The following is a 68,105-nucleotide window of genomic DNA, read 5'->3' as shown; positions in this document are numbered from 1 at the left end:
TTCCCAGGAGGGATGGGGGAGAGAACCGGAAAGGTAGAAGTGAGAGAATTCCTGGGTCAAGATAAAAACAATGGAACACTTAAAATGGTTCTTACTGGTCTCAAAACTACATGTAGGTACAGGATGATGTGGCCAGTCTGACAGATCACAAGATAGCAAATTAATAACTCCACGATCACTGTGATTCTTGTTTTTCTATTCCATTCCTTTCCTACCTCTACATAATAAAGAGAATTAGCATATGCCACGGCTGCAGAAGTCCAGACTGGCTCTGTCAGCTCAGCAGTTCGTGGACATAGCTGTGTAGACCAAAATATGCATCTTGGCCCACTGTGGTTTTCATGCCTGATGTAGCTTGTGAGGACAGGGGCTCTGACATGTAATTTTCTGTCTGCTTCTTCACACAGGTTAAAGAGGAGGAGCTGCAAGACCCTTTCATATTTGCTTCTGTTCGAATCCTTGGAGCCTGGATGGCAGAAGAGACGTCTGCCCTCAAGCAGGAAATCTGTGAGCTGCTGCCTTTCCTCGTTTGTTACGCCAAGAAGCTTTTCAAAGAGAGCGGCACAGCTGAGGGTCTTCCCCAGACGGTTGGGGTGCAGGCTGGGCTGGCCAGCACTGAAGGCTCTGTCTTACCCCAGGATGCTCTGAGGTACGTATTTTAAGCGTAGAGCTGATACGTTTCACCACAAAGGAGCTCAACTCTTTTTCCTGAGCCCAGAGAAAGGCATCCTGCATTTAGGTCAAGTTCTTGTTGCTCCTTTCCTGTGAAAGAGGCAACTGGAACTGCCGCAGTGCGATGCAGCTGTCCAAGCCCTCTGTGTATGACTAATGTGAGATGGCAGCTGCTTACAGAGACTAAGAGGCAGGGAAGGACTTGTGGAAGCTGTGCATCAGGGCTTTAGCTGTAGCAAGCAGAAGAAAGAATAGGGCCTTTATGGAAGCAGATCAGCCTACATGGTCTCTTCTTTGAGGTTTCAATACATTCCCTCAGGCGTGAGGAACTCAGCACTGTGTTGCTGGTTGAGCTGATTTGAGAGTCATTTCTCTTTTCTGTTCTCCCTGCAGTACCAATTCCATGGCCCCTTTTTTCTCCTGGCCGGATGCAAATGCAGGGCTTAGATCCAGCTCGCTGCATTCTACTTTGTGTTTTCAATTTCTTTCCCCTTCTAGATTTCTGCTGCCTGGCTTTTGCCATTTAACAGCCGAGGACAGGCCCAGAGATATCCTCATCTCAGAAGGGGCACCGGCGCTGCTGTGTGACTACTTCCTGCATCAGTGGAAGGTGCTGACCTCCGAGCCTGAGTCCCTAACTTCCCTGACAAGCACTGAAATGAGTCTACAGACTGCGTGTGGGATTTTCCTTAACCTGGTCGTGACTGCTCCAGACCTCATCAGGTAACAGCTGCAGAGGCTTGTTTTAAGGTTCTCAGTCAGAAGAAAGTGGGTGCGATGTGAAATGAGCTTGCAGGATCCTTTAAGACACTGTACTGAAAAAGGGATGTCCCTTTTTTCAATGCCCATCACATTACCTTTTTGATGCTGCACTTAACTGTGAAGTTTTCAGGTGTGTCTGGCTCTGATCAGGAAGTGACTCAGGGTTTGCTTTCTCTCTAGGCAAGAGAAAACCTTTTGCTCCTTGATGGACACGTTGCTGAAGTCTCTTCCGTTTCTGCTGCCTCAGAAGGATCACCTGGTTCTAGCAGCCAACGTTGCCACTCTGGGCTTGATGATGGCCAGGGTCCTCGCAAGTTCAGCAGGTGAGAAGTGTTCCCCCTGCTCATCGCTCTGCCCAGGCAGAAGCTGGGGGCTGGGTGGGTAGGCTGGAGCAAACAAACACAAGGGAAGCAGGCCCAGTTTCAGGTGAGATTTCTGTCACTGAAAACTGACAAAGGCAAAAACCCGGAGGGGCAAGGAATGTAGAAAATTCAGCAGGCTGAGGGGCTGGGAAGCAGCATGGGATGAGATTTCTACAGCAGGAGCGTGACATTGTGCTCCCTGACAGCTCTGCTGCAGGCAGACACACTGAAGCATCCCTTCTGTAGCCGAGTAAGCTTTGTACCAGCTCATTCATTTCCTTTTCCTTCCAGTTCTTCAGGGAACCCAGTCTGCCAAGGAGTTTTTCGGAGCCACCATTCGCTTCCTGTCAGAGGCCCACATAGCCCAAGCAGACCCCAGCAGCCACCACTTGGCCTTGGCCGTGTCCCCTGCCTACACAAGTGCCTGGGGTGACATCCGTGAGCTCTGGTTCCTGGGGATGCAGGCCTTGGCCGGCTGCGTGCCGCTCTTCCCCTGGCTGCCACAAGCTGTCCTCCAGGCGCGGTGGCTGGAAGGTCTCTCGGAGGTACTGACGCGCGTTGCTCCGGCCTCGGTGGATTTTGAACTCGTTGCTGCTTTCCAGGGTGTGCTCGTTGAGCTGGTCAGAGCCAGCAAGCCGTGCAGGGAAGTGATCCTGTCCCACCACGGGGAGGAGTGGGCCAACCTGTACGGTATGGCAGCTTTGGAACAGTGTCTGTCTGAGCAATGAAGAGCCTCTGCTCAGCAGCACCCTGCTGTGGGAAGCGAAGCAGGCACCTGCACAAGATCTCTTCGGCATTTCTCACGCACCCTTTGGTGCCAGTGACAAGAAGCATTTAAATGACCGCCTTCATAAAACTGGAGCAATGCAGCAGAGCTCAACAGGATTTGTTCTATCCAGAACCCGACGTGAAGAACTGTTGCTGCCTCAGAACATTTCAAGATGTCCCTGCTTGACCTTCTGTCAGTACTTTGTTTTAAAAACAGCCCATTGTATTATTAAAGAGGTTTTCTATTGCATCATTTTTCAAACTCACGCGGTGCTGGGATTTATTTCTGCTCGGGGCCCTGGGAGAGATCCCTTCAGAATGTCACCTTTCCTTCTGTCAAAGGCCTGTGTGTTGGTAAAGTAGCTTGGCACTCCAAGTCTGCAGAAGGCAGGAACATGAAGAGCTTTAAAATTTACTGATGAGCATAATTCCATAATTTGGCACAGCTGTCCCCTTCTGTTCTGGGGGTGTCCAAAGGCCCTTTATGTGTTCATATCCATGACTAGTGCCATCACCTCACACTCACGCCTAGGAAGAAAGCCCTTGGAGCACCACTTGCTGCCCTGTAAAACACCTGCACAAAGCCCAACCCTGATTTGTGGTGGTTGCTCACGCTCCCTCTTGCAGCAGGGATGGGATGTGCAGGGAGAGTTTTCTGGTCTTGTAGGGAAACCTGCAAAGACCTTGGCTCGCTGTAGAGCCTCAGACAAGGATTAAGAAACAGAAACTGATGAATTGTACCCCACTGTCTCCTTGCAGACTCTGCAGAAGAGGAAGGCCAGATGTAAAAACATATGTATGGTGTACATCACTTGCACCACTGGCTTTGCAACCTGGGCTGTCAGCCCTAGGGTGCCCTGTGAGCCTGAAAGCATAAATAAATAAACAAACAAACAAACAAACAAACAAACAAAAAAATAGCAGCCTGGATGGAGAGGTGGTTCGAGCTGGGCTGATTCAGCCAAGCCCAGAGCTCCCTGCTCGGGCTGCAGCCGGGCACGGCGAGGCATTTCCACCAGGTGTCACCCTAAGAGCTCTTTGGGAGAGGCATCGTCAGCGGGGACCGGGTCTGGCAGGCAGGACAGACACACGGCCCTGACCCCGACTGCCTGCAAAGCCGTGGGGAGGGGGGACCCGTGGAATTGCCTGACTGAGAGAAAAAAACAAGCGAGGAGCTGTCTCAAAAAGAGGGCTGCCACTGGGAGTATTCCTGCTAAATACCATATTTTTAACTCACCATTTCATGCAAGCAAATGCCTTACATAACCAGAGAGGAGGCGTCTGCTGTTGCTCGGAAAAAGTATGTTTCTGATCTTTCCAGCTCAGCCCTGAAAAGTTAATGCAAGTTGAAACAAGGGTAGGTGCTACCAGCAGAAAGCAATGCAAGCCAAACAAGCAAATGAGGCTCCTGGACTTGGAAAAGAGCATAACTGAGCACGCGTGGGCTGGAAGCCTCGTGCTGCCAAGAACAGCTCATCCCTGCAACGCAGCGAACTTCAATGCGTTGGAACAGTCAGAAATACACTTCAGATCGTAAGAAGAAGAAATAAAAACATTCAAACACATTAGCTTCAACTGTTCCCCATCCCTCATGCTGTTCTGCCTCTGGTCAAAAGGTGTGGGCTTCCAGTTAATAAAAGGCTATCATTAGTGATAACGAGAGGCAGGCGCCTGTATCAGCAGGAGGGTGCTCCCCATGCCCCCCAGCTCCCAGGGGTTAGCAGTGCTGGCCTGGCCAGCGTTAATCCCTGCGGGCTGTCCTAGGAGCTCCTCCGACACCCGGCAGAGATCCAGTCCCAGCCTGCAGGACACTGTCCCAGACCAGAGCAGCCCTAGACCCAGAGGCCTTTCATTGTTCCCTTTAATTCCCAATTAGGCCACCTGCTAACAGCACAGCCCTGCTCCCTGGGAGCACACTCAGGGCCGTGGGATGTCCTCCAGGTCATCCTTCAGCACGTGCTGGGCAGTGGGCTTTGGCCACGGGCAGGATCCTGAAGAGGAGCCTGTGCTAGTCCCACACCTCACTCTGCTCAAGGGAAAGCCCCACCAGGTGTGATAAGGACCATGCCAGAGCCCTTCTGAGGCCCCTGATGTCCCTCACGATGCTTGTTTCTCTTTGTGCCATGAAACACCATCCCCATGGCTGCCACGAACTGGCAGAGGACAGGAGAAGAGATTGGTGCTGCTCCGGGAGCTCTCCTGGGCTGGACACTGGAGCAGAAGCACTGTGCCGATGCCTTGAGAGGGACAAGTGCCCTCCTGTCCCAGGACACCACTTTCTTTACCCTGTGCTGGGACAGAGCACTCCTGCAGCAGGTCCGGGCGCAGCAGGCGGAGGCCTCCTGCCACGCGGCCTCTCTGCCGCCTGGGTTCGTGCCCGGCTGCAGGTCCCGGCGTGCCCCAGCTCCGTGCCCCGGATGCCAGCAGCTTGGCCAAGGCTTCAAAGGCTGCGGGGGGGGGAAAACTCCTGGGCCACCCCAAGCTCTGCAAGCCCAGCTGCGGGTCCTGCCACTGGGACCTGGCACCTTCAGGGGTCCACCCTCCAGTGCCAGAGGTGGGCGATGGCACCCGCTGCCCGCGGACCCCTCTCCACCGCGGCGCTTTGAGATCCCAGCAGGGAGCAGGATCACAGCCGGCAACACCCAGAGCAAGCTCTGCTTTATCTCCCGGTGCATTTGCGACACTGGGACACAGCTCGCCAGGAAGCAGCCAATTTTTTCACCCCGGCTTGGCCAAGCAGGATAAGGCCCCCGAGGAGCAGATGCACGCTCCGTTTTGGTGCGACAGCTTAAATGTCATAATGCCTTTGCGAGCCCTCCTGTGGCATGCATTATCTGGCTGTGTGTATCCGTAGCATCCCAAAAGCACTGGCAATAAAATGAAGTCTTTCGGAGGTCTCTGCACAGAGGGATATGGGAGCGGACCCCTCCCAAGAGCCGCAGGATGTAACGGGGGCAGCGAGGGTGCAGGGGTGGCTGCCCCATCCTGGAGCAAGGAGCTTTGTTCCCTCCTGGATTCCCAGGGAGGGGATGGAGGAGAGGGCAGGAGCAGCCCACATTTCTCTGAGCTGCCCCATGGGAGCCAGATTTTTGGGAAGAACCAGTTCAGCTTTGTCTGGGGCAGTGAGAAGTGAGCACATATTTCTGTTCCTGCGCCCCTAGCACCCTGTTTCGGCGTGTTTTCTTTTCTTTTCTTTTTTTTTTTTTTTTACTGCTGACCCCAAAAGCAAAGGTGGCTCCACCAAGCCCATAGCACACTCCTGGAAGCACACATTGACCTGCAGGGGAAGGAGAACCGGGACCTTTGTCACAAAACCAGTTTTTCAGAGTTTTCTGGCTTGGGTGCAAACGCAACAAGTGGGCCCTTGGGGCTGGGGACGGGGCCCAGGCGGGTGGCAAAAGCTCCCCGTAGCCGGGGGCAGAGGAGACAGGTCTCCACCCGGGTCATGTCCCTCTTAGCAATTATGGAGGACACCGAGCAGAGCAAAACGTGAGCCCAGCCAGACGTGCACGTGGTCTTTAAGCTGGGAGGCCGAGGAGCAGAGAGCAGCGGGAGCTGCGCGTGGTCGCGGGGCGCTTGGAGGACCCCCAGCAGTCGCTGCAGCCGCTCTGAGCCAGCAGCGCCACCAGGCAGCTGCTGGGACAGGGCGTGCGTGGCACCAGCAGCCCTGCCAGGGACCTTGGGACAGCAGGTGACAGCAAACAACAATTTGTCATTGCCACCATGGTTCCCAGGCTGCCTTCTACCTGTGAAGAGCCACCGTAAGGGCGCAGGGCTGGGGTGGCCAGGACTGGAGCCACCAGTGCCACCGCCGTGCTGAGCTGCACGGAGAGGCATCGGGGCAGCTTTTCCTGCTGGTTTCCCCTCCCTTTGTCCGTCAGTTTTGCAGCTTTCTTTTGCCCTGCCTCATTTTGGGGTGGAAGCACGGCTTCCCCCCGAGCTGCTGCGGGCGCACCGCGAGGGCTTTGCACAGTTTCACCTCTTTGAGACGAAGAAAGGATCGGCATTGTGCGGGCTAGACGAGAGAGGGACTTCAAGAATGAACTGGAACATAGCTGCAAAACACGGCATGTCCAATCCGATTTTTCCTAGCAAATGGAACGGATCTGGCAGAGAATAAACACGAACTTTCAGGAGCGGTGTCCCTGAAAAGCATTCGAGGGGGGATGTGGAGATTGGAATAGATCAGCCCCTTACACCCCTGCACGGCCCTCCTCCTTCCCCTAAATGCCATCTTTAATAGAAATAAATTAGAATAAATGATCAGCCTCAGCCTCCTAAAGACAGGTGGCAGGGTAATATTAAAAGAAATGAATAAAAATTCATTTAATGAGCATTGTTAATTAAACCTGGAAATCAAAGAGGTCTGAGTTGTGGGAATTCAGAGGAAAAATGAAAATGAAGGGAGCTGTAGCTCGGGGCAGGAAGAGTGGAATTAAATTAAATGTAATGTGGGATTGTGTTTGCTAATGTCTATCACACATCACAGTCTCTTACAGAATAGGATAAAGTGTTTGTTCTCTGCCTGCACACAAATTACACGCTGCCACGAATGGAAACTCCAGCACGGCGAAGGGCGACCTGGGCCCACGGCGGGTGGCACGGTGAGGACAGGGGCAGCGGGAGCAGGGCCCTGCCACGGAGCCGTGTGTCACCAGGGGTGTGCGAGCGTGTGCCACGCGTGGGGTGTGTGCCAGGGTGAGTGTGCACCAGCGTGGGTTGGCGTGCAACACCGTGTGCCCTGGTGCATCAGGGTCTGTGCGTGCGTGCCCCGTGCATGTCACCGGTGTGTGTGCATCGATGCGGGCCGGTCGCTGCTGCGGACAGGGCATCCACCGTGGTGCTCAGTGCCTGGTGCCTGGTGCCTGGTGCCATGCGCAGGGACCCGATGCTGGCGTCCTGCCTCGCCCTGCACCGCAGCGAGGGCCCAAATGGAGGAGGAGGGAGGGATGGGGAGGGATGGGGAGGGATGGAGAGGAGGAGGGAGGGATGAAGAGGAAGAGGGAAGGAGGACAGAGGGGAGGGACGGAGGAGGGGGCGCACACTGCTGTCGTTGCTCCCCGGTTTTCCCTCGCTCTGTCGCACCCCGGCTCCCTCCCTCCCATCCCCTCGGGCAGAAGTCAGGCCCGGGGCGCCCCCAGACTTTCCTCCGTTGCCCCAGGCCCTCGCTGGGGCTCCCCGGTCCCCGCCGGGCAGGCGAGGAAAGCGCCCCGCAGGGAGCCCCGGGCTCCCTCCCGGCGGCCCCGGCCCTGGGCCCTGCCGTCGGGCGGAGGTCCCGGCCTCCACCGGATGCCGGGCCGCTGTATCACCGAGGCCCTAACACCACGTTCGGGCTAATAAAACGCAGCCGCCTGCCCTCACCCCCAGACCCGTCCCGGGCCCTAGGGGCTCTGTCCCGCTCCAGCCCGGGGCCGCTCCCCGAGGGGGCTCGCAGGGGACGTCGGGGGGAGCCTGGGGGGGCGGTATGGGGGACCTGAAGAGGGGGTGACACGGAGGAGGGGGGGACACGGGAGCCGCGTCCCCGGGGCCGCCCGACGGCGCTGGAGCAACCCCGGCCGCCCCTCGCCCCCTCCGCCCGTCGGGAGCCGTCGGGGCCCCTCGGGAGCGGGAGGCGCGTCCCCGGCCCCGCTCGCTGACGCGCGCCCCCGGCGCGGCGGGCGCGCCCCCGCCGCTATAACTGGCGTGCATGGAGTCGGGGCCGGCGCAGAGGAGCGGGCGGGCGATGGGAGCCGCCGCTCCGGCGGGGTAAAAGAGGGCGGAGACGGGGGCGCCCCCGGGGCCCGGCCCGCCCGGGGCTCGCCGCGGGCCCGCACAGATGCTGGTGCACAGCTACCCGGGCATGGTGAGTGCGGGACGGGGCCGCCACCGGGGCTGGGGTTGGGATCCGGGGCCGGGGTTGGGGGTCCGCACCCGACGGGGTGGGGGGGGGGGGTCCGCACCCGACGGGGGGGTCGGTACCGTCCTCACCGCCGCTGTCTTCGCCGCCGCAGGACCGCGCCGAGGGGCTCCCCGGGGCACCGGCCGGGGCCCGCCTGCCGCAGCTCCCCGCTCTCAACCAAGCTCCTTACGGCTCGGCTCCGCCGCTCTGCCACACGCCCGCCGCCGACTTCCAGCCGCCCTATTTCCCCCCGCCGTACCCGCAGCCGCCTCTGCCCTACCCGCAGGGCCAGGAGCCCGGCTACCCGCACCTCGCCGACCCCTACGCGGCTCTCAGCCCCCTGCACCAGCACCAGCAGCCCGCCTGGCCCCCCCAGCGCTCCCGGCAGGACGACGCCGGGCTGCTGGCTCAGACACACCGGGCCCTGGGGCTCGACCCCCGCCGCGAGTACCCCGCCGTGCCCCGCCTGCTCCACGGCCTCCCCGACGGCAGCCACGGCCTCCCCGACGGCCCGCTGGGCCTCCACGGCCTCGGCCACCACGGCCTCGAGGACATCCAGGTACCGGGGCGACCGGGGGGAGGCCGGGCAGAGAGGGGGAGCCCGGGGTGGTTTGGGGAACGGGGTGGTAAGGGGTGCTTTGGGGTGCCGCGGGGCGTTCGTCCCCCCGGGGCGTCCTGTTACCGGGAAGGAGCGGCCACCGGGACGCCGCGATGGAGAGGGTGAGGCCGCGGCTCCGCTCCGCTCCCGGGGCCGCCCGTCCGTGTCCCAGCGGTTCCTGCTCGCCGCCGGCACCGGGAGCACCGGGAGTACCGGGAGCACCGGGCCCCCTGTGGCTGACGGCTCTGGCTTTGGTGCTTTCAGGCCGTGGACGACGGCGGGATGAACCTGCTCGATCAGTCCGTGATCAAGAAAGGTAAGAACGCGGCGGCACCGCGGGACGCGGCCCCCGGGCCCGGCTCCTGACCTCGGGGCTCCCCCACGTCGGGTTTTTTTCCCCCGGGACGGTGCCGAGCGGGGCTCAGCCGGGACCGGGCAGCTCCGGGACGGCGAGGAACCGGCGCGGGGTCCCTGCCGTGCCCGGCTCCGGTGCCGCTCGGAGCCTCGGCGGGGGCGAAACGAAAGCGGCGGGGCCCGGCGGGTGGCTCTCTCCGTTTCTCCGAGGCCAGCCGCGCTCCATCGGGCCGAACCGGGGCCGCTGCTCCTTCCCGGTACCGGGGGATCGAGGGGCTCGGCCGGGCGGCCCCGGCTATGAGACAGCCCCGGGGGCCGCGGATGATTGACGGGGGAAGCCCCGGGGGGGCTCAAAGGGGTTCGACGGCAGTTCCCGGGCTCGGCGCCCCGGGGCCGCGCAGCGCGGGCACGGCGGAGCGGGGCTCGGCCCGGGAAGGACAAAACGGGGCCGAGGATGATTTTGTGCTGCCGAGGCTCCGTGACCGGAGCGGGGAAGCGGCTCCGCGGGCAGCTCCCCCCCCACCCCCGGTGTCAGTCTCCCCGAATTTATCGCCGCTTCTCCCCGACGTGTTCCGCAGTCCCTCCGGTTCCACGCGAAGCCCCGCGGTGGGAATCAGCTCCCCTCCGCCCAATACATTTTATAAGCTCCTCTCCGCCCAATACATTTTATTTTCTAACAAAAATTCCATCGGGGCGTTGTTGGGAGCAGGAGGGGGACAGGAGCGATTTGTGCGGCAAATGAAACGGGCAGGGCAAATAATTGGTGCAAAGCAATCGGGAGCCGCTCTCGGGGATTTTTTTTACAAAATTAGGGGGGTGGAAGGGACGTGTCCAGCGGCTATCCCCCCACTCAGGACCCGAGCACGGGCGGGCAAACGGAGCCGCAGCCGCTCGCCCCGGCGCGGTGCGGGGTCGCCGGGTGCCGGGGGCAAGTGGCCCGGGGTAGGGTGACCTGGCTTGGCTCGGCTCGGCTCGGGGATGTTTCCCCTTGCCCGGTGGCTGTTGATACCCCGGGACCGGCCTGGGACCGAGGAGAAGCGCTCCCGGTGCGCTCCGGCCCCGTTTCGGTGCGAATTGCCGGTCCGTGCGCCCAGTTCCTTCACGCGGCGTTTCGGCGGAGCGTTCAGGGCGGTAATTATTTGCGCTTTAATTAGAGCACACGAGAGGCATTTCATCAAATCTCCTCGCAGGAGGGATGGTCGCAACAAGCTGCAGCGTGCTCTGCCGTGCCGCCGGAGCGCTCGCCGGGCGGCTGCTTTTTGGGGTGCGGGCAGCATTAAATTCCCATTTAGAAACGCGCTTCGGTGGGAGCCTCTGGCTGCGGGTCCGGCTGAAATTATAGTCTTGGTTTATTATTATTATTTTCCCCTCCGTTTTGCAAAACGTGCGATTCATTAGAAATTTTCCGTCTTTCGTCGGGAGGAATTGTTGTTGCGGGGAATTTGTTGTGGCACATTTGTACCTAAAGGTCCTGTAGGCTCCCTCTTTCGAAACAAAAAACAAAAAAAGAAAATAGAGAATAACCCTGGCTGAAAAGCAGGGCGTTGTGGTACAAACCGTCTGCAGCCTCTGTGCCGACGGACACTTTGCCTTTCACGGTATTTTTGAAAGTTATTATTATTATTATTTTATTTTATTTTGCCTGCTGTGTTTGAATCAAAATACAAAGTGCTTTTTGGAGAACAATCAGAATTCGGCTGCAGCCTTAGGGCCGTGTCCCACCAGGGTTTCCCCGTCTCTTCCCGGGAGCTCAGAGTATCAAAAAGAGAATTATTTTGGGGGGTCCCGGCTCCTTTTCCCCGCAGCCTCCAGCTGCGACCCCGGCAGAGCCGCGGCGCCGTCGGGGAGGCGGCGGCGAGCCGGGGGGGTCCCGCAGCGGGGCGGCAACGCGGGGACCCCGGCCCGGTGCGGGCAGCGTTGGGGCAGCCCGGGGCCGCATCCTGCGCCGGTGCCCAGGACCACGCTCCCGGCCCCTCCGGAGCGAGCCCTGCCCGGCCTCCCGATGCCTCCCCCGGCCGAAATTTCGATGTCTGCGCCCCCCCTTCCCCGGCCGGGCTGCTCTGGAAGCGATGTCCCAAACATCGGAGTGCGGAGCCCGAAGGAAAGCTCGGGAATAACGGCAGCTGCAGTCGCGGGGGGGGGGGGTGGGGTGGGGAGGGGAGCGGGAGGGGTCGGGAGTTGTGCTGGGCGCTTCGACCCCCCCCCAAGACCAGGGGTTTTGCTCCGTTTTCCAGGGCACTGCTGCGCGCAGGAGCCGCGCTCAGGAGTTGCGAGCGCCGATGCCCCGTGCTCGGAGCGGGAGGATTAATTAATCCTCTGCCTGATTTCTTTAATTTAGTTTTGGGCTAAGAGCGGGGCCGTTTGGGCTGGCTGAGTCTGCCCCGAGGTGTGGCCCCGGGCACCGTGGCCGTCGGGAATTGCTCCCTTGGAAAAAAAAATAAATTAGAAAAATAAAATAAATCAGGGGCAAAGCCCGAGCCTTGCAGCCGGGCAGGCAGGGAGGACAGCGGGCACCTCTCGGTATGCCTCTCCCCATCCCAAGCTGGGGGAACGGTGGAAAAAAGGACGTTTTTATCATAAATCACGCCGTGATCTCAAATCCCGCAACCAGGGCTGCTTAATCCTTGAATTCCTCCCCGTACGGCCCTGGGACAGAAACCCGACCTAAAGCCGTGCGTGTGCAAACAGATCAATCTCGCCATAATGAGCTGCCGAGATGCCGTGGTCCCGCTTCAACGAAATGCCCCCCGCCTGCCCCCGGTCCCTGCAGCCCCCGCAGTGGCCCCGTTACCGGGGGCAGTGCCCGTGGGTGAGCGGGGAGCGCTCGGTGCCCGGGGATCTGATTTGTGCCCCCCGGCCTCCTGCAGGGGACACAGGGGACACGGGGGGAGATCTGGCAATGCCGGCAGAAACCAAGTGTGGCTGCTGGGTCAGGAGCCCTGCAGCGGGGTCTTTGGGATCCTAAAATATATGGGGTGAGCTGCCCCCAGCACTGGGACAGCAAACGGCAAACCCATAGTTTGGTATGGGAATTAAGGGAATTAATTGGGTAAAATCCTGCGCGGGGCGGCGGCGATTTTGTGATTCTCTTTTGTGTACACGTCTGTTTGTTCTCCCTCTTTTTTAAAAGTATTTCAGAAATGTTTTTCTGTCCTTTTTTTTTTCTTTTTTCTTTTTCTTTTTCTTTTTTTTTTTTTTCTTTTTTGGATGGGTGTTGGTTTGGTTTGGTTTTCCTTCCCCCCCCCCAAGCACTTATTTAAGAGCAGGACTATTCCAGGCTTGAAAACATTATAACGAGCTCGGAAAAAGTTTGGTCCGGGGCTCCGGCTGCTGCAGGCTCTGGCTGCTGGAGGCGTTTTCTGCTGCGTTCACCTGCTGCCCCTGTGGTTAGAGGCCCGGGCCAGCTGCTCACGTCCCGGTGCAAAACCCCACAGACAAACTGCAGCACGGCAGAACCCGCCCGCAAGCCTCGAGCTGCCGCCGGAGCTCCTGGTGTGGCTTCTGCCCTGGTCTGAGAGAGCAGAGCGGGATTTTCCATTTGTGAAATCAAGCATTACGCCATAGCGCTTCTTCGCAAAAAAAAAAAAAAAAAAAAAAAAAAAAAAAAAAAAAACCCAACCCCACAGCTTGCTCATAAAATAAAGAGGGATTTCATCGCTTTGACATCCTTCTATGCTCAGCAGAAGAGCCTCCTTTTGGGAAGGAAAATAAAAATCCTTCTCCCTAGCAGCAAAGCGCAGCCGGGGTCCTGCTGGCGATGATGCCAGCGCATGGAGGTTGGTGGTCCGGGGCGAGACGGGGCCCTGCGAGCAGTGGGAGCAGAGAAATCCCCAGGGCCCTGCTCACAGGGAAGCTGCTCCTGGAGCACCAACAGAGCAGGGCACAGCCGGCACGGGTGCGTGCGGGCACCCACGGGTGCTGCCTGGCCGATGGGGACCTGGCTCCTTTGGCTTCTCTTTGAAGCAGCAGGGTTTGGCCACCGCGCTCTCCCTCGTGTTTGTGACTCGTTTAAATTTCCATCTGAGGCTTTTTAGCTGCTCTGCAGTGGCAGTGCTAGCGTTTCTGCTCAGGAATGCGGACCTGTTTGGCTGGATGCTGGACGGACAGATGGAAAGCTATGCCTCGGAGTGCTCCGGGCCCACATTTAGAAATACTGCATGAAGTGGCTGTCACTCCTAAAGAATGCAGCAGAGGAGGGAGGCTAAGGCTGAGCTCCTTCGATCCACTCGCCACGGCATGCGAGAGCCAGGTTTTGAAGCCAGGTCTCGCCGTGGGGCTGCTGGAGGGACGGGGTCTGGTGTGGGCTCAGGGCTGGTGGGACCGATGCTGCTTCTCCTCCGCTTTGGCGCGGGGAAGAACTGAGCTGAAAGAAATGTCGCGTGAAGCCAGATGTGGCAGGGGAAAAAAAAAAAAACAACTCCCCAAAGAACGATACTTGCAGCAGATTAGATAAACATCATTTCCTGCGATGAGAAAGGTAATAAATGAGGTCATCCTATAAAACACCTGGGGCTGCGAAGACTTGTCTTTTATAAGGCTGTCCACAAAGCGTGGGCGGAGGTGCTTGGACGGCAGTCAGACGTACGCTGCTGAGCTTGGGCTTCTCCCGCCGAGCTGGCAGAGCTCTCCTGCTCGCTGCAGCTTTATCTGCTGGGGGAGTTGGCCCGAGTGGGAAAAGGGGCTCACCCGGGACAAGCCGAGGCTTGAGGGAGGCTTTGCTGCCTTCCTCAGCTCCGCTCGCAAAGGCTTTAAAGTTTCGACAAGCCCTCGCGCAGCCGGCGCGATGCGGTGCTCATCAAAACGCCGCCGCACCTCCAGACGCAGGCACTGCTCCCTCGCGCACACATGCGCGCGCTGCAGGAGCCCCGGCTAATCAAACAGAGAAACTTAAAAGAAAGTTTTCACTCTGAACTGCGGCCAGATCACCGTTCCTCCATTAAAATTATATTTTTAATGTCCTCTAATTGCACCAGGATAAAACCAGGTGTGTGTTCATGCGAGATAACATGCTCGGGTACCGGTGAAGGCGCTGGGCTTTGTCTCAACCTTCCCGGTGCCTCCCAGGCATGCGTTATCTCCAAGTTTCATGTACCTTGTCATGACTTACTGTTTAATTAGATGCTTCTAAATGAATTTTTTTTTTCTTTGTTAGAAGTAAAGAGCAGCTCTGAAAGGGTAGGTTCAGAAAAGCCAGCTTGGGTTGCTTTTTTGGCATGTGGCTGGGGAGTCAAACCAACAGGAGCCGGACTCCAGGTGCGGTTTCCCCACGGGACGGCGCCGTGCTGGGCTGGCCCTGGAGGAGCGATTCCTGCACACCTCAGCTGCGGGGGCTGTGGGATATTTTGGCAGCCCAGGTGCTTGCCATGAGCTCGGGTACTGCAGCCCCTGCTTGTCGGGGCAGGCAGGGCACAGCCACCGTGCGTGCTCAGGGGCCGAGGGGCCCTTGGGAGCTGGTGGCACACGGCGGCAGCTGGTCACGCATGAGCTGCTTGTGGGTAGGGACGCGGTCAGTTGCCAGCTGCTTCACTGGGGAAAACTCCGTGCCTCTGGGAAGGTCTTCCCCGAGGGCACTTTAGTGCAATATCAAGTTTTTGTCTGCTCCTTGCTCAAGTCGCTGGTCCTGGCCAAGACCAAAGTGACCTCCTCCTGTTCTCTGTTTTGTGCCCCACACCCCAAATATCGTGATCAAGCCCTTTCTGCTCAACTCGCCCTGCAGACCTTCTCTTCCTGCCCACCCCCCTACAACCCCCATCAGCAAGACAGTCTGGGGAGGGCAGGCAAAGACCCCCCAGCACCCATTTTGGCTGCTGGGCTCAGCAGCTCCCATTCCCGTGGCCCTCCAGCCACGGTGCAGATGCCTCCTGCTTGCAACGTGCTCCAAAAAGCCACCGCCCGGGCGCTGCTTGGTCGGGAAGCCAGGCCCGGTGACGCACACCCCACGAAGGAGGCGGCGCCGAGATCCTCGGTCTGCAGCCGGGGCCGTGCAGGAGGCACGCGCCCAGCCAGCACCCACGGGACACCGGCCCACGGAGCACGGTGGGACATGCCCACGGGGACCGGCTCCGCGTCGCCAGCCGGGGATGTGCCTGGGGTCACGCCGCGACTGCGGTGGAGCAGAGGCAAAGGCAGCCCATTCCTCCCTGTTTAGTAATGTTCTGAGATATGTGATCTCAGGAAAAAAAATGTGCGCAATCTGTCTTAATTAGTTAAAGAGCCTAAACGAGGTTCTCTGAAGTCCCAGACTAGTGCCGTAACCACTAAATCATCCCACCCTTTCCTGTGTGATCCTAGGGAATTACTCATTCTTGCTGTCCTTCCATTTGTTTGTTTATTTTAATTCTTAATGGAGGAACTAATTAGCAACTGTGGATATAATGCTTGGAGCTGCTGCATGCTCGGCTCTCGGCTCCGTGCCCTGCTCCATGCCCAGTTCTGCCCTATCCAGGTATCAGCCTTGTTTCAGAGAGAGGTTAAGTGTTGGGGCTTCTAGGAGAAGAGCAGAGAAGCAGTAGGGAATGAGGAAGAATTGCTAGAAATGAGCCCAAACCACCCTCTGCAATCAAATACAGCAGCATTCAGTTGTGGCAGCGGCTCCGGAGCTGGACACGGGGAGCTGCATGCAGGTTCACCTTCCCCAGCTCCCGCAGTGTCCACGGCGCGTGCTTGGGATTCCAGTGGGGCCGAGGCTCCCCGCCCTCTATCTCAGGCATTTATCTGGCATCAGTCACCCGAGTGCCGAGGCGCCAGGCAGCGAGGGGTCGGGTCAGGCCCTGTTCCCTCCGGACTGGTCAGACAGGAGCTGTGTCCCCGGCAGTGTCCCCAGCGAGGCGGCTGCATGGGGACGGCGCATCCCCGGGGTGCGCACCAGGACAGAGTGGTGCTGAAGTCTTGGTGTTGCCGGGGTGTGAGTGGGGGATCTGAGCAATGGTGTCCAGGTTGCTCCAAGCACCCAGCTCAAGCAGAAGATCCAGGCTAGCAAGGAGTTGGGGCAATCGTTGGAGAAACATCAGAGGGTTTGCAGACACCGTAAGGCTGCACCGCAATAGCCCGGGTACGGCTGCATGCCATCCCGATGGCCAGCTCGATTTCTCCTGCTGCCGTTTCTGTGGCCAGCCGGAGCTGTTTTCCCTGTAGGAGGATTCTGGTGTTGCTCCTTCCCCTGGGTCCCCCTGGCACTGTCATAGTCCCCGTGCTGCTGCAGAGGGCTCTTGACACAGGCGTCCCCACGCCGTGTCCTGGCACCCAGCAGTGACCTTGCTGCAGCACAGCCGCCTGGCCTGACCTTTCAGCAGTGTGGGGCCTTACAGTCCATGGGCATCCCTGAGCAGGGCAGGTAAAAGCATCTTCACTGCGACACCAAGAAGTGGTGTCTCCCCCAAGAGCTCTCCCCAGGCGAGCCAGTGACTCCAAAAGGGCAGGTGAACTGACCTATGTGCGCTGCTGCGGTCTGGGAATCGAATGGAAACCTTCCCAAATGCTCCGCGGATTGGCAGCGAGTTCCATATGAGAATTATTTTCCTATTATTATTCATGTCTAATCTTTGCTGAAGGGTCTTATGCCCCTCAATAATCTAAATACATTTTAACAAATTGATAGCAACATTACCATGGCTTACACAGGATCCACCGCCGTTTGCAAAAGACACAGCATCTTTGTTCTCCTTTTTTAGATTATGTAGATCCAAGCCACACAAATTCAGGCGCTCCTATAGGGAATACAGGGAAAACCTCTCAAGCATGTTACTGTAAAATGGATTATACTGTTTAAACACATAAAGATCCCATATACTGGTTGCCAAAATGTAATGGGAGTTTGTGCTGCTAAATGAATAAACCTGTGATGCCGAACGCTACGGGGCAGAGCGGTGCAGTGGGCGCAGGCGGGAGCATTCGCTGCTGGGGCAACGTTTGATGAGAAACTTTCCTTGTCGGCTGCATGGAGCCGTGCAGATTTCCAGTTCCTCTTGCTTAAATCCTGGGGCTCTGCAGCCTCCCGGTTCTTTTTCCTGCCTACCCGATACCTGTGTAATTTCCATGATGTGAAACGCGCTTTAACTATACAAAAAGAGGCAGAATCTTAGATTTGGCCAGAGCAGTTAATAATTGAACGGAATTTTAAATAGTTGTTATTTTTCTTGCTCAGATGTGAAAGAGCTTAGCTGCAAATTCAGAAAAAAAAAATACTGAACTGGGAGAAGTGAAATAATCTGAATCCCTGCACTAACTTTTCACGTAAAGGCGGCAGGGAGAGGTGCAGAGGTGGAGGAGGGGTCCGGGCACGGCGCTGCCAGAGCACTTCTGCCAGTGAATGGCAGAAAACAGGGACAGAAAATATCTGCAAGTGAGCTTCAGTTTTCAAAACCAGCATCCAAATCCTTTTTCATTCATTTCTGGGAAGCTTTGGGCACTTGGATTTCGTGAGTTAGGAGGACGTTTTAATCTTTAATGCTGCTTCCCGAGGTTTTTATCCAGGCTGCTTCCTCAGGTGCTCATTGAAGCTCCCCCGACAGTGCAATGCAGTCCCCAAACCCAAGCCCAGCAGGGAAACTTGTGGCACTCCCAACAAACTGTGATCTGTTCCCAAATTCATGAAAGATTCTGAACAAGTGCATCTGAGCTTGAGTTGTGCATAAATGGTGAAGCAGGGAAATGCAAGAGCTGGAATAATTAATTGCAAATTGGTTACTAATCCCCTCCCTGGTGCTGAAGGAGCTCAGGGTGCTTTTGCAAAGGTGTGAATAATTCGGGTTATTCTGTGGATTGGCTGATTCTTTAAAGATGTGTAACCAGGTGCTGTATTTAACAGGGATGATGAAGCAGCCGCAGGGAGGTTGAATCTCTTCAATCTGTCCTGAAACTCCCCAAAACCAGACAAGTGCCCGGTGAGACACAGCAGGCACTTCAGTGGCTGTAACAGAAAGAAAAATCACAGTTAATATCACATGGCACCTTAAAACTTAGTTCATAACTTAATGTATTGATTTGCATTGGAAACAAAATGTTAAGTGGGGGAGCTTTGCATAGGCATGGGGCCTCTCCTGATTACCTTTCTCGTGGGAATGGTTTGGGGCTGCTGACTTGCACCTCTGCTCCCTCACCTCTCGAGGGTCCCAGGCCCATTTCCCTATCGGGGCTGAGCAATCTGCAAAGCCCCGAGATAAAAAACAAGATTCTTTCCATCCTTCCATTTGAAAAGGCCTTTGAGCCGATTACAGCGTTTCCTAGAGAGGCTGCCTTTGACATGGGGACTCGATTCAGGTTGTGCATTCAAGATAAAGAAAATACCTGTATAATCCCCTCTGGGAAGAAAGGATAATTACAGACTGCGGGGTTGAAATATAGCTGATGGCACTGACCTCCTTCCCCGGACCATCAATAAATACCTCTGCGCTGAAGCACCAGGAAATTGAAGAAGCTGAACTCTGCAGCACCTCCTCACCGAAACAGGGCTTTTAAAGCCACGGCAGGAGCAGTCGCCTCTGGCTCACACCCACATGCAGCCACTTCTTTATGTATGTATCTCGGTCGTATAATTTACATCAGAGACATTCAAACTAAGGCTAGATTAGTTCGCTGAACGCTCTTCCTGAAAGACGGCGCTAACCCCGTGCCTTTTTTTGAAGCACCTTTCATCAGGGGCTGCCCACCAGCACAGCTTCCCAGCCAGCCAAGGCTTCCCCACACCGCGTGGAGCTGGGCAGAGCCGCAGGGTCAGAAATCTGGGCTGGGACCTGGCACCGATGTCCGTGGCTCGCCTGCTGCCGGCAAGAGGCAGGAAGGCAAAACGTCAGCAGCTGCAGCGAGGAGCAGCCAAAATTGGTTTGTGTGGTGCTGGTGTCCTTGGCACGGAGCTGCCCTGCGGTGCCAAGATGCTTTTGGGGCGGCTGGAGATGTGAAATTGAGTTACAAGGTGGGCTCCCAAGGGGTTACCTGATAGCGCTTTAAAATGCGATCTAAGCCCCAGCACGCTCCCGCTTTTAAAAGAGGTGTCGCAACAAAAGCGCCAACACCCAGGGATTCGGGAGGAGGATTTACCTGTAATGTACCCAGGGAAGGAGGACAACAGCCTTGTCAGACGGCAGCGATTTGCATGTTCCCTCTGGACTTGTTTTTCCCCTCGCAGCACCCCAAGCTTTGGCTGGAAATGGAACTGGGCAAATAGTAGCACGAAAAGCAATTTGATTTCCAAGCACCACAAATTTTCCTGCTTACAAATTCTTTCGCAAGCAGGCAGCACATTTCTCAAATGGAAATGAGTCAGTAGTTTTTTTTTTTCTTTTTGTAGGTAAAATCTCTTTTCCCCTTAAAGCAAAAAAAGCTGTTGGGGCGCAGTCAGCATCGGTGCAGCCGCGGGGCTGGTGATGTCCCCATGGGCACAGACCCTGCATGGGGCAGCAAGGGGCTGTCTGCAGGTAAAAGTGGCTGTTTTCAGGAGTTGGGATGTAGTTTTAGACAGTTTGTGAATATGGACAGAAAGGAGAGTTGTGAGCAGGCAGCAGAGCATGAGGCTGTGGGCTCAGCCATGCTGAAACTCCTCAGGGAAAGGCAGGGAATTCTGGCTCCTTGGCCTCTGAAGAGCGTTCTGCTTTTGCTCCTTCCTCTTTGTACCTGGAACGAGAAAGCTGCAGGATCCACCTCTGCAAACTAGACCAAAACTCAGAAAAGTCCCCCAGGACATCTCGGCCGGAGCTGGAAGGCACCACACTCCTTCCCACCCAGCAGCTGCACAGCTGGGCACTCACCAGGCCCCCGGGGCCTCTCCCCTTGCACCCCACTGCCCAGTGCCCCCCAAGAAGCGAGGTCTGCCCCCCTGTTACATCCCTGGAGCTGCTGGGGCCTTGCGCTCATAGTGCTTGCCTCCCTGCTCCAAGAGGCATCACCACGTCCTGTGCTCAGGCACCGGACCAGCTCCTGCTGGCAGCATTTCCCACCCAGGGGCTTCACCTTGGGAGCAATCCTTCATCCAGGGATCACTTGGCCAGCATTAATTGTGTATCCCAGCGTCCATCCCAGGTAGATATTGGTGCCTCCTTTTTGCTGACGGAGACGGCGGAGCCCCAGCTGCGGAGGTGACCCACGGGTGCCACAAAGCAAATCCTCGGCTACAGAGGAGGCAGGAGGACAACCGCACGGGAGCAGGATGCACCCAGCAAGAGAAGGGACGAAGCCTTCACTGTGCTGGGAAACCAGGAGCTATCCTGAAATCACTCTCTTGGTATCACACCACAGCAAATTGAGCTGTGCGAGTTTCATCTCCGCTGCCTGCTACACCCAAGGTGTGCTTAAAAGGCAAACTAGATCCGAGTCAGCACAAAAAGGCCTCTCCGAGAGGAGATCAGAAGCTGCTTGGGCTCACAGGGAAGACGAAGCCGTGCCTACCCGCAGAGCTGCAGCAGGGCTGGTGCCACTCTGCAATGTGCACGCAATGCACAGCGAGTGGCACTCCCCTGCAACCTGAAAGGTGATGGTGAGCCTCATGGGAACGCTTCTTGTGGCCATCCACAGAAGAAATTAGGATCGTTTTCCTTACCACTTTCAACAAGAACTCGTACACCTTTCATTGGCACTGGGACGTCCTCAACAGCTGACTTCAGAATGCAAGGGCACCATGAGACAAGAGGATGCAGTGACAAATACAGCGTTATTTCAGGGAATTTAAGAGATTCTGGTGCTCTGGAAGCAGGGGACATACCGGGACATACCTAATCAGCCTTCTAAGGCTATTGATCAACTTTTAGGAAGTGCCGTCAAGCCCAGATTGCTTATAAAAGCATTCCCACAGACCTGAAATGTGTGCATTCAGATCATGCTCGAATGCCTGCTCTTTGGTAAATGATTTAACTTGTTCTGTGCCTCAGTTTTCCCTGGCTGCAGTAATTAGCCAGCTCACCAAGGCACCGGGAGCGAGGCAATGAATCAAGCGGCAGGTCCTGTATCAGCGCTGGGCTGGGGATTAGCTGCGGGAAACTCTTAGAGGTCTTGGGGAAAGGGCCCTGTCAGCACAGTCAAGTTTCAAACTCAGTTTTTCCCTCCTGGTTGAATACCTGGGATGCTCTTGCACAGCCCGGAAGCATTTCCTTGCAGCCCCATCACTCCCCAGCCTGGCAGCAGAGTCCCCGGCACTGGGCACTCACCAGGGCAAAGAGCGGTGCTGAAGCTTCACCGGGGGAACCAGCAGCTGAGCTCCCCTCTGTGTAAGGAGCTGAGGGTCAGCAGCAGGGAGCAAGATCATTTGGATTTGTTGGGTTAGAAGGAACAGCCTAAATTCTGAGCTCAGCAACACGCAGAGTAAAACCCTCCCTTGGAGAGAGGAGATCCCTGCGGCTACAGGAAAGGGCGAGCAAAGCTGAGGGGGACGCAGGGCAGCAGACCAGCCTCGATGACCCAGGGGCTTTGGGGAGCAGAAACATTTTGTCCCCCCTTCCCCATGCAGACTCTGTTAGCTCTCTGGTAACTCACCCCTGGCTCCCAGTTTCTTCCCTAGCATCCCCAGCTCCCTGGGCTACAGAACCCCACTGGCAATCAGCAGTTCATTTTATCAAAAACCCAACACATTCAGAACATTTTTTGTTGAAAACCAGCCTGCCAGCAGCCCAGCATGGCTGTTTGCCCTTCGCTGTCCCAGATCCAGCTGTGCCTTCACCACGAGGCCCCTGAGCAGAGGCCACCAGCACTGGGTCCAGCTCCCACCTTTGGGCCCCCTGCCTCACCCTCCAGTCACCAACGTGTCACCAGGCTTGCAGAGCTCACGTGGAGCTGATAAGGCAGCTGATATCCCCATAATCAGGAAATAGTGATGATATGTCCTGCCTGTCACTGCCTGTCACAGCTTCCTGGCGTGGGACAGGGTGGGCTCAGCTGCACCCAAGCTGCCCCTTGGAGGGGGCAAAGCGCCTGGGCACCCCCGCGGATTGCGCATGAGCACCCAAGTCCTCCCTTGCCGGTCTGTGTGTGATGTGTGGGCCCATACTTGTAGGATTGAGCAGCCTCAGGGGCACGTTTATGTCCCAGACTCCATCCTCCGTCCTCCATGGCCGTGAGTGTGCGCTCAGCCTGCCTGAGCCAGTGGCTGATACCTGCCGGCTGTGGGGACCGGTCACCCGCGGTGATGGGGAGCAGAGGGAAGGGCAATGTCCCTGGAGCCAAGGGCAGGAATCTCCATGGCCCAGCCCCAGGAGACCTTAGAGGGGGCAGCCAGTGCGGTGACACCAACGTGACATTTCTGCTCCCAGCTGTGCCTCCTGCAAAGTGCCCGGGGGGCTCAGCTCCATGCCTTGACCCACAGTCCCACTCGGACACGGCGGCACCGAACGCTTCCCCCCACATCCTGCCTGCGCGGTGCCCAGAAACAGTCATGAGCACCCCTCCCTGCCCCAGCCGTGTCTGTCTCTGCACCGTAGCTTAGGTGACACCTCGGCGTGATGCTGTGCCAGGCACCCTGGGGTGCTGCCCGCAGGGCTCAGCCGCCCGCATGCACCCTCTGTGGGCTGGATACGTCCCCTGCTCCTGCCCGCAGCCGCAGGACGCCGGGGCCGGCACGCTCGGGCGCTGCGCCGGGTGCTGCGCCTGCACCGGTCTCATGCTTCCTTCTTGTCTGCAGGCTGGCTCAGGTGCTCCGATCACCTGCTGCTTGCGGGAACGGGAAAGCAGCAACTGAAGATCGAGGGGGACTTTTGGTTTACTCAGATGACAAGAGACAATTTTGGTTCCCCCAAAGCCAAGGAAACAAAGCTGTCAGGCTTTAATGGTAGCTTGTCTCCCTCCTGCAGCATGTTTATGGGCAAACAAGCTGCAGATCAGACCAGGCAAACAGCAGGTGAGGCCAAATAACAATAATTAATAATTAATGGCGAACGTGGCTATGTTTATTCTTGTTGTATTGAGGCAACACTGTCTAATGGCTGAAGCACTGTTACAGGACTCAAGAGGCCAGGCTCGGTTTCCAGCACTGCCGCTAACGCCTGCGTGATGCTGGGCTGCCACCCGCCCCGTTCCCCCTTGCCGTTTGGTGTGCCGTGCTGCCGAGGGTGCCAGCTCTGCCCTTGTCCCATCCATGCATGCTCATGCCAAATGCGACGGGGCCATGCTCTCAGCTTGGCCTGGAGGCAGAAGGGCGATGCCGATACGCACAGTCCGGTCCAGGTGCCTTGGGGCCGGTGCCCGCGTGGCTCCGTGGTGCATGCAGCAAGGGTGGTCCGGCTGCTCGGGGCATCACCTGCACCACGGGGGGCGGGAGGGGTGTCACTCTGGGTTACAGCTCTCCAGGGGGATTTGTGTCTGACCGTAGGGTCATCCCAAAAAAGGCCAGTACGTTTCCAAAGTGTCGTGTCCCCCCTGCCATCACCCTGCTGTGCACCGGCACCCATCTGTGCTGCCTGCACCCACCGCCCCATCCCATCCCCACAGCTGCCCCCTTGCAGCACAGTGCCCACTGTACCACCTGGCTGATCTCCAGGCCAGTTTTCTGTAGGTTCGGGTGTTTGCTGCTGGCACCAGCAAGGTTTGCCTCCTTCCCCAGCTGCCACATTTCACGGGCACATGTGGTGAAGCATGAGCCTGCCTCCTGCATGACTGCTCGGTCCCTGGTGTGTGTCCGCAGGTCCCCGGCCATGCATGCAGGCTTGGATAACACCACTGCATGATCCCAGGCATGCACAAATGTGTGAGTGTATAAATGATGCAGAGCACTGCAGGCACTGATAAAAGACGTGGTGCAGCAAGCAACCCAGGGGTCCCCAGGGGTCTGGTTACAGGGTGGCCCCACTGCAGCAGAAGCCACACGTGCTGGGGTGCCTGGCCCTGCCGTGACACATGCCTTTGCAGTACTGCATGGATATTTGCAAAACATGTTCTGACTTTTTATTTCAAGGGTAATTTAGAGACAAATATAACCTGTTCTGGGACTGGGAGAGAAAACTTTGAAGTTGCTGCTTCCTGGAAATGTCTCTGGTTTCCTCCGTCACGTGGTGATGTTCCTGTGTTTGTTCCTCCCCTGACATCCCTCAGCCAGCCACAGTCGTGGCACATGCCAGCACCGCAGTTACTGACTCCAGCATCTTGCCCTTCAGTCCCCTGACTTTGCCCAAGTTTCATGCTAAAGGGAACTTAATGTACCTTAGCTCATTTCCATTCATCTTTCAGCCCTAAAACATTAGCCATTTTTATGTACCATGTGCTGCTTTTTATTGCCACGCTAACAAGTTGTTGAGCTCTATTTACAATATGCTGATTGTAAGAGTCCACTAATAGGTCCAGTCCACGTAGCCTTCCCAATTAAATTTTGGGTTTTCTGTTTCATTTTGGGCATGTGTATTTCCTTTATAAAGCCAGCATCTCACCCTGGCATTCGCTGCTGCGTTACTTGAACGCGAGCTGTTCCATTACCAAGGCACCGCAAGGAATGCCAGGGCTGAAATGATCTGGAGCGACGGCATTTGCAGTCCTCTTTGGATTCTTTGAAAACCTGCTTTTTTTCCAGAGTTAAATTGGTGATTAATTTCAGAACATGAAAGCCAAAAGAGATTTGGCATGGGCGACAGCCGTAGTTTGAACCTATAAACCTTTACTGCGTCTCAGAACGATTCTCACTGGGGTGACGTATGGGAAAACCGTGCCCGTTTCAGCCCGGTGTGGTGCTGAGTTCACCGCTGCCTGCCTAACTTCTCTGCTAACCGACTGCTGTCCATTGAGCAAAAGGAAGTTTGTGCTGGATTAATCGCGTTCGATCGGCTCAAGCTTCCTTTCAGCCCGGCACGACGAGAGTTTAGGGCTGCGGCTTGTTGTGGGGCTAATCCCAAAGCCGAAGCCTTTCCCCTGTTCCTACAGCAGGTGTTTGCGGGCATGGTGCTCAGCCCTGCCGGCACCTCCCCGGCTTTCTGCAGGGCAGGAAGGTGGGAGCTGAGCCCTGAGGACGCAGGCTGGTGGGATGCAGACATGGGCTCATGCTCTGCAGCAGCTTCCCAGGCCAGGAGAGAGGAATGTGCACCCCTGTGAAGGACCAGTGCTTCGCTGCCACCCACACCGGGGGACACAGGGCAGCAGACGCAGCCCGATGCTGTGGGCAGACCTTAGTCTTCCAGGAGCCCAACCCGAAACCCCGGGTTTAATTCCACTAGAGCTGGGAGGCGTGGGAAAGCAGGCGAGAGCAGAGCCTGGGCTTCTTCCATTCTTTTTCTTTTTTAGTTTGGTTTCATCAACCCCACCTCTCTTTTCCTTCATTGAAGAGAACACGAACCCGAGCTATCGCAGGCAGCCACGCTCACACCTCCGGCTAGCAGCGCTCGTGCTGGGTGCTAGAAAGCTGCCAGCAGCCACCGAGCTGCTTCCCGAGCTCTGGCATCTCAGCCCCTGTCTCCCTTTCTCTCCCCTCCTTGTCTCCCAGTGCCCATCCCCTCGAAGGCGAACGGCACCACCATCCCCACCCTGTCCATGAACAAAGACGGCCTGATCGGAGGGGTGACGAATCCCAACGAGGTCTTCTGCTCGGTGCCTGGCCGCCTCTCCCTGCTCAGCTCCACCTCCAAGTACAAGGTGACCGTCGGGGAGGTGCAGAGACGGCTCTCGCCCCCCGAGTGTCTCAACGCCTCCCTCCTCGGCGGGGTCCTGCGCAGGTAAGGGGCACGGCGCTGCCGGGAGCTCCCCAGCACGCTCCCTGCTGTGGGCAGGGGATGCCTCCGAAGCCAGCTTGGTGTCCTGCACCAGGGTTTACATCCCGTGTTAATGGAGAAGAAAAATTGTGGGTGTATGGCTTACCGAGAACAGGGTTTTGTTGCTTTCCCTTCAAACCTACAAGCTTAAAGTGGAATTACGGTTATTTTAACCTTAATTACATCACAATTGTTTTTCCTCCTTTTTTTTTTCAGGGCAAAATCAAAAAACGGGGGTCGGTGTTTAAGGGAAAGGCTAGAGAAAATCGGACTAAACCTACCTGCAGGAAGGCGCAAAGCTGCAAACGTCACCCTGCTGACCTCGCTGGTGGAAGGTAAGAGTCTCTTCGCTCCCTCGTAAGGCGGGAGTGCCGAAACTTCGACACCCTTCATTTGCAGCTTTCCACAAACGAGAGCACTTAAAGCAAAGTATGCAGTGGTCACCACTAACTGCGACTGAGACTGGAAATATCCCCGTGGAAGTCTCCCTGCTGATTCAAACACGTCTGTCCTCTGAAACTGAGACATTTCTGTCGGACCAGTCATGGCCCATCCTGGAAAAGGTGTTCAGGACCTGAGCTGGGCGGAACACCAGAGCTGCAAGCTCCCTTTCGGCCCTGCCTAAATTTATCAGCCACTTCTGGGAACTAGTTTTGGTAAAACTTAGTCAAGAGCACAGAAACCAAACACAAAGAGGCTTGAATAAAGCTGCCGAGGTTTCAGCCCGGCAGTTGTCCTGTAGCACCACGTGCCCTCTTGGGCCACAAAATTGCATGCTGTGATTGTGCCCAAGGACTGGGCTGTCCCTGGGCAGCAGCGACCCGTTTTGTTGGGGCTGCACAGGACAGGTCCTTGCCTCGCGTCCCCTAAGAGATGCCCCATATGGGAGCCAGGCCCTCCTCTGCTGGCACAGCAGGGGACAAACAAGGAGGAGATGCCACACGGCTCTGAGGTCTTGCAGGTGGAGATAAAGTTTGTGGTGGCTGAGCTCAGCGCGTGGCGTTAAGGGCTGGGTGCAGCTATGGCAAAGGTGCTGTGCAGCTTGAGGTGCTCGGAGCCGCCTGATCGTTTGCTCCCCTCCTACTTTTCGCACTATGGAATTGACGATGTTGGAGAAAAGGGCACGGGGAGCAAACAAATGCAGTGACAGCCACGACTCCCTTCCCGCTTTGGAATCCATTGTGCTCGAGCCCAGCGTGTTGGAGGCAGCTGCCTGCAGTTTCTGAATAGAAAATCATTTCCATTGTTGCCAGCAAATTAAATGACCCGCTTCATTAGGCGGAGGTTGTTACTGAGGGCAGTTGGTTTGTGCTGAATGAAAGGCTGATTTCCATTAAAAGAGAAGAAAGAAAAGAACGAAAGAAAGAAAGGAAGGAAGAAACGAACATTTTGATTTCAGGCGGCTGCCGATGTTTTGGTTGCTGCTTACCAGCTCATAGTAAATAAAAGAGTGGCGCCATGTGTGCTTGATGGATATAATTTCCTCCTGCAAGTAAGCGTTATGGTGCTGGGAGATGTTTCACGCAGAGCAAGGTGTCAGTGCTTTGTCATTACCCAGCACGCAGAAACTGGCTTGTCCCCCTCTGCACCAGGCCCTCTTTATTGGGTGTTTGCTGCCTTGCTTTAATTTGTTTTCTCTGTTTTCCCAAATGTCTGTTTGTTTTTAAAAAACACTAGGTGGGTCTCTTCGAGTTCTAACAATATACTTTTTGTTACGCAGAAGACCCAAAACTGTTCATATGGATGCGGGAGCATGAGGGCTTGGGAATTCAGGGAGCACTACAAGGGCTGCACGCAGGTAGAAGCGCAGCTTCCTTTGGGAACTCTTGCCTTCTCTTGAGCACCTGCCCTATCAGGTAGCTCCAGCACAGGCCTGGATGGGCAGGAAGGCTGTGTTTCAACTTCAGAAGCATTCCCAAGTTCTCAGAAAGAGGCATGTGTTCAGGCAGACTGCAGGCTCCCGGCTCCAAGGCCGCTTGTTCCCCCTGCTGAAGCCTCTGTAAGCCAGCATCCGAATTGCCTTTAAAACATTGAGCCATTCCCACACACTCATGGGAGGAAATAAAGCCAGGCTCTCCCCATGAGGTCATACAGTCCTTTTTTTATTGTCACAATGGCTGTTTTTCAGCAGCCAGTATGTTTTGATTGTTTTCTGACATACGAACAACTGCAGCTCCAATTCTCTAGGTTTACCTTCTCCGTTGCTTCTTTGGAAGAAGAGAGAAAGTGGAAAGTATCAGCTCTATATAGAAAGCACAGACACTTTCCCCGTGACATGGCTTCACAGAGCCAGCTCTGGGAGCTGGGAAAGCTGTGGTGGGATCTAGGTTAATGCTATCAGGATGGATGGCCTAATACGTGTGAGCAGCAGGGGGCAAGTCAAATTAGCTCTGCCTGCTCGACCAGGATTTCGGGTGCTGGGCATGATCAATTGCCATCAGCTCTGATTACTTCCACGGGGACGCCTGGAGATGGATCAATTTCATCAATGGGTGGGCATTTCCAAGGGGTGATGAATATGCTGCCTGCACACCCAGCCCGAGGGCCCTGCTCGCTGTGGGAGGACGTAAACACCTTCCCCCGGCTCCTTCCGTCCTCACATCCCTGTTTTTTTCTGGCAGTCACAGGACTAAGGTTGCTTTGCACCCTCCAACCCATTTAAAACTCTAGGACTAGTCTGAGATTTGCTCAGTTTGGAGAGGGCAGCAGGAAATTTTGGAAGAAGTGGGGAGAGACAGATAGAGCAAGGGAAGGGGCCAGGTCAGAACCACCCCTGCTGTTCTTTCTTTTGGAGGAGAGCAGCTTAGTGAGTCACACGTCCTGACCCAAAGCCAGCCACCACCTGCTTGATACCTTTTAAATGATCAAAGGAAAGGATCAGCTTCTGTTTAGAGGTGGTGAGGGTTCGGTCAGACCCGTATGGACTCACTGTTTTACAAAGGGTACCAGAAACTCTTAGTGGTGTCTCTGCACCAGCTCAAGAGCCAAAGGTGGAGAGAGCTTTTAGGTGGTGACTGAGAAAGGAGAGCGTTGCAATCCCGTGAGCCATGTCAGTGAAATGTCTGAAGCTGCTACGGAAAACATTCCCTTTCACACAGGTGCTGACACAGCTTGTCAATCTGTCCTGCTTGTAGGTGAGGCCGTCCACCTGGCCCGGGATTTCGGCTACGTGTGTGAAACAGAATTCCCAGCCAAAGCGGCAGCAGAATACCTGTGCCGACAGCACTCCGACCCCACCGAGCTGCACACCAGGAAAAACATGCTGCTGGCTACCAAGTGAGTACTTACCCGGCCACAGCGTGGCAGGTACACACAGCCTGCAAGGGAAGGGCGGCGTTAGCCCTGAAAGCTTCCTCTTCTGCCCCGAAAGCTTCCTTTTCTGGTCTCATAAGCTGCGCACAGCCACACCTGAAAAACGCGCAGAAAGATGAATAATTAGCACCGATTGAAGGGCTTGCTCCTAGACGGGAGAGGTTAACCTAACCCCAGGGAACTCTGTGGCACTGCTGTACGTGCCCCTTTGAAGCAGCAGCTGCTGCACCAGCTCTGGCTGCACGTGGGGGCTTTCCGCGGGCTAGAGCAGAAAACTGCTTGTGCAAGGAGCAGGAAAAGAAACCCCAAACACCCCCACAGCTTTCCAGCAGCATTCATAGTAACGCGAACCTTTCTGTTTCAGGCAAATTTGTAAAGAGTTTGCAGACTTGATAGCCCAGGACCGCTCACCGCTGGGGAACAGCCGCCCCTCCCTCATCCTAGAGCCAGGTGTCCAGAGCTGTTTGACTCATTTCAGCTTGATAACCCACGGCTTTGGGGGTCCGGCCATCTGTGCGGCGCTCACAGCCTTCCAGAACTACCTGGTGGAGTCCCTCAAGGGGCTGGATAAAATGTTCATGAACAGCACGGGGAACGGGCACACGGCTGGAGACTCCAAAGCGTCAGAAAAGGAAGTGAAGCATCGGAAATAACGCGCCGACTCCCTCCCTCTGCCCGGCGGGAGCGCTCCCCGGGAGCAATAGGAAGGTTAAACGCTGCTTGGGGGGACGAAGACCCAGGGCAGCAGCGTTTTTCTGAACTGCTACATTTGAACTCGGGATGAAACTCGTAAAGCAAATAGGAGAGAGAAAAGATTTAAAGAATTTAATACGAAGAAACCAACTCTAATGGACGTAGTGAGAATGAGAAAATAAGCCAGGTTGATGGCTTTTGGTTTTTGCCTTTTTTTTTTTTTCCTTTAAATCATGGATGCAGGAAGCCAAGTCATGTGCAATTTTTTTATTTTTATTTTTTTGAAAGCCCATAACGAAATCCTGACATGCTCCAGGAATTTGTTCTAACTGAGAAGAGCGAGACGAGGCCTCCTCAGTGCAAGGAGCAGAGGAACGAGCAGAAGAGGGCAGGGAGTTGGGTCGCTGGCTGTACCTGGATTTATCAGCTGGTTTCAACAGGCAAACACAGAGGAAACCTTCCAATTTCCCCACCTACAGCCCAGCCCTAAAGCCAGGCCAGGAGAAAATTGCCAGCAGAACTGCTTTGGATTTGAAGCAGTTTCAGACTTCGTTTACAGTTTTCAAACAGACCCCTCGTGGGTTTCCCAGGGCCGTGGAGCCCTGAGCCGTGCCACGAGGGGAGGAACAAACCTCACCCCGGTCCTTCCCAGGGCAGGAACCGACCGCGGAGAGCTTCCGACTGCTACTGCAGGGGATAAAGCAGGTTAAGTCATACCCGGGACTTATTACAACTCCACAACCTACAGATAACAGCACAGAAGTTTCTAAAATTAATAATAATAATAATAATTAATAAAGCACAAGGAGCAGAACTTGAACCAGGCCAAACTGAACTGTTCTGAATCTGTATATATTTATTTATGTGTAATTAAATCTGAAAGTTTTAAGATGTCCAGTGCAAGTTATTTATATCGAATTGAATCTTTTTTTTTTGTTGTTTTATTTTGTTTTGTTTTTGTTTTGTTTTTGAAAGATGAAAGTCTCTGGTTTTTCTGCCATTAGAAATGGGAATGAAGTTTTGGATACACAAAACTGTAGCATGGACAAGATAGGCTGTGATAATAATGACTATAGAAGTTCTGCAGGATTTTGTACTTGCTGTTGTTTCTCTTAATGCTGCAATAGATGTACAACACCCACACCACAGTGTCATTCTCATTATCTTAATAAACCTCTTTTTATTTGAAGAAAGCACTTCCATCGTCTTTGTTAACAAGGATCCTTCTGCCGCTGTGGTTGTACTTGATATTTCTTAAACCTACCTATTTCCTTCATTTCCATGGCTGATATTTGACTGATCTGTGCAGTCAACAAATAGAAAGTTCAGGGAATGACAGGAGCTGGCGTTCATGCCCTGACCTCACAAGTCACAGCAGCTGAGCAGGCCGGCGCCTCTGGTAGTGCTGGAGATGAGCAGTGAAATGATGAGTTTGCAGATGTTTCAGAACTACTCGGGATAGTCAAATCTAAACCTGTCTGTAGAAGGACCTCATAGTATCAAGAAAGTGAGTGATAAATTAGCTGATAAAATAACCCTCCTATATGCAATCAAGCTCTCTAAATTAGCTTCTACGTTTGTTGCGCTGTTATGGGTAGGACTCCAAAAACAGCCACCTCATGAACTCACAGGAGGCTAAAAATACAAATAAAATGAGGGAAACTGTTAGAAAAGGATTACGAAGCCAGGAAATGGATACTGCGTCACAAACCTGTGCTTGCGCAGTATTCCTCTGTCTCAAATGCCACTCTCAGATCTGGCCAGCCCGACTGGTAAAGCCATGGAGAAAAGCAGCCAGGGTGATAGCAGATGGGAGCAGATTCCTGCAGGAGGAAAGAGCAAATCAAACGGGTCAGAGCTGTGCTGCTTATAGAGGACAAGAGCAGTATGGGACGGGCATGGCTACATAAAACTAGAGACAAGACACCAAACGAAACAGGCAGCTGGCTTAAATAAGTGAGCAGAAGACAAGCAAGCAGCCCTGGCAATCCATGGAAGCAGACGTGTAAATGGCATTTCACAAAACGGAAGATAGGTGGTTTTAGAAGAGATGATAATAGAGAAGTGACCAAATGGTCCTAAAGGGAACCGCAGACTTCCAGAGGGACCTTCCTTTCAGCAAAGCGTGAAAGGAAACATTTTATGTACTAATATAATTTGTGGAGATGGCTCAGTCTCAGAAGCTTGCGTCTAAATACTCCTTTCAAAAACTTAATGATGCACGGAAATTGGGAATCAGCTTGGAAATGTCCCTTGGTATGAAGCTCATAAAAACAAAGACCTAAATGACGGGCTCTGCAGGTTTGGTTTTGCTCTGGACCTTCCCAAAGGAAGAGCCAAAGAACAGGCAGGAGCCAGGGAGCAGAATGGAAATACTAGAGACACATTAGAGGCTTGTCTACACTTCAAAGCTCTTTTGGCTAATGCAGGGTGTGAGCCAAAAGCACAAAAGCTATTCCTACACAAAATTATTCCAAAATAGGAGTGGCCTGTTCTGCATCATAACCCATTTTAAACGTGGATTACGATAAAGGAGAACAAGGTGCTTTTGTGCTAGAATACAGGTTTCCCTGCATGGAGCTACTTAGCATAACTATCCTGAAATAATTCAATTTGTAGACATCCTGTGGTGCGTGGTATCAGAGCACAAACTGCAGTCCAATACATGATGAAAGTGTATGTGTGCACACTGTAATATACAGGAGTGAAATTCATAATGTAATCATGTTATGAAAACCTGACTTGGTTAGGGCACTCTTTGAATATCAAGTAATTCTTAGACATAGCAGTGATGAGCAATACAGACAGAGAATCAGGATATGCCTAAGGTAATTACATACCATGTCCATCAGGTGGAAAAAATACCTCCCTCCTCATTTTCCTCTTTGGGTTCTGCAAGTCTTCTGAATGTTTGATGAGGTGTTTAACAGTCTGGTGCCTGAAAGGCCGGGATGCCACCAATTACCTTGTAATTGCGAGGAAGTTTGATGATTTGGATTCACTTGGTGATTCTGCCACAGATGCTCAAGACTGACAGTGGAGACATGCCATGTGAGGTCACTTTTCTGAAGGCATTGAGGTTCCCACTTCCCAAAAGGACTAGAAATTTTGGACTTTTTATGCCCACAGAGACACCTGAGAAGAGCATAACTTCCAGAGGTTGTGCCAGTCCAATTCCTGTTAGTAAAATATTAGTGTTGGAGTACCCCTCCTGGGGACACTGTCAAACAAGGCCATCCCCTGGTGTGTTCTTTGCCTTTCCATCCTAAAAGAAAGGCTTTTTACACAATTCAGGGCTCCACCCCGGAATAAATTCCCACACTGATTACAAATATCATCGTGGGAAAAGACGTAGGATTATGTCAAGGAGTAAAAATAGATTCAGGCTCATGGTTTCTACCCTCATTATAGAACACTGTGGAATTTCAATCCTAAAGGGGAACTGAAAAAAAAAGATTATTTTGAATTAATTTTGAATGGATGACAAGTCCAGGAAAACCACATGACAATCCTTGACAAGTGAAAAAGAGAAAGAACATTTACAAAAACTCTTCATTCCCTACTAGTCAGCTATCCCAAGGGTAAACTGAGGTTAACACTGAACTGTGACTCTATACTGTATCATTAACATAAACAAGCAGAAGTTATGTGTTGGCATTCTGCATGGCTTTGGACAGGCTAAATTACCTTTAAGCAGGCTACCTTAAAAGCAACATAATAATAATAGCTCTCCACACTAAAACAACACAATAAACAGATTTTGCTGACCTGTAGTTAATGCATTCTTTCATATATGAGAGAGTCCATTAAATTCTGGGCTTTACTTATACAGTCCAAGGATCCACACAGTGAGCAGGGAAGTTTTTCCTATTAATGCAATTGAATCGAGGCATCCAAAATGAGAATGTTTTCAAATCAGGCAGTAAAACAAATGTTATCTGCAAGGGAGACAAAGTGCTCGCTTTAGAGATTATTGATTTAGCAGCCTAGACAATGTTGTGTGCAGCATACCACTATTGCCTTAATTATCCTAACAGACTTCAGGAGAAACAGTCTAAACCCAGTGATTACACAGAATCCAAACATGCTGAGCCAGAAGCTATCATTTTGGTCTTCCTGCCTGACCTCCTTCGTAGCGCAAAGAATTCCCACTGTGGCCACCTGAGCATCACTGCATTTTCAGTAGGATATCATAAATAGCAATAATAATTCCAGACATTGAATGCACACCCAAGCTTTGACCCCATAATCGCAGTGCTGAAGCATCCCAGTAACCTCTCTCAGAGGCAGGCAGAGAAAACGATGAGAGCATTATTGTGGATGGCTCCTCTGTAAGCTTTATCCTGACACCTTCAGGTTCTTGCTATTTGATTCTTCCCAGCAAAGGAAAGGTTGAAATTATATCCTTAAACTCGGAAGTATTTCCCTTAAGGATAGCTTCATTTTAGTAGTAAAGTTTATAGCCAAAGATCTGTTAAATGAAGACAACTCAGCTTTTTTAAGGTGTGAAATGAATTCAGAGAAAGATCAAGCTACTGTTCCAAGTTCAGAAGATCTTCAGCACATGGAGCTGTGTCTGGATGCTAGTCTTCTCACCTGATGATTGGACTGACAGTGCTGTCTTGGGTTCCCCTCCTGAGGTTTTCCACTACACAGAGCCTGAAATTGGTTAAAGAATCCCCACAAGGCAGCATTTTCTTGGTATGACTCCATTCCTGAATGACCTGCACTCAACATAAAAGATAATCAGTCACCATCCTCCTCTGTCCGTGTTCAAGTTTTCTTGTATTCTATGTGGTTCTATCTTATCTCACAGAATAGATAAGTTTCTGCTAATTCTGCAATGGTGTCTTGGATTTATTTATTCTCAAGTACATCTTGCAAGAAGCAAGCCATGTTCTTCCACAGGCAAACTTGCACTCTGCTACAGACCTGGTCAAAATGGATCCATGGAGGGTTGTTTGTTGTTGTTGTTGTTGTTGTTGTTTTTTACTGGATGAGCTTCAGACCACCAGTGGTTGAAATACTATATGCTCTTATTCTGTATTTCACAAGAGTTTTATCAGACCTTAGAGATGTCACTCATTCTTAAAGCTACACAGAACTGTAAAGAGAGGACTTCTCTAATTCCCATGCAGGTTGCATTGCACAGGCACATTTCTTTTCTCCCAGATTTACATCTCAGCATGCAGTAAATATTTTCAAAAAGGAGCATTTCCTATGAAACTGTTTCATTCAATCTCATACAACCAGCATATCTGGCTCCTTAAGTTTCAGGAGGGTTACATTTGTGCTCCAGTGGTACCTTGCTGTCCCACCAGAAATCAAATCCATGTTGTATTAAGCCCTGTACAAAGTCATCTTACCCCAAAAATTCCTTTGTCACCTTGCCTACAGAAAGGGAGAGGATTACCTGCATCTCACAGAACGGGGACCTGACATGCAGTTAAAGTGATTTGCAGAGAGAGACACAGGGAGCCTAGGGTAAAGCTGGGATCCAAACTCAGGTAATTCAAGTCTAGCATCACAACGACAAAAACAACATTTCAACGGTGGTTCAAAGATAGACTTTACATTTCTTATTTTATTTCCAATTATATTTTAAAAGCCTCCTTTAAGGATCCCCATTCTACTTTGCTGTGTCTGTTGGCTCATGGCAAAAACAAAGGCAGAAAAGCATTCCAGCAGGGATGCAATACATATCAAATGTTCCCGTGCTGCAGGTGCTATAGGCGCTGCCGAGACTAGTGGAAAGGCCAGTTTGCTGAGTTCGGACAACGAAAACAGCCTTTCTTATTCCCTCCTTGTAATGTGCTGCTGCTTTGAATCTTAAATGGATCCTGGCACCACAGGGAATTGCTTCCGTCCAGGCCTCCCACTCCTGACCCATTTTCATTTCATTCCCTCCCCCCCAGCCTCGTCATACACCATATTACACCTCTCAGAATTTCCTGCTCATTCGGTCCTTGTTGCGAGCCTCCTGAACACTAATTACTATGCTAAATCAGCCTGGTCTTCCAGCACAGATAACTTCCACTGCGCCACATTCAGGATCTCCCTGAGAGGAGATCTTTGGGACTGATCTTTGGAGCCAAAACAGGAACAAAGCACATCTGTACCCTGAGGGTCAGGCAGCCCATCACAGCCCGGGCATCGCAAAAGAGGTAGGAAACCTACAGAGCATCTTCCACAAAATTAGGAAGAAGAATATGAACAATTTAGAGAATCTCTAAACTAGGTCTAGCTCTAGGTCTTGTTTGGTAATGCCCAAAGACTGATGAAAAGGTAGAAAATAAAGGAACATTCCTGCTTTAAGTATACATAAACGCATTGTGCCTTTGAATCTAATGAGTTAAGGAGTAATTCATCCAAGAGCTATGAGGGGAAAAAAAAGCTCTTTAGTTCAGGGCAAAGATTTTTTCTATTAACGCCATGTGTTAATAAGCTTTTTCACAGCTTTTGAACATAAAGAACCTTTTGGTTCAGTTCTCTGCAAATTTTGGAGCCAGCATAGAAACCAAAACCAAAAACGTATGGCTTTACAGCTCCTAAATACATCAGCAGAGGTTAACCTCAAATCTTTAACCAGCTTATGTAAACATCTGAGATGAAGGCAAGCTGACCTCTGGCAGTGTTCACACAACCAGCTTTCCTGATGTTTCATCAAAGCACGGGCAATAAACACTGAAGTAAATACTAATACACAAACCTAGGAATATCAGATGTACCCGACCAAAGCCCCAAGTGTGCTGGCTTGGATAGGTTTCTCATGTACCTTGAGTGAATTCTGCAAGACAAATGAAATTAGAACCCATTTTTAATTGTTTTCTTCTTGAAGGTATCCACTGAGAGCTACACAAGTTTAAGGATGAAATGAAACATGTTTGAACTTTCACTTTTTAAATGAGATTAGAAATGAGTCATTCCTGGAGAACTAAATCCTGTACTTGCCTTTGCCCAGTAACAGAAGCTTCAAAGATTCAAGAAAATGTTGCTCAAAAAAAAAAAAAAGTACACCCACAAAACGATCTGACAGCTTAGGAAATGTCTTCCCAACTCCCAGATGCCACAGGCTGGTTATGTACTTCAAAGGTTCTGATGCCCATAAACCCCAACTGTGGACATTTAACTATATAAAACACGTGCATTTTCTGCTAAACTCATTCTGCACTACAATGGCATCTTTCAGCCATGGCCTCAACTCACCACATTTGTTGGGTAAAAGTAGATAAATGTTACAATATTCCACATCCCAATAGAGCCATTTCAGGCTTTTTTTTTTTTTTTTTTTTTTCGGGGGGGCGGGCCCCGGGGCGGGGGGGAGCGGCTATGGGACCACAGAAGATTCTTTGAAAATAGCATCACATCTTGTTGTATCTTTTCCTTCTCATCATACTGTTGACAATAACATACTGTAAGCATCCTCACTTCAAGCACTTAGTAGTAGACATCAAGAGCAGTCTGCAATGAAGGCTGGCATTGTCTTAAGTAACACTGAAGATGTACTTTAAGTTAATTTCTCTGCTCGTTGTTGCTTGGACTAATTAATAGTGGATGGATTCCAGCTACTCTTCTAGGTCATTTTGGCAAGTCACCAGCTCTTAGCTTTCATTTCCCTGCTTGTGAAGACATGGATATCATCTGTTTCACAGGACAACTGTCCGACATGGTGAAAGATGTACCTCTTCCAAGGGAAGAGAACCCCGTACATCTTACCTGCCACTGCTGTGCAAGGTATTGACCTGTTCTCCATAGTGCTGAGTTTCTGTGACCATCTGATGATCTGCACAGAGATGAAGAGGCCAAACAAGTCTGCGAGGAGGAGACAGTGTGGATGCAAGATCACTGCCCTCTGCTGAATGGAAGAGGCTCTTGAGAGGCACAGGTTTTCTCTACAAAGTACAACTGAGCCTGAGGTGCCCATCTTCTGTAAATTAGCTAAAGGAGATGCGCAATTTTCATGTTTGTGCATAAACACCGAAGTACTGATGACATCAAGCAAAAGTCAGAACACACTTAGTCAAGTCACCATTTCAGACAATCGGATTATTTGGTTGCCCCCATGTTGTAACATGCAGATCACAGTTATCCTGCCCTTAAGTTATAGAACCAAATTTATACCACACTTGCTGGTATTCAGATTATCCACCTTTTAGTTTCACCTCTATGGATTTGATCCGCAGAGCTTAATTTTTATTAAAACTTGCTAACCTTTAACGTTTTACCATACTACACAGGAAGAACATACTAGTGATTCCGCAACAGATCCTTTTCAGTGTCCTTTCCCTTCTCACCACTCCTAAACAGTAAAGGGTTTTCTCTATTTCTCCCACAGCTGTCTTGAGTTAGGCTACATGAATAAGCTTATTGGATAACTACCTAATTGCACATTAGCACAGAAACAAAACACTTAAAATGTCACTTTACATTTTCAAGACAACTAATTTATTTTTTAACATAGCCCTCTGCAGGTTGGGAGTACGCAGAGGTTCAAGCTAACGTAGCCAAGATCATGGAAAATAGAGAAGCTGTACGGGTTTTAATTCCACCACTTCCATTTTGCTTTTTTAAAAATCTGTTAGAACAACTTAAGTCTGTTTAGTTTGATCAGCACTCACGTGAGAATTTCCTGCACTTAGTGGCTGTTGATGGCAGCCTGATAACAACATATGGAACCTCTGAATGAGGTTAAACCTCTGAAGAATTTAAAATGGCTTGAAGGATAAGCTTTTTACAGGTAGGATAAATTCATTTTTCCTCACACAGTGCTTGACAGGTAGCAAAATTAGAGGAAGTTTTTCCATCCTTAGAGCTCAAACTATTTTATACAAAATAAATATTCTGTCCCTGCTTCAGCTTGGAAAACTGAATCAACAAAATCCTAAGCACCACGAACACACTCCGTAATGTCAGCCTTGGCATCTGCTAATACTTCTTACAGGAACCTACTGCCAAAGCTAGAGACAAAAGCAAATTAAAACATCCTTGGGAGTTTAACCAGATCTCTCCCTTCTCATCCTTCATCCTACATCTTCACTCTGAAAACTGGCAGCTCCATTTTGTTGCGATCAGCTCCTGCCAGTGACCATTTCGTCATTTCACTATGGACAAGAGTCAAACTCAGAAGACTGCTTGGGAATACTGGACAGAATAGCTCCAGACATGCCTTAGTTCTAATTTTCTTGATTATGTAATTGCTGCATAGTTTCTATATTGGCTTCACTGGCTTCTACAAAAACACCTGCAGAGTGTACACACAACAGGTTTTGCACAGAAAAGGCAGTCCCTGTACAAAGCATCTCACCTTCCCACGGGTGAAGCTTCTCTGCTTGTTTAAGTGAATGGGGTCACAGATGTTTGGGACTGGAGCAATCTAGGAAACTGTTGGTGGACAACTTGAGGGCACTCACTGCCGCCAGTCATTCTACATAAGGGCTAAATACAGCAAGAGGGGTGGTAGTTTTACCTTTCAATGATTTCTGCTTTTAATTGCTTGTCTCTGCTTGGCTGTCACTCCCCATCTCCTGTGGGGAGAAGCTCCACCACTCAGGAAGGCTTCTAGCCACCTTCCCAGCTTTAGGGATGCAGACCTGTCCTGAAGACATGACAAACTTTGGCTAAGTACAACTATGCCAGCCTGCTGTCTGAGCACCAATGAACTCCCCATGCTAACGTGGATCTAGTATGCGTGAAGCTTTACAAGGAAATGCAGATTTTCCTCCATGAAAACACATAATTAACACCAAAAAAAAAAAAAAAAAAAACAATGGCATCTTCTGACTGCATGAACTACACCTCTGCTAGGGTCTGCTGATACAAGCCAAGTGCTCATACAAGCCAACTCCTGCAGCACAGACCAGACCCAGAGCACCGCACCTACCTCACGTACTTCTTTCAGCAAAGCACTCCTAACATCAGCATGGCCTAAGGCGCACGGGCTCCGCTCCCTTGTAAACTGATCTCCCAGCTCTTGAAGGGATGAGCTGGTGCAATGATCTGCTGCATGCACAGCGCTCAGGAAAGGACTGTCTTTAAACAGGAAACCCGAAATGAGAAAAAGTGCCTTGTTAACTCTTTAGGCCCTGAGGCTTTGGTAGGAAAACATATGGTGAGAATTACCAGCCAAAGCAAAGCAGACCAGCTCACTGTGGATACAACAATACCCTGCAAATGTCACCTTGGTTTACAACTTTTTTTTTATATATAACATAAAGAACCAAAAACATACTAGCCGAAAGCAGTACCTTTTTGCAGTGTTCAGTTCTTTCAGAGATTTCTTAGAATGAGAGGCCTGTCATGATAAACAAATGCTTTTCAAATGGAATGATGGATTGTCCCCAGAAGGTATTCCAGGGTTTTAGGAAAAAATGTTGTTTCCAAAAGCTTTAGCCCTGAAGGTGAAGCAGGTGAGAGGTTCTCTTCCCCTTAGTGAGAAACTTAAAACATTTTTTTTTTCCCCAAAAGAGATTCCGTGTATTACAACCAGAAAATGGAAAGTTGAATGTTTCTGAATTTTAGATCAACACCATAGACCCGTAAAAGATTCCACAGTTATACAGCAGAAGTATTAGACCTTTCCTTAAAAAGCATAATTCTTGGGAAGTCCTTGAGAGAATTCTTTTTTAGAGGCTAGAGATCAATTTCACTGTGGGCCAATTCTTTTGTTCTACTGCTTTGCTGTATTTATTCCTTTCTAGAGGTTGCTGCTGTTGGCTTCTGATGCAACCCCTGGTATCTTTCATTCAATGGAGGATTCAGATCCTGGTCCCTGCCCTCAGGCAAAACATATGTTCCACTCCAACCTGAATCCAACAGGGGTGTTTGCAGGGGAATAAGTGTTTTATGTTTATTAATCACCTGCATGCAAATAGGTGCCAATAAAAACTCCAGGCAGATCCTCTGCCAGACTAACATGATCTTCTAGCACCACACCCCAGTTTTGGTGTCTGAAATAATGAATGCATCCAATAAGGAGGCATTGCTACTTTGCTATGCAGTGACAAAAATATCACATCAGCTCAGTCACTCTGCAATGATGACTCTGAAAAGAGAGACAAGAAACCTGCAAAAACATTCAACATCAGTGGTAAAATAAATTAGAGATGTTGCATATTAAGCTAAATAAATACATTAATGCAACATGAAAGGGTGAGATTTCAATCACAGAACTGGAACACTCAAAGACACTACTCATGTTAAATGTGACCAGCCAGGAGAAAATCTTGTTAGGGACTTCCTTAGCATAAAAAAAAATAAAAGTTTGAGATGGGTTTTAAGAGTCAGATTTCGTGAAATGTTTCAGTTATACCATTGGCTTAAAATAAAAGCAATTGCAGCCATGACTGCAACAGAAAGAACCAATAATTACTCATTCTGAAAACAATTAAACACTACAAAGCCTGATGAGACTTTGTTTCAGAATTAGATTTAAGTAAGCACAGTCTTTAGAGGCAGGATGAGTTAAGGCACCAGAGTCACAAATTTATTCTGTGACATTAAGCAAGGCCCAGTCTCTAATCCAGTTCTCAGATGTTCCATAATACGGGAATACTTCATTAAGACTGGCAGCTTTCTAAGGAGACTGACGTTCTGTACCCACTGAAATCGTGGGGTTCTCACAACTGCCTTCAAGTGAGCCAGGATTTCAGGGTTAACCCGTATGGCACCAGGAGCAGCGGTGCTCAGTCACACCTAGTCTCAGTTACACAAAGAATAAAAATGGAAGTGCCCTGAAAATGCACTACTGAGCAAGACCAAAAAAGTTCTGACAAACAAACCATTAGGTCTGTCATTACCTTTCCCAAGCATGAGAACCTGGATTTTATGCCATGCCACATTTAACAGTCCACATAAAATCTTGTGCGCATCCAAGATTATTTTTCCAAACTTCTTCAAACAAAGTAAGCACCCAAACAAAGCATTTCTAATGGTTAACTCAATACAATTTCAAGCAGGGAATTGGTCTCAATGAAAATTCTTCCCAGAAGAATCAGTTCTGTGCAGATTGTAAGTATCAGCCACACAAAAATCATCTAAGGATGTTTGCTGACTGCAGTTTTAATATGGAAGCATCATCTAGACCCCAGACAAGATCAGTGATTATTCTCAAGGAAAAAGCTCTAGCTAGATAAGAATAATCCTAAGATTTATGAAAAGCACTGGAATTATATTTTTCATTAAACTTGTAGAAACGATTAAATAACACAGTAAGTCAGTTTATATTTAAAATACTTAATATAGCTATGACCTAATGGTGCCAGGAGAATATTTTCCCAGTAACAGAACTATGGCCACACGAGTAAGAAGTGACACTAGTATCTTTAAATCCATTCTATTTATTGACAACCTTACTTTCCACTTGGATTAGATTGAAACCAATAATAACAAAAGCAAAATTAAGTCTTTGAAAATCAGACTTTTATAACGCAAACAGTAGTGAGATCTTTGGAAAGATGAAATAGATGTTGCTATGTTTAGCATAAAGCACTTGTCTGCTGTTTGCTGAGCTTTAATACCCAGTGTGAGAACAGATGACAGCAAGTTCTCTTCTAGAAAAATATAATACTAGTTTTCCCCACCCATAAGAAAACTTAAGAGGGGGAAGTGAAAACATCTCAGAATAGCAAATAAAGTAATCTGAACATGCCACAATTACCAATAAATCACGTTTCATCTTCATTGCAGACGGATTTACTTAAATACTCTCAGGAAGGACCAGTGGAATCAAAGTGGAATCAAAAGATGGAACTGGCTATATAAATGTCAATCTTTATTCAATCTTCCAGCATAGTACATGACTTGGGTGCTTCAAATGAATATTAAAAACAAAACGGAACATAAAAAGAAGACTGCTGAAGAAAGATCTCAGGGGTTAGGACGTTGCTTTTTGAAGGAGTATATTGTCCACTTCATGGATGCCGTCTTTGTCAATGAACCGGGCATTGAAAGAGGTCAGATTTAAGATGAAGCGCTTCTTAAGCTGTTCAAAAGACAAAAATAAAACAAAGGAGATGAGGTTCATTCAAAGCTTAAAAGAGGAGGGCATAATTTAAGGAATATGCTGTTGCTCATCAAAATCTCCATCCTGGTTCTTGTTCCTAACAGTCCTGGTGACCTGAACTAAGGTGGTTTTCACAACTCAGGAAGCGTTTGGTACAAGTTTCTGTTCTAATACTTGCCCTGTTAGACCAGTCTAGGCTGGAGGTACAAAACACAAAAGCCTTTTAACATAACAGGCACTTAAGGAGGAAGACAGAGTGGGCTACAACTTCGGGCACAGTGTATGTATCAAAAAGATTCTTTAAATAGAACCTCTTTAGAATACTTATTTGTAATGTTTCCCATGTTTCCCTAGAACTTTCTTCCCAATTATATTAAATTCAAAGACAAGGACAGAGAATGTTTTCCTACAATAAAAGCCTTGGAGTCTGAAAGGATATGTTTACATTAAAATTGATTATGAACTTTAAGGTCAAATCTTCACCCCAATTAGAATTAGATATCACTTCACAAGCTGGAAGAGAAGTACACTTGGAAGTATATACTAGTTAAGTGTAATACAAGTAACAGAGGGATGCTTGCATTACATTCAGAAGCAACATAAAAGAAAGTCAAAGACAGTCTGTATCAATATTATGCTAAGCATAAAAGCAGCAGAAGTAAAGAAAGCAATTAAGCTTAAAGTTTATGTTCTGGAGCATGTGAACCATGCTAAGACAATGCAAGCACCCACAAATCCTTTTCCTCAGTAGCTATTCCACATCTGGTCAATATGCATTTATTATCCCTTCTGGCAAAGACAGCCAAAATGCAACAAGAACAGGAAAATATCAGCAAATGAATGCAAACAAACATTCCATTCTCAGGTTCACAAGGGCCCAAGTTTGGCAACTCACCTCCTCTAGACATTTCTTTAGGAGCTCCACAGCTTCCTCACGTGTGATACCTGAAACAAAACATCCACAGATTGATTTAATTAGAGGCCATCTCTCTCAACAGAAACTTTATTAAATTTAAACAACTTTTCAGCTGAGCACCAAAAACTCTACTTCCCAGCTCACAGAAAACAATTTCCAGATGTACTGAGTACGTCCTGCGCTGAAGCACTCACGCTGCAACAAGCCATTGAGAATCAATTTGTTACACTGAATGGGAAGCATGACGGAATTTTGCCTCCCATGGCCAGGGACCAGGCTTTGGAGAAGTCCAGCCGTCTCTCTCTCCTCGAGTTTATTACAGTTTTAAATCAGCTCCATCTGTCCGCAGCCGGCTGCAAGTCAGTGACAGTAGGCGGAGATTGGTTTTGGTGCTACGTTCCCTGCTGGGTATTAGTTTTAATAATGGGAAAGGCACGTGTGTGATGCCCCTGCTATTCTCACACATTAGGATAAAAAATTCAGGACTGTGTAAGGATGACAAGCCATGACAACCTATTGCAGTTCACTGCTTTTATTTTCACAAGAAGTTGTAAAAATGCAGTACTATCATTTTCTAGAGACATGGCTAGGAAGCAGTTAAGCTCTGTGGATCTAAAAACTTATTTCTAAAGCTTGTTCCAGACTCGCATTCATTGTTCAGGAAGAACTCCCATTAAAATAAAGCTGCCTGGTCATAGCTTCTTTCTTGCGGTGGATAGATGAAAAGATTACCAAGTCAACATCTTTGCTATGAAATTAAACTCGGCTTTGCACACCGTAAGGAGTAAAGCAGTTTTGTGGCTAAAGCCAAAAATGTCAGATTAACCATAGTCCCAGCTTAGTACATTTCCTCTTTTGTAAAATGGGGATGGAGCCATGTTTATTTTTTGGCAGTGTAAGAACTGGATCACAATTCTAAAATTAAGACTTTAGACAGTTATAGACATACAGGAATTATGACCAACAGCTACCATATGGATAAAATTGTAAAACAAACCAATTGATCTTCATCAACGCTTCAGAGCTGAGAGATAATCTTGCTAGGAAGAAATAACTTCTCACCTGTATATTTTTAATTTATCATACAAATATGTTGGTATCTGTATATTAACTGATATATCCAATTCAAGATATGGAGCAGAAAGATCTGGGATTGCACTTTGAAGATTGATACTCTAGGAAAATCTTTATCATAGCAACAGAAAAGCAAGTGGAAGATAAAGTTATCAAAGTGCTATTTATTAAAACCAGACTACTAGCAGCAAGCAGTCCAGGAAAGTCTAGTCATGTTCTAGAATAAATTGGAACTTCCTTCACTTACAGTCTGTTATGCTTCGAACAGGAAAACACCAAGGAGTTGTCTAGTTTCACATTACCATTTCAGCAAAAACAGAAGGCAATCTTTAAACCTGCATTTAGTCTAACAAAGTCAAGTTCAAATCTGCAGCACCACAGCAATTGTGCTGGACCACCTGACTCAGCAAACGTCAAACTCACACTTCAAAGCTTTACGTTATTAATCAGTAACAGGAGAATTTTCTTCTCCACAGGCTCCACTTACTTGGCTTGTAATAGCGGTCGAGGATGCTGAGGGTGAGGAACGCACCATATCCATGTGCTGCAAAAGGAGCTTTAGCCAGAGCTGCAAGATAATCCATGTAATAAAGGGCAGGACCTTCATCGTCATCATAGCCAGCCAGGAGAAGGTTGACATGGTAAGGGGTCTACAACCAAAAACAACATTTTCATTAAAGCAGACACGCCCACGTCTTTGAATCCTAATTGCCCATGCCATATCCAGAATTGCAACATAGCTGGTTTCACAATTCTTTGTGATAAAATGGCTAGCAACTCCATCAATACTGTCTGCAGGAGATGCCGGGCTTCGATCTAAAAGCAAATCAAATCTTTTGGTAACATGGAATGCAGAAGCAAAATCTGTACTACCCCCCTGATTTATTTTTTTAAAGCTTTCATGGCACATTCAAACTTAAAACGAAGACTTTAATTATGTCTCCACATAAGATTCTTTCATCTGAACATAAAACTTGAGAATTTTTACTGTCTGCATGGCAACACAACATGAACATTCTGCGCTTTATAAGAACTTCTTTGTTAACTTAATATGCTCTTTTCTCAGTCACACTACTGTTAACCATTGACCATTTTAGCACATGAAAGCTCATATACAGTGCAGCGTGAACAGCTGTATACAGTGTTACACTGTCTTGTTAATTGGCAGTTAGGTTTTTACTGCATGTACCAAATTTAATCTTTACTATTTGGCTTGACTGATCACATGAAGATCTAAGGAACTGGTTCCTTTCCATTTAAAGCTGACTATTAAGATATGACAACATTACTTTAGCAACAGCTTTTTGTTTAGTTGGAAACGGTTTACTTTTAAAACTAGAAATTTAGTCTGCTTCAGATTCTCTCTTCTGATTCTTGTTTATGACTTCAGCAACACCCTATCAGGTAACATTACTAAATAGCTCTCTCTTACCCCAAAAGACCACAGAACTGCATTAATGTAATCATGCCTTTTTATTGTTCTTTACTTGCAAGCTTAGAAATTCCTGAGCAGTTTTCTTCATGTTTTAGGCTTACTGTGTTTTACCATAATGGATAAAGCAGGTGTCCCCAAGTCTTCCAATATAAACACTTTATGATCATGAGGCATGTATATACTGTATTATTTTTAAACGTAAATTACCGATTTTTATGAGTCTTATACCTTTTCTAAAAGTGCCTTTATACACTGCTAGTATTTCCCATATTTATATATTTCTTATTAATTATAGTAACACGATATCTCTCAATGCTCAAAAATCTAGATCAACAAAGCAGCAAAATTAGAACATTACTAGAATAAGCAGACAATTTCACTCTAAAACCAAAACATTAGCTTTAGCAGAGGAATAAGGTCATTTTGATACTAAGCATAGCGAATTTGCACTCAAAAACCACAGGATACTGTACTTTGACTTTCACCAGATAAAAAATAAAGCAGGTTAGTGTTACAGTTATACCAGACATGTCACTAAATTGTGTGATTAATCTTCAAAGCATTTCAGCATATTTGGAACCAAGTTACTACGCAGCTGTATTCATTTAATTAGTCTGTATTTCATTTATTCTCAAACATCACAAGTTGATCTTTAAAAGCCATGCATGACACATGACACAAGATCACTCAAATTACTGTGTGACTGAATTACCAACACTGGTACTCAACAATAAACAAGTGGTGTTATACAGGCTGAAATCTGCAAGCTATTTTTCAGTCTTAAGTTCTCCCACTAACGGGCTACAAGAACTTCTTAAATGCAAATAAAGTGTCACGCTATCATCCTACTATGCAGGAAAGGCAGCATCTAAACATTAGAAGATAAACATAACCTTTTTACTAATTCCATGATTGCAACTGAAAATCGCAGGCAATTTGGTATGTTAATACAGGATTAACACAAAGTTTCAAAGGGACAACTTCAGCACCTTTAACAGGCGCTTAATGTAAAGGAGTAAATGCAAAGGTAACATTTATCACTAGGAAAAAAAGTCTCCCTTCAAATAATATTAAATATAGATAACAGCATTTCCCCTTTGCCCAGACCACCACAATCTCCACTTACTACTATAATTCATGTACTCCAAGACTTGTTCCAATGCAGCAAATTCAAGGTCAGAATCTAAGGGAACATTCAGGTTACAACGCTTCTGAGCCAAGGCAACTTCCTAGAAATATGAAAATTGTGCAGGTTTTCCTAGTTGAGAACTAATTCCATTGGTCTCCCAGAATCTTAGGGACTATGGTACCCAAAGGGAAAGGCTTAGCCCATTACAGAAAAATGCTATTCCTGTAGTGCCTCAGGCTGTGTGGCAAGTCCTAAAGCCTTCAACTTCATGTTTCCATGTAGCTGGCTGCATCTTTAGCCAGGAAAAAAAAAAAAAAAAATCTGGCAAAGGGAACAGAGGGCATTTGCCATGAGAATGGTAACACGTTCACTGCAGCACTTAACATCTGAAATCCCTAACTCTGGTCAGTCCCAATGTGAACAGGGGGAAGTGAACACCACAAAGAAAACTTTCACTGCATCCAAGTGTGGGGCTAACACTTGTGTGCTAGGACTGGTATTGTACATCTCAAGCCTTTCAGTTGGGTTTCCACAAGAGGACTGACTCATACCCTCAGACACTGACATTTATCCTCAGAGTGTAGCGAGATGTAAATATTTGCTTAAAATTACCTATACCAAACTTAACTATAACCTGGACATTTGTTCATTTCAAAGGCAGCCTTGGCTTTTGCAACTAAATCCACACCAGTCCTAGGCTCTTAGGAGGGCTGCTGTGATTTAAGAGCCACCAAACTCATCAGATAGGCTGACGCTCCACAAGAGTCAATTTTTTCTCCCCCCAAACTCGCCGTTGTATTACAGGCAATATTTCTCATTGCAAGTAGCTTTGCACTTTATGCTGTTTGATTTAAAATAACTACAGCAATTAAGGGATGTGTGAAATTCTTCAGAATTTACAGCTGAAGAGAACAGTTGTGATAAATACACTAAAACAACAAGATCAGCAACGGGAGGCTGGGCGGTGACAAGCAGCGGTGTGACATCTGGCGGAAGCCAAAGTCACAGCAAGGGGGAGAAAGGTGGGCGTGAGGAAGCATCCTGCCAAGCGTGGACAAGGAGAGAGGAACTGACAGTCTTCCTTTGGACTCAGGCCAGCCCCTGTCACCTATAATTAAACATAGCATCACAACACAACAAGAAGCTGAACTTTAAAGGGTACAGGGGGCAGGAGGGTGTTTTTCCTTATTCCCCCCCCCCCCCCCCCCCCGCACACTCTGTAATATGTTGAATGTTCAAACGCCGGCACTTGATTCATCAGGTGAATCAAGCGTGATGCTGGAGAAGGCAACAGGGAAGAGGAACTATAGCACCACTCACCTATTCAAAAGCCAACTGGCTCCAAGGCAGTTTCTTGGTTTGCCCCATTTAAAAGAGATAAACGGAGGTCAGATTATTTTCAGACACTATTTTGGAGTATAAACCCATGCTTTAAAGAAGTGTTCTGAAAAACCATGCTGGCTATTTAGTAAAAGGGAAGAGCCCAGTAAGGTAACACCCTGAAGTTACAAGGCCAACCTCATTACACATGACTGCCAAAAAAGGAAAGCCATCCCCAAGACACGAGAAGCACTCAGTCTGATCCACACGGTTCATCCCAGTCTTGGCCGGCATTCAGAAACTTCGAACTGAACTCATCGTGCCTGGCAGATCAAGTTTTACTTGCCTGAATGGTAAATCCTAAAGCTTAGCACAGCCCCAGTTGATGAAATCAGTTGCACTAAGGCTGAACTCTCCAGTCCTAGCAAGAACTCCACAGGTACAAGAAATGCCTAGTACCTAAAGTAACGTCCTCAGAACAGAGAAATGCAGAGCTGTAACATCCTTAGAGGATTTGGTGAATCGTTGTCCATTTGAACGGAAAGAAGCTAGCTATTTTATTAAACTTATCACATATTTATACTCTGGCAACAGCTCTATGTTTGCATGCCTTGCTAAAGCTGCAACCATATTGTAATTAGAATGGTTTCAAAATTTATCAACTTAAATTTAATATTTCACAGATGTCTTCCTGTACCAGCTGGTTAACACTATTTGTTTTCCCCATTAATTTTTCATGCTAATCCAAAGTCCTGTTTCTCCTCAGCACACAGGGCTCACAAGCAAAGCTATTGACCATATGATGGCAGTTTACTGAATATTTAATAAAATCTAGAGAAAAGTAGGGGAAGCACAACCTTCCACAATAGTATGGAACAGGTTTCAAACCGTGAAACAGTATTAAAAATGTGCACTGCAAGGTAACATGGCTATCCGAGCTACACACAAACTGCTAGAAATGACGATAACTGCACTGGACACACTCATGCTGGCTTAACTAGTTTGATTTTGTTTTTATCTGCAGATAACAGGGAAGAACTTGGATGGTGGTTAACAGTGCAGAACAAGCCCTGTTTTGGTCAGGGCCATGACAATTGTATAATGCCTGAGAAGTTTCTGTTTCAGTACGGCCAGTCCCTTTCATGTACCTTCTAGTCCCTCATAACAGACAGCTTTACATGGCAAAATGGCAATACAGCAAGAAATCAGGTACCTTTTCCCCACTAAACTCTCTACTTCTGAACTATCTTCCTGCTCCTAACAGGAGGTGGTAGCAAATTTTACCTTTAAGTTTTTATTAGCCACATAATTGGTAGCCTCCAGGAATCCTACACACAACTTAGATATGGAGAGCTAGCATTAATCCTTGCATCCTACAAATTAGAGTAAAAAAGGTAAGATAATCCACAGGGGAAAAAAGTATCTTATGGCAGTATCTTATTGCATTATCAAGTTCTAAATCCACAAACAAACCACGATGTGCTATGTTTAAAGAAAAAGAGCTCTCCCTGCAGTGTAGAGATCACTGTAGTGTGACAGTGTCAGAGTGCACTACTTGCTCCAGGGCATTGCCATCTGCAACAGCACAACGTTTTGTCTCCGGTAAATAAACACATCTGCCTTCGCCAGTGTCCTCCCCACTGTGCTGCCCATCTGGAGCAGGTGAGCTGGAAGGCGAGCGTGGGCTCAGGAAGCAGGGGAGACACAGGGTGGATCAGGCCTCAGGGGACACGGCACAGAAGACAGTGCCACATCATGCTAGCCAAGCTTGCCAAAAAGCCCGTACATTACTCCTGTTAGGAGTATTTTATATCCTGAATAATCCTCAGCACTATTATTTCACTGACTCGCTCCACACAAGCTTTATTAGCTTGAAAACTTGCTGCATTCAGTTGTCATCCACATCAGAAATGAGAACAATGACATTAGGTTGTTTCGGTGGATTATGAGATGTTCAGGAACGGTCTTTACCTCACTCCACACACGTGTAATTCCCAGCAACACAACTCTGAGGTTGATACTGGCCTGCCTGTAAAACATGATTTCAGGCCTGTGAGGTACACTGCTGGAACAAGCAACTTCATTTATCCCCTGTCCAATCCCTAACAGATTTGTTCAACTTCATTCTCAACGTCCTCGTTGCTCTTGTTTTGATTTGTATATGTTGGGAAGAATGCTAACAAAGCAATTCCTAACCCTGGATCTTTACAAGTCTGCTTGCCCCTCCTGAAAACATAGCAGTATTTTACAAAAAGAATCAAGTCTTTTCTCCTGGGGAAGTTTATTTAACCATACACATTTATCAAATCTGGAAAGCAGAAGTCCAGGGACACCACCTTGCATCCAGCCAAGATGAAAGTCAAACAGAAGTCCTGACTTCTCCACTATGCTTCAAACGGTATCCCAGCATGACAGCTGGAGAATGACTAGTGGGATGCATTTGTTAGCAATATTTTGAGCAATTACCATGAGAAAAAAAGCAGTCATTGCAGTTTGGTAACTTGGAAAAACACAGCTTCAACTTGGATTTCTTTTACTGAAAGCCTCATGCTTCTGTTTACAAAAGGGACTTGTTTTGCTAAGTACATCAAACAGCTTTGCTCTATTAAATCATTTTCCAATAAGATTAAACAGATCCAGTGCATTTGCATGAAAACTAATCTCATTGTTAAAGAGGCTTAGCTCACTTAGCTGTCTGCAGTATTTATGACAAAACATTTACTGGACCCAAAGCTGGAATTTCAAGATTATAGTAATATCACTTATTGGTAAGTGATGCGATAACTTTTCTGAATAAGTAAAGCAATATACATTTTAATAAAAAATATATTCTTTCAGCAAAGTGACTTCACCAGTGAAGACAGAAGCCGTCACCTTTTCATCAGACTCCATTACTTAAAAACAGAAGTTTCCCCTGTAAGCCCCTGCCAAGGTCTTTCAGCTATTACTCACTCGACTCCGAAGATAGTCAGCTAGGTTTCGCCGTGTAAAATTTGCAGCTGCAGTAGGAGACAGTTCGTAACCTGCAGAAGAAGTGTGTATTTGGTAACAGTGCATATCCACATTCATTATTGGACTAACATAAAACAGCCCCAAAAAACAGTAAAATACTGCAGGTACGTAGCCTGAATTTTTCAGCCAGGTATTTCAGGAAAACCAAGGACAGTTATCATGTTACAGACATTAAGAGAAATATTTTACTTAAACTACTATTGTCGTTCATTTATATACCAAATAGGTTAGTAGGGCTTTGGAAGAACTTTATGTCTTATATGTTCTAAGCTTCACTTTTCCGCATTTACTACCACATTTGCTTGACACTTAAAGTACAGAAATCCTTACAACTAGGGAAGCTTTGAGAACAGAACTTTCCACCAAACACTTGACTAAACTACACCCATCATCAACCCTCTGCTTCCCAACCCTCCGTGAATCACTGTTGTCCTTCACTTACCATTTCGCATTTTGTAGAGCTGAACGTTCTTCTGGATGTATTCTGCAAACTGTACGGTGTCTCCAGCCTCCCCAACACACAAGAGTAAGATTTTTTCACTCATCTTAAACATTTTGTCGTGGTCTAGGTAAAGAAAAACAACATCAAGAGCCATGGTCAAAAGAAAGATTTTGCCAGTATCACCACTATTTTGCCAGTATCACCATTTCTTTCACAAAAAGCACAAAGGTCAAAGACCAAGAACTCAACTAGGTCCTGAAACTACCAAAAAAGTCTTCCTGAGCAGGCATTAGCACTCAGCTTCTCACAGTTGATGGTGTAGTACAGCAGGCCTGTTAAACACATCACCGAGAGAAATAAAAATGACTTTTTTCTGAAGTGCTTCCTTCAGAAGGGAAATATTGCAGAAACATGTGATCTTTGTTACAAAAAACGACAACTAAAGCTTCACACAGAATGTTGTGTTCAGATGAAATTCAACACTATACATGGTACTTCCCTGACTCAGGAGTAAGAATTCTGCTCAGTGATCGTTCTGTTTTATCTAAATACACTGAACCAGAAAAAAAAAAAAAATAGTATGAAGCTGAAATATCAGCACAAAGCAAAAACAGTATGAGGAAATCCAGAACTAAAATCCCCCAAACCATCCTTTCCTTCTGATACCAATAATTGTTCCAGAAAACAGCTATTTAGATGAAGGAAGCTTTAAAAAAGTTTTTGTTTGTCATTGCTTTTGACAAAAGCACAACATGCAAACATTGATTACAAATTGTAAGGCAGTCCACAAATAACTGGAGATTAAGGAACAGTAAGCTAGACTTTTAATTGCAGTTTCCAAAACTTGCCTGCATGTACTAGAGGGAATCCAAGTTCACAGAATCACAGAATTTCTAGGTTGGAAGAGACCTCAAGATCATCGAGTCCAACCTCTAACCTAACACTAACAGTCCCCACTAAACCATATCCCTAAGCTCTACATCTAAACGTCTTTTGAAGACTTCCAGGGATGGTGACTCCACCACCTCCCTGGGCAGCCTGTTCCAATGCCTCACAACCCTTTCAGTAAAGAAGCTCTTCCTAACATCCAACCTAAAACTCCCCTGGCGCAACTTTAGCCCATTCCCCCTCGTCCTGTCACCAGGCACGTGGGAGAACAGGCCAACCCCCACCTCTCTACAGCCTCCTTTAAGGTATCTGTAGAGAGCGATAAGGTCGCCCCTGAGCCTCCTCTTCTCCAGGCTGAATAAGCCCAGCTCCTTCAGCCGCTCCTCGTAGGACTTGTTCTCCAGGCCCCTCACCAGCTTCGTCGCCCTTCTTTGGACCCGCTCAAGCACCTCCATGTCCTTCTTGTAGCGAGGGGCCCAAAACTGAACACAGTACTCGAGGTACGGCCTCACCAGAGCCGAGTACAGGGGGACGATCACCTCCCTAGCCCTGCTGGTCACACTATTTCTGATACAAGCCAGGATGCCGTTGGCCTTCTTGGCCACCTGAGCACACTGCTGGCTCATATTCAGCCGACTGTCCACTATCACTCCCAGGTCCTTCTCCGCCTGGCAGCTCTCCAACCACTCATCTCCCAGCCTGTAGCTCTGCTTGGGATTATTACGCCCCAGGTGCAGGACCCGGCACTTGGCCTTGTTAAACTTCATGCAGTTGACCCCAGCCCATCGGTGCAGCCTATCCAGATCCTCCTGCAGAGCCTTCCTACCCTCGAGCAGATCGACACTCGCACCTAACTTGGTGTCATCTGCAAACTTACTGAGGGTGCACTCAATGCCCTCGTCCAGATCATTGATGAAGATGTTAAAGAGGACCGCCCCAGCACCGAGCCCTGGGGGACGCCGCTAGTGACTGGCCTCCAACTGGATTTGACTCCATTTACCACAACTCTCTGGGCCCGGCTATCCAGCCAGTTTCTAACCCAACGAAGCGTGCGCCAGTCCAAGTTGTCATGACAACATCACCGAAGCCAATCCTGCACTCATTCTAGCACCTTGGTCTCACCTCATTAAGAGGATACCGCTCAGATGAGAAAATTGAGTAACTGTTGGTGTGCACAGAAAACCAGTGCTCCATACTGCAGGTAGTTCTACGGAACAGCACTGCATCTCCACGCCTGAGCTTCCCTTAGCTTCCGTTTCGGTTTCAGTTTACTAAATACTGCTGAATAATCCCTGCTGCAAGATACGCAGGAGGTGTCACAACCCTCTGATGTGATTCGAGGGGATCCTGAAGTACCTAAGGACTGCACAGAAGCTGCTCATCTCAAGAGTCCAGGAAATGCCCCTGAAAGCAATCAGCCCTTGCAATCTATTTACTACTCCAATTGAATTCTACAGACCTGAAGTAAAACACAGTTATGGGTAAAGGCACTGCTAACTCTAACACTGAAGATTTTATAGAAAGTTTATCATTATTACAGTTTAGCACTTTCTAAAAAATAGAGCTTCTAAAACATTGTGTTTGTATTAAAGTCACTACACCTTATAGCCATGCTTCTAGCCCAGCTTATTGGGACTGCAATAAACAGAAGCAGAAAATATAATTTTCTAGAATTTCAAGGGCTTGAGAAACCCCCAGATTTCTTTCTCTACATAAATAAACTAAGATGTTAGTGGCTCATATGCCTCGTGCTATGACTTCCACAGTGCCTTTAATCCCAATATTTAATTTTCTTCATGAAATACCTTTTACCAGGGGCACAGACAGGACCAAGCACTAACTCCACCCCGGCTATTCCTTCAGAATTCCCTCCGCAGCACAACACAAGGTTGAGTTAACGAGCTAACACCTACCCAAACCGTAAATTAACGTGACCGCTCCGTTAACCCAGGATAAGGCATAAAACCCTCACAGGAACTCAGCCCCCCGAGGGGCTCTCCCCGGGCCCAGCCCCACCACGCCAGCCCTGAGGCGAGGCCCGGCAGGGCCCCGCCGCGGCCTAACCCCCCTCCTCCCCCCCCGGTACCGGGCCTCGCCGCTCACCGTGCTTCATCTGCACGATGCTGGAGGCCGCCACCGTGTCTGCGGCCACCAGGACGTAGTCGGGCCCCTGGATGCCGATCAGGTACTCCATGGCCGCCCCTCCGGCCCCGCCGTGACACAGCCCAGCGCCGCCGCCGCCTCCTCACGCCGCCGCCTCCCACTGCGCAGGCGCCGGCGCAGCGCGATGACGTCACCGCTCGCCATAGGCGGTGGGGGGGGTATTGGTCACGTGGGGCGCGCGCCGCCTGAGGCGGTCGCGGCACCGCCTGAGGGGGGCGGGGGCGGCCGGTGGCCGTCTCGCCCGTTTTTTATAGCTTCTGACCCGTTTTTGTAGCCCTTGCCCCGTTTTTGGTGGCCCCTGCCCCGTTTTGTAGCGCCTGTCCAGTTTATTATAGGCCCTGCCCCACTTTTGATAGCCTCTGTCCCGTTTTTTGTAGCTCCCTGTACCCGGTTTTCGTGGCCACTGCCCTATTTTGTAGCCCTTGCACCGTTTTTATAGCCTCTGCCCTGTTTTGTGCAGCCCCTGACCCATTTTTTTGTAACCCTTCTCCCCTTTCTGTAGCCCCTGACGCATATTTTGTAGTCCCTTCCTCCTTTTATGTAGCCCCTGCTGTATTTCATACAGCCCTTGGCCCCGTTTTTTGTAGCCCCTGTCCCATTTTTGTAGCCCCAGCCCCCATTTTTACAGCCCCTTCCCCAGTTGCAGGGCTGGCCCCAACAAGAGGGGAGCAGCACCCAGGAGAGACTCAGGGTCTCGCAGTGCTCATGTGCCCTAGGACTGTTGGAGGTCTGGGGGAAGTCTGGCATTCCCCTCAAGCACATGTCCTGGATTTTTGGTTTGGCACAAAAACATGGTGAATAGGGGTCTCTGGTACCATTGCCGGCCAAAATGTGCCTTGTTCACTATTACAGAGCACAATTCCATGGCAATGGCTCAAAAGAGAAGCATAGAAAACATCTGTAAATGCACGTCCTGCTTCTGCCATGCACGCTTTGTGGAATAAAACCAAGCTGGCTTGCCTTGTGTGTGTCTGCTAGAGCAGAGGGCTCTGCTTAATATTGAAGCTCTGTGGAGGTCCAGTAGGAAAGGAAAACACTCCAAACCCTGCCCTGTGAGGCAACAGTTCCTTGGGCACAAATTCTTTTGGAAATGAAAGGCTGGCGCTTCTGCAGCCTCTGATCTGTACTCAAAGGGAACTGAACTGTGAAGAGAGATGGTGAAATCCTTCCAGCAGAGATGGAGTGATTTATTTGCTGCCCATCTTTCTGTGTCAGGAACAGCCAATGGTGCCAAGTGTGGAGCCAAGCCCGAGCCCCCGCATGGGCTCCCTGCGGCTCCCGCTGCAGTCAGCAGCGAGCACCGGGTGCTGCGCAGCCGATAACCGAGAGCGCGTTCAGCCTGTCTGGTTCCTGCTGCCAGCCCCATCCCACGCAAAATCCCCTGCAGCCACACGGGCAAGCCTTAGCCTGACTCACCTACTGAGCCAATACAGGAATTTGTTCCTCCCTGACATGTCCGTGCCAAACACCAAGGGAAAACTCCCGAGCTGCAGCTGTGTCTGCTGATTTTCTGATCCACTGGTGGCTTCAGAAGTCCTCCATGAGTTTAGCTCGGGGATCTTGGATGGCATCTCCATTTCATCCCCTGGCTGGACACGGGTTCTGACAGCTGCTTATTTTTTTCCCCCCCTTCCCAATCTATGTTAATTCCTCAATGAAAAATATTTAAAAAAAAAAAAAAGTCTTAGGTGGCTGTGCAGCACCCAGTAGATTTCAGGTGTGGCTGTAAGGTAGATAATTGATAACAAGAGAAACAAAACAAATACACTAATTGCCTGGACATTGCCTGACTGCAGGCACCATCCTGACAAGTGAAGTAACTCCAACTGGCACTTGGTTTATCGATTAGACCCTGCCCAAGCCCATCTAACACATTTGCTAAGTGCACTTCCACAAAGACCCAGTCCCATGCTAATGAAAGGGGCCACCGAAGCATTAAAGCCCCACGGCAGTCGCTGTAACGGAGGCAGCCCCAGGCAATAAAACTCTGGATGCTAGAGCAGATGGCAAATGCCCAACTGCACCTATACCAAGAAAGTCACTGTGTAATTATGAGAACTGGGCATAACCTTTGTGTGGTTTAAAAAATACTAAACATGCCAAAAAGCAACAGCAAATTGTCTTCAGGAAACAGTATAAATGAGTGCAAGCAGCAAATTCACCATTTTGACTGTTTTCCAATTGCCTGTAGCTACACTTGTTAAATTGAGTGCTGCGTGCATAAATCAAAACAGGATGTTTTCTTTTACCTAACAATGGCCAAGCTCTTTGCCAGTGCTTAAATATTTTCTGTGTGGATCCAATCTACAGTTTTAAACACATTTTCCCCTATAGATCTCTATACATACAACACATGTACAACCCGCCAGAATAACTTAGCAGTTATTTTTTGAGACCTTTTTAAGAGAAGGTTAATGAAAAATCAACAACTACCATCCTTGTTGATTTTTATTGGGCCCTAGGGTACAATTAAATGTTAAGGTTGTTATTGAATTTTCTTGACAGATTGAATTTCCCTGGTTAGGAAGCACGCGTACGTACAGTACACACCTACCCTCTCTTCCCAGGATGAAGGCTTTTCTGACATTATTACAACAGTGTAAGAAGGAGAGCAAGACATCTCTGGCTACCAGAAATCAGGGAATATTTTCCACTATTAAAGAGGATTTGTCCAAGCTACAGGATGTCTTACAATGGAATGTGCCTTTGCTTTTTTATTTACAAGAAAAATATTGTAGTTATATGTATTTATACGTATGTGTGTACTTTGTGTGTGCTACATGACCTTGGTGGGCGTTATTCTACAAACAAAAGCTGTAAATAAAAAGCTGCTCAGCAGCCTACATAAAACTCTTGTGTGCCCTGAGATACCTGATACACAAGATCCAGTTTCTCAGATCCTGTACCCAGTATACTGAGATATCCAAAGACTGTGGTTCTGAGTATCTTTTCTCTCTATGTCCAGATAAGTTATAGAGCTGAAACATCACAGTGTATCCCAGGAATGCTTTACAGCTCTCTTTTACAAAGAGAAAGAGGCTGTGAGAGAGGTGAGCTTGCACTTCCATCACGGTTTCTAGCAAGTATATGCTTTATGCTTTAGCTGCAGGCATGATGCCTTCTTAAAAAGGAAGGTGGATCCTGTATGGAACATGGAAATTGAATAATAATAATAATAATAAAGAAATAAAAGATCACCCATGAAAGAGAAAGTGGCCTGAATTTATTATGTCACCTGTCATAACTGCCTGGACTGCTCTACAACAAACCAGTGCAGGGATACATGCGATGAAAACCCAGCCAGGACAGGGTAGGTGAGAACAGGAAAAATGAGAGGGCTGGAAGGTAGATAGAAAGGCAGGTGAGGATGAACAGCTGTCATGTTTTCTACACAAAGACAAGCAGTCAGACATATGGGAAAGCCTATAAAACAATCCAGTTATTAGCAAAGTCCTCAGCCCAGCCCAGAACTCTGCACTAACTGTAAATCCAGCAGGCCCTGGAACAGGCGCTGGAGGTGCTGGGGCTGACACCAGCTGTGGATCTGGCCTGGACAGTAATTGCTCATCTCCTTCAGTGACACGGGCTGACCGGTACTTCCTAATTTAAGATGATATTTACAGAGGAAAACATCACAGTCTTTTTACTAGGTGCTGATTGCTGCGGCAGAGAGCCCGGAGCTGAGCAGAAAACGCAGACGAGTCATTACATCAACAGTTGGAAAACGGCCGTGTCCGCGAAGACATAAGCTGCCTTTGCAAACCTTTCAGCAGCTCATTTTCTTCCCCGCTGTTTTTTTACCCCCCGAACATTGTCCATGTGACAATGCCGTTGTTATTTTTGCCTTTGCACAAGGAGTTCGCTTTTACCTGGTCAGGCTGCACGCTGTGCTGTGCCAGCTGGAGTTCAGCACCTGGCTGCCCCGGGTGCAGTTTCTCCCCAACAGTGCAGGGTTTTCCTTTTAATGCTTGGCAAACTGACCATGCTTCTGACATCTGTAAAGAGCAGAGCACTTTCCACAGAGCTCCCCAGAGGGTCCATGCTGGGTCTGCAGACACCCAGGGGCCCAGAGACTGTGAATGTTCAGACAGAGCTGTGGACTGGAGCTGTGATACACTCACAACATGCACTCTGCTCCCTGAACTCCTGAACTGGCAATTTGCTTGGCCCACAACATCCCTGCTTCTTCAACCACAGTACAACATTTTTTAGAGGGGTGCCCTGAATGTGCCAGAGGAAAGGCAAAAGTCCACAGGTTCTGCCTCTGTCTCCCAGTCCAGTGCTGGTCCCCATCCAGAAAAGCGATGCTGTGCCCTCAGGGTGCATCGCTGCTGCTGTGTCCTAGCCCAAAGCTGGGTGCTGTGCTGGGCACCTGCCTTCTGCTCTCTGCTGTCCCCAGCTCACCGGGCAGCCCATGGGACTGTGATGTGGTGCACGACTGCGGCATGGGAGGTGTTTTTCTTTCTAGGGGTTGTTTGACTGGTGTTTGCACCAGCTTTTGCCCTTTGCTATCATCTGTTCCAGTGTGGCATTAGTAAAGATGATGCTACAATTACTGTAAAGCCTGGATGAGGTTTCCTGAGAAGAAAAGGAGCCTCATGTCCCTGCTATTTCAGGTGCAGGAAATGAAGGCGCAGAGAGGAGAAGTGATTTAGTGGAGATCACAGGGCTGGATAGGAATAGAAACGTCTTGATTCACTGAGCTCCTCTCTAGCTACTGGAGCGTGCTATTCAGATCCCACAACCCCGAAATGAACTCCATGAGGCTTACACAGAGCTTTGTTCTTAATCTCACTGTCTGGGCTCCACAGATCTCCAGCTGACTTTCTGTGGCCCCAAACATGCTATGAGTAAACAGACTCTCCTTGAAGATGGGCAGGGACAAACCCTGCATGGTTCCTCCGGTGCCCAGGCTGGGGTCATCGGAAGAATAAGTGCTGATGTTTTGGCTAGCAAACCTTGCAGTCGGCCTTTCCCATGGTAGATGGGTGTTAAGCATGACCTGGATGGAGGGGTTTTGCCAGGGATATTTAAATCATGAGCCTGGCTCTCCTGGGATGCGGAGTGAAGTGCTGGCATCTCCCTGCAGCGCTGCTTTCAGGCACACCGTGGTGGGATTGCTCTTATACGGGAAACCCATCCACCTCTCCTGCAGTTTTCAGGGACTGAGGCCAGGTTGGAGGGAACAAATCCTTGCCAAACTCCTTCCTACATCCTCCTCGCTCTTACCAAACCTGCCAGAAAATAGCCCCCTGCCACAGGCGGCAGGTGACCAACTTCACCGCTCCCCTGCTCCAGCCCCGCGGTGGTGTTTGCCCTCTGCCTGCAATGGCAAGAACGGGGCATCGATTGCAGTGTGCAGGTGAAAATGGATTGGAACCTGCTGCCTGCCAGGTCAACAGAGCTGATTAGCACACACGTGTGTCTCTGGCAGGATCGATCTTGCAGGTGAGAATGTTTCTGAGAGCAGCTGGGGCCCTGCGCCTGGGCTGGATGCTCCTTCCCATGCAGTCCTGCGGCAGTCACCATCATCTCACCACTTGTTAGAGCCACTCATCACAAGCAGCTGGGCAGCCAGGGCACAGGGAGCCTCATTTCCCAGTTGTCCCATTGCTGGAGCCTCCCTGGCAGCACCGTGTACCACACTGGCTGCCCCCTGGGCGAGCTTTCGGTTCCCTCTTGCAGTTTTGGTGCTCAGAACTTCTCAGCGAGGTGGGGAAGCAACAGGCACCAAGGGCTGATATTGGTAGAGCTCAGCTATGCAAAACCACCTTGGAAATCCTAGTAAGACATCTGGTATCAAGTGGTGTGACCCATCCCTGTACAGCTCTGGGGGGCATCATCCATTTCTTAACCATTGCTATTCGTAAAATCAAGCCATAAGAAGAAAAGCTGCTTCAAGTTATTGTACAGCCTTTCTTTTCCCCACTGAGGATGAATCCTCATCCAAAAATCAAGGAATCCAAATGTTTAACAAAACAAGCAGGGATTTCTCCAGTACTGTGGGAGATTTATATCGAGCAACATCTCGTGAAAGTTCCCCCTGCCAGCTCCTCCAGCTCCGTCCTTCTGCTTGAATTCCTGCTGGTCACTGAATTATTACTTTTCTTACTATTTCCTGTGCTTTAAAAGTGGGGAAAGCACAATCAAATTATCGTCATGCTCATTTGGTTAATTGCCTGTTTAGTTACTTATTCAGTTCATTAAAAAGACGCTGGCCACTGTCAGCTTTGAGGAAATTCAGAGAGGCAGGCAGTTAGGGGACAGGATATAGGGTGAAATAGGCCATTACTCCAGCCCAGGGAATGGCAATTTATATCCCTTCTTTTCTGCTACATCACTTCTGTGGACAGTTTGTTCTGAATTAAAAAAAAAAAAAAAAAAAAAAAAGGAAAAAAAGAACCCCCCCACCACCACCCCCACCAAAACAAAAGAAGAAAGCATTCTGCTGGAGATCACCATCGCTGGTTACAATCCATTTAGGTTTAACCCAAAACTCTGCAGAAGACCAAACCTCCTATTTTAGGATTCCTTTTTCAGCTGAGAAAAATGTGCTGCTCCACAGGTCATAAGACGCCTGTAATTATGACCCCGAATAGATAGAAATGTTGCTTCTTGAGACAAATCCCATCTGACAGTTTTTACAGTACGTTCGTTCAGAGCAAAATGCCCTGTCCTCTGTCACCCGGATTGAAATTATTAAGGAAGACAGACATTTCACTGACAACTCTAGCCTCCGGGGGGAAAATATTCCTTCTGTTCCCCTCTGAAGGTCAGAGCTCACATAATGCACAGCACTTAGAGCACGCGCGCACACATGCTCACACACATGCGGGATAAAACTTCCTCCACAGCACAGCTCCGGCTGGATGTTACAGCAAACAGGAGCCTGCTTCACCCGCATCCGAGGGAATTTGGGTCCCAGAAGATGAGACTGATGTTTCTTCAGTCTTAAGTTCTTGTTGGCTGGTAAATAATCCCTGTCACCTGCATACAAAGCATACAAATGGGGGCCACGCATGCTCTCGTGTTCGTACTTCCCCTCACATATCTTTCAATTCCTCTGGCAGTCTGAAACCTGCAGGGACGTTGCGCTTTTTTGCCATCTCTTTACCCTTTCCAGATAATTTCCTGGCTCCTTTTCCTTGCAGGTAAAAGCCCGTTTGCAACCCTCACGCCCCATTTCTTACACGTAACCTGCGTTGCCAGCTGTCACCCGGCCCAGTCCGACACGTGGACGTGTCCCCCATGATGCTGATGCTCCTCTCCACGGGCGCACCAGCTCTGCCCCACTGCTCCTGAGCCTTTTCCTGTGCTGGAGGGGAGGCAAAGCCTGGCCCCGGCTGCCCCTCGGGCCACGGCCGCACGTGTGAACGTGGGGCTACGCGCCGCGTATCGGCTGTCACTCAGCGCGCCGTGCCTGCAGATGCTTTGGGCTCGCTTAATCTAGGGCTGAAAATTGGACTTGGGCCAGGGTGGCCAGAAGTGAGAAAGCAGCCCGTGGCTCATTAACCTCTTCCCAGCGCCAGAGGGAAAGTGGCGGCTCCGTCTTCCCCGCCTGCCCTGCAACCCGGGCCCTGCCAGCTGCATGCTCGGTGCGGGGGCACCCGCACGGAGCTTCCCGGGCGCTGCCCCAACCTTCCCAGCTCGTCTTGGAAATAAATCCTAAACCAGAGTGCTGGTGGGCAGCCCTGGCAGAGCTTTGAGCAGGGCTCGGGAGCCTTCGTTCTGGGTTTAGTCACAGAAAAAGGGTGGAAAAGCCAAGCCCTGCCCCTCTCTGGCCATCCCGCCCCACTGACCCTTTTCCCCATCCGTGCCCTGCCCATCGCCTCAGAAAGCTCTGTGGGAGCTGCTGGGGACCAGCACTCCCCTGCTCAGCCCCATCCTGCCTGCTCATCACAGAGGATGCCAGCATCTGCCCAGCACCTTCATTCAGACCCACAAGAACCCGAAAACTTTCCTTTCTCTCCTTCTCCCACTCCCTCTTTTCCTAAGTTTAATTCTGAACAGCCGGCTGCGTTCAGCCTGACTGGTTTGTTATGGCTTATAATTTGTGTTAGGATTAATTAACTAATTACCGACAAATGTCCGTTGGCAAGATTCTGCTTCTGCTTGTCAACTTGAAGTATTTAATTATTTTAATCATTTACTTTCATCTTCAGAATTTATGCTCTTCCAAGAGCGTTTCTAGGCATCTTTTAATTATTATTCTGATTTTTTTATTTTTTTTTCAGAGGGGTGGTGAGCTGGGGGGAGAGCTGGGGGATGGTATCACTTCTCATTAACTATTTCAGTGAGGAAACTTCCTCGGAAACTCAGCCCTGGCTTCCGAGCCCCGCTCCGAGCGAGGTGGAGGCTGTTGGGGATGCTCAGAAAGGGCTGGGCTGGGCTTTGCAGCTGGAGTCCTGCCTTTCCCCAAGGGATTTCAGGCCCCCAGCTGTGGTCATGTCACGGTACCAGCTCTGTTTGAGAGGAGTCTGTGATTTACACACACATGGGGTAACCCCCAACACCCCGTTAAGAGTCTCTTCCACATCAAAGTCCAGGCGGACTCCCAGCCCTTGTGCCAGCAACAAAAATAACCCCAAACCCTGGGAAAATTAATATAGATTGTCCATTCTTAAAAAATCACAAGTTGTTTAAAACCCACAAACGGAATTTTGTTCGGAGCACCTTGCAGGTCTGAAGAGGGAAGGCAGGGTCACATCGGCACGCGGGGAACTGCGGCCCCTGGCTGTGCTGCCGGCGGTGGGATGGGAGGGCAGCGGGTGCCTGGGATATGGAAAATTCAGCCACGGACAGTTTGGTTTTATGGGAAATTCCACAGGGCGGCCGCAGCCAGGACTCCCAGAGCACCTTTAGAGAAGGGCATGCTCAGGAATTTAAGGTCTGTGCCGTGCCCCAGCCTCTGCCCGCAGGCTCGCATGAGCCGGCGGCTGCAGGTCGTGTCCGTGGGGCTGTGGTCAACCAAACGGGTTCAGAGGTGAAATGGCAAAGGAGCAGCTTCCCTGCACACATGGGAGCCAGGAGCACAGCCGATCTAGTCCCTCTTCTGCACCCAATCTAGTCCCTCTTCTCCTTTCACCCATCACAACCAGAGCACTTCCATGGGATTAAAAGACGAGGAAGTGCCGCAAGCCGATAAGAGAACTGAAACTCAGTCTTTCACTTTCCAGCAGATTTCCAGGATTTATTTTTTCTTGCCATTTGCTGCACATTGCCAACAAACCAGATCCCGACTGCTCGCTGAAGCCATGCCTGGCTGGCCGGGTGCTGGGACGGGCACAGCCCCGCGCCTACAGGCGAGCCACGTGCGCCCTGCCGCCTCCCCGGGCGTCACTGGCAAAGGCTGAGGAGCCCTTCGGCCTCGGGATTTCTTCTCTGAAACAAATGAGTCCCTTGGACCAGAGCTGATGAGAGCGTGCTATTTAAAAGGTTTCTCGAGGGTACATAATTATATGGGACATAATTAGGGGCAAGACAGTAGTATTATTACAACTTATCATATCGCTCCGAACTTAACCCAGACTGATCTGGGGGAAGGCACTGGCAGTCACCCGAGGGAGCTGCCCAGAGCAGGAGGAATCCAGGAGTCTGCCCCTTTACTGTGGGGCAGGAGGCCAGTTTCTCCATGGGAGTCACCCACTGGAGACAATACACAAGAAATGACTGGCGTGGAGCAGGAAGGTGAACCCCCGTTGTAGGATCTGCATAGAGAAAAACCTAAACGAGATGAGAAAGAGTGTCTTAATTAACTTGGGAATCCTGTTAATTAGAAGCCACTCTGCATTAAAAACTGCTCTGGTGACCAGACAAAATGAGGGTGGGCGCACAAACAGTTTGGGATGGATCACACCCAGGTCTGGGGCTGCCCTGCTTTGGGGCCAGGGGAGGTGAGATGTGGGCAGGGAGGTGCCCCCATCCCCACCACATCGCTGTCAAGGTGCGAGCTCCGGGCTCACGGCGGGGCTGAGCATTCCCACATGGAGCCGTGACACATCAGGGCAGCCTGCAAGCTCCATCCCGTGATCTCAATCATCTTTTCCATTTATTCCAGCAGCACGGAGCACAAGGGACGGATCCACCAACACATTCTCCTGCTCACCTCTCCCCATCTCCCGCACACTTTCGTACACCAAGGGCAAGCTGCTGAGTTCCTCCAGCTCACACTTAGCTCCATCAGGACTGTGCCCTTGCCCCATCTTCCTCTCTGCCCCATTCCCTCATCTCTCCTGGTTCCACAGCCTGAGGACAGGGGCTGGCAGGCTCCAAGCGAGCCCCCCCAGGCCCCAGCAGGAGGGGAAAAGCCCTTGGGTGGCTGGGGTGCAGGAGCGGTGGGTCTGAAGGTACACGCGGGTCCGGGTAGGGAGGAAAGCTTCGTCCTATTGCAGGCTGGCAGAGTGAACTTCAGTTTATGCCCCTGGCGTTTTTTTTTACAGCTCAGCTATTCCATTTAGGGTTTCAGAGCCAGTGGAAGGAAGCTCGGATCGCTTCACTGACCAGCCATAACATCCAGCCAGTACATTAACTGCCCTGCTGCCCTGATCTGATGTGGTTTTACAGACAATAGCTACTGGCTATTTAGGCAATGTATAAATTAGCATATTCTGCACAAACTAGGCGCATATTTAAATTAAAGGAGAGTGCCCTTTATTTGTCAATCACTCAACATCCACATGTTTATATTCCTTTAAAAAGACAATTTCAGCCTCCCTCATACCTCCAACTGCGCGCCTTCACGAGGGAAAGCACTGCCTGGATGTGGAGTGCCTCCCCGGCCCCCTCCCCTGCCTCTCGCCTTTAATTAAACCCGTCGCAATCTGCTCTTCTGGAATTTCGCTCCCCGTTCGGCTCGGCAGCCTGTGACCTTCGAGGCAGAGCACCTCCGCTGCTGCTCGGGCCGGAGTCCGCCTGGCGTGCGGTGGCAGAGATGTGGAGATAAAGAAGTCACCTCGCCAACGAGCCACCAGAGCGAGGACAGGAGGCAGCGATCGGCTGCTTGCACAGATGTGACTGCCGGGGCTGTATCAGCAGCAAACTTTATCTGCGTCTCTTCTGACGGTGATGCCTGACAGCAGGAAACCATAAACGTGCTGGGTTTGGAGATGTATCGAACGATGGATTGGGTGAAGTGGTGCTCCAAAGGGAAATTAAATGGCTTCAGTGGTGTTTTGCAAACCTGGAGCGGCCTGAGAGGGCACTGAACCCCCTGAGGAGTTGAGGGCTAGGGGAAATCTCCACTCCCACCCCATCAGTGGAGGAGCAAGGTGGGACAGCAGTGAGGCCATCTCTGGATTTGGGTGCACCAAAAAAAGGACAACAAGGGCCAGCCTCAGCTCCGGGGGGATGTGGGAGAGCAGCCACCGGCCCTGCCACCAGCGTGCCACCAGGCAGGAGTTCCCCATTTTGCATCCTGGAGAATCTCAGGGGGTTCTTGGAGCTCTGCAGCTCCTGCAGATGGGAATTGCTGTCCATCAGCGAATTATCACAGGGCTTCTGTCGTGACAGAAGCTGACAATAAGGCACTTTTCCCTGCTAGATGACCTATCAATCAACAGGGAGGTGTCATGCCTTTCGGCAGGACAACAGTATTTCAACATTTGAACTCCATCACTGGTACTTTCCAGTCTACAGAAAACACAAATTAAAAAGGAAAATGTAAAATAGCCCAGGTCGTGAAACCTTCCTAAGCACCACATCTCAGCTTTGGCTGGGCTATCACACCATAATGCTGATAGAAAATAAAAAATATATATTTTATGCATATACATATTACATATATGCTATAAAGATATCGGATATATAAATATACATTAACATACATATATTTATATATATATATGTAGACACATATATGCTGCTTTCAGAAAACCACAGCCAAAGAAATGCCCACTTGGCAAAGTTTGCCCTCTGCGTGGCAGCCAGCTGCCAACATCTTGCCCCGGTACACCAGGGCCGTTGTGTTTATTTAAGGCCAAGCCAGCATTGATCGGGGCCGGATGGGGTCCTGAGCAAAGCTCCAGGATGCAGCGGGGCTTTGTGGAGCGGGGCCGGTAATGGGCGCACGCTCGGGTGAGCTCGCAGCCATTTCACTGAATTCCCCCGGGCTGGAATTCGCTCCTGTTATTGTTTAGAAAATAAACATTTTGTTTGTTAAGGAACTCTATTTAAGGTGCTGAAATGGAGCTTCTCATGGCATGGAGGGGCCTTTTCTGTAACCCTCTGCAGTCTTTGGAGGAGGTTTTGGAGGAGGCCCAGGGGCCGCTCACCGCGTTTGCCCCATGTCCGTGAGTTGTGGCCACCGCAGCGTGCCAGGGACTCCGAACTGGCACCAAGGAGCCTGTGGGAACCCCCCCGCTGCACCCACAGCCAAGCTGCCTCCTCCCTGCCACCCCCCCTCCTCCTCCCACCTGCCTTTCGTTTCTCATCATGCATGGAAAGTATTAATTACCAAACTTGCTTTAATGGCTCTCAGGAAGTGCCCTGCAGCCACCGCTGCAGAACGAGCGTTGCCCGGCGCACCTTAGCCTGCTGAGGAAGAGGAGCATGGCATGAAGCTGTCAGGCATGAGCCCCATTGAAGGGAGAAAAGGAGGAAGGGAGGAAGGATCCAGCCCTTCTCTGAGCCTCAGAGCAGGCCCCATTGATCCCAGCCCCACTAAAGCAGCTCCTTTGGCGGAGA

General features: G+C 49.8%; 4 protein-coding genes across 6 annotated transcripts in view; 2 read left to right on the top strand and 2 right to left on the bottom strand.

The window, feature by feature from the left end:
• The window catches only part of NCDN (neurochondrin), a 6,284-nt gene extending 2,156 nt beyond the window's left edge, over positions 1-4,128 (top strand). For 2 of the 3 annotated variants that reach the window (XM_035345470.1, XM_035345469.1), the window contains exons 4-8: positions 408-649; positions 1,171-1,395; positions 1,615-1,757; positions 2,088-2,517; positions 2,663-4,128. In XM_035345470.1, the coding sequence (XP_035201361.1) occupies positions 408-649; positions 1,171-1,395; positions 1,615-1,757; positions 2,088-2,517; positions 2,663-2,927 (1,305 nt within the window). In that variant the 3' untranslated portion in view covers positions 2,928-4,128. Of the gene's footprint in view, positions 1-407; positions 650-1,170; positions 1,396-1,614; positions 1,758-2,087; positions 2,523-2,662 lie in introns of all 3 variants that reach the window. The other variant, XM_035345471.1, reaches the window with a different exon arrangement.
• A 4,152-nt stretch (positions 4,129-8,280) lies between these two features.
• TFAP2E (transcription factor AP-2 epsilon) lies at positions 8,281-30,200 on the top strand. The gene is made up of 8 exons (XM_035345836.1): positions 8,281-8,406; positions 8,555-9,001; positions 9,305-9,356; positions 22,995-23,210; positions 25,776-26,004; positions 26,257-26,375; positions 29,175-29,316; positions 29,717-30,200. Exons 1-8 carry the CDS (start codon positions 8,380-8,382, stop codon positions 30,003-30,005), a joined length of 1,521 nt encoding a protein of 506 aa, XP_035201727.1. The 5' UTR covers positions 8,281-8,379; the 3' UTR covers positions 30,006-30,200.
• Positions 30,201-30,328: 128 nt separating this feature from the next.
• On the bottom strand, positions 30,329-38,006 carry LOC118177798. The gene is made up of 5 exons (XM_035345835.1): positions 37,762-38,006; positions 34,642-34,769; positions 33,874-33,983; positions 33,011-33,180; positions 30,329-31,868 (listed from the first exon to the last, which is right to left on the bottom strand). Exons 1-5 carry the CDS (start codon positions 37,967-37,969, stop codon positions 31,783-31,785), a joined length of 702 nt encoding a protein of 233 aa, XP_035201726.1. The 5' UTR covers positions 37,970-38,006; the 3' UTR covers positions 30,329-31,782.
• A 4,358-nt stretch (positions 38,007-42,364) lies between these two features.
• On the bottom strand, positions 42,365-55,540 carry PSMB2 (proteasome 20S subunit beta 2). The gene is made up of 6 exons (XM_035345692.1): positions 55,365-55,540; positions 52,374-52,496; positions 51,872-51,942; positions 45,523-45,685; positions 43,941-43,990; positions 42,365-43,024 (listed from the first exon to the last, which is right to left on the bottom strand). The coding sequence occupies exons 1-6, from the start codon at positions 55,453-55,455 to the stop codon at positions 42,917-42,919; spliced, it is 606 nt and encodes a 201-aa protein (XP_035201583.1). The 5' UTR covers positions 55,456-55,540; the 3' UTR covers positions 42,365-42,916.
• Positions 55,541-68,105: the final 12,565 nt, after the last annotated feature.

The sequence above is a fragment of the Oxyura jamaicensis genome, chromosome 23 (assembly GCF_011077185.1).
Source record: "Oxyura jamaicensis isolate SHBP4307 breed ruddy duck chromosome 23, BPBGC_Ojam_1.0, whole genome shotgun sequence".
Lineage (NCBI taxonomy): Eukaryota > Metazoa > Chordata > Aves > Anseriformes > Anatidae > Oxyura > Oxyura jamaicensis.
Note: the sequence above shows the minus strand (reverse complement) of the source record. Positions and strands in the feature narration are given on the sequence as shown.

Coding starts and splice junctions, on each gene's coding strand:
- TFAP2E (XM_035345836.1), top strand. CDS start 8,380: ATGCTGGTGCACAGCTACCCGGGCATG. Junction 8,407..8,554: donor TGCACAGCTACCCGGGCATG/GTGAGTGCGGGA, acceptor TCGCCGCCGCAG/GACCGCGCCGAGGGGCTCCC. Junction 26,005..26,256: donor CTCGGCGGGGTCCTGCGCAG/GTAAGGGGCACG, acceptor TTTTTTTTTCAG/GGCAAAATCAAAAAACGGGG.
- LOC118177798 (XM_035345835.1), bottom strand. CDS start 37,969: ATGGGCACCTCAGGCTCAGTTGTACTTTGTAGAGAAAACCTGTGCCTC. Junction 33,984..34,641: donor ACTGTCAGTCCAATCATCAG/GTGAGAAGACTA, acceptor TCTCCCTTGCAG/ATAACATTTGTTTTACTGCC. Junction 31,869..33,010: donor AACTTCCTCGCAATTACAAG/GTAATTGGTGGC, acceptor TTCCTCCTGCAG/GAATCTGCTCCCATCTGCTA.
- PSMB2 (XM_035345692.1), bottom strand. CDS start 55,455: ATGGAGTACCTGATCGGCATCCAGGGGCCCGACTACGTCCTGGTGGCC. Junction 51,943..52,373: donor GCTCTACAAAATGCGAAATG/GTAAGTGAAGGA, acceptor CTTCTTCTGCAG/GTTACGAACTGTCTCCTACT. Junction 45,686..51,871: donor CTGACTATCTTCGGAGTCGA/GTGAGTAATAGC, acceptor TTTTGGTTGTAG/ACCCCTTACCATGTCAACCT.